The 61732-nt window shown below is 37.6% G+C and overlaps 1 long non-coding RNA gene across 1 annotated transcript; it reads right to left on the bottom strand.

Moving 5' to 3' along the window:
• Positions 1-1086: 1086 nt before the first annotated feature.
• Positions 1087-28275, bottom strand: LOC120227381. The gene is made up of 4 exons (XR_005527240.1): positions 28146-28275; positions 16676-16758; positions 10181-10184; positions 1087-1099 (listed from the first exon to the last, which is right to left on the bottom strand). It is a non-coding gene; the product is annotated as an uncharacterized LOC120227381 (long non-coding RNA).
• Positions 28276-61732: the final 33457 nt, after the last annotated feature.

The following is a 61732-nucleotide window of genomic DNA, read 5'->3' as shown; positions in this document are numbered from 1 at the left end:
AGACTCTTGAATGCTGACAAAAACTGAGGACTGATGGATGTGGGGGAGAGGGGGGGATGGGCATGGAGGAGGGCACTTTGGGGATGAGCACTGAGGTGTTATGTAGAAACTAATTTGACAATAAACTATTTGTAAAAAAAAAAAAATAAATAAAAAAAAATAAAATGAAGTCATTAGGGTGAGTCCTAATCCATTATGACTTATATCCTTATAAAAAGAGGAAACAAAGAACTTGCAGAGGGAAAATGATGTGAAGACATACAGGAAGAACATCTTGTGAAAAAGCAGGCAGAGACTGGAGTGATGTGTCTTTAAGCTAGAGACTGCCAACAAACCACCAGAGACTATCAGAGAGGCCTGGAATAGATACACCCTCAAGGCTCTCAGAAGGAACCAAACCTGTCAATGCCTTGATGTTGGCCTTCTGGCCACCAGGACTGTGAGACAATGATTTTTTTTTTTTAATCCACCCAATTTATTTGTTACAGCAGCCCTAGAAAACTAATACAAACAGTTATAATTATTTTTTTAAAGGGAAAGTAACTGTTGGCAAGGAAGTAGAGAAATGAGAACCTTCATAACATTGCTGGTGGGAATGTAAAATGATCCAGTCTCTGTGGAAAACCTCTGCAAGTTACACAGAGAGAATTACCTTATGACCCAGCAGTTCTATTTTTAGGTTTATCTCCCAAAGAATTCAAAGTAAGTACTAAAATACTTGTATATGAACATTCATAGCAGTTTTATCATGCTGTACAGCCAAAAGGTGGAAACAACTTAATGTCTATCAATGGATGAATGGATAAATATGGTATAGACATGCCCTGGGATATTATTTAGCCATAAAAAGGAGTAAAGTACTAACACACGCCACAACATGAACCTCAAAAATATACTATATGAAAGAAGCCAGACACAAAAGGTCACATATTACGTGATTCTGTATTATATGAAAAATCCAAAATAGGCAAATCCATAAAGAGATTGGTTGCCAGGGGCTGGGGAGTGATTAATGAGTAGAGTGTACTTTGGGGACCATAAAACGTTTGGAACTGGACAGAGGTGGTAGTTGCACAATATTGTGAATATACTAAATGCACTGAACTGTATACTTTAAAATTGCTACTATGTTTATATTATGTGGATTTCAGGTCAGTAAAAACAAAAATAACCAGGACTCCTGGAACCCTGTTACTTTCTACAATTTAAACTTCATGAGTTATACTCATCTTTATTTCATATTATTTGTCAGTGTTTAAATAATATGTTAAGCACATACACAAATTTAGGTACATAAAAATCACTTCACATTATTGACCTTCCCTGAAAGAAACCAAAAAGAATCTCAACTTAATTTAAAGAGAAGAGAAGAGAAGAGAAGAGAAGAGAAGAGAAGAGAAGAGAAGAGAAGAGAAGAGAAGAGAAGAGAAGAGAAGAAAAAATACTATAGAGAAACAACAAAGCAGTGGAAGCAGGCTGAGCTTCAGGGCCAGGTGAGCTATAAATCCTTCTCTTCTTGTATATTAGCTCTACCGTTTTGAGCAGCCTTTTATCTTTTCCAAACCTCAGCTTTCTTTTCTAGGAAAGGATACTATTGTGGCAAAATCAAATGAGATACAGTTTACTTGTGTAAAGCCCGGGTCCTAGTGTTAGGCACAAAGAAGGCCAAAATATAAAAATAAAGTACTGGAGCTTCAAATTGTACTGTAGCCAGTGACAAATCAGACACAGAAGTCATTACTATATAATAAGGAAGAAAAACCACTAAGTAGTAAAAGAATTCATAGATTATAACAAAAGATGTTAACTCCACTGAGGCATGTATTACTATGAAGTATCATGTTTAAGTTACTCTGTAGGCAGCAATTACTGTTTATTGATTCAGCTCTGTGAGAATTAAAGATATGCCATATGTGATTTAGTAGAGTAAAAAGACAACTTTCTCCACTAAAAAAGGATATATAGCACACTATTATGGGCACCAGTAAAAAACATGAACATTTCATGTGTACCTTATCACAACAGAAAAAGAATATTTTCTGGAAAGTAAAAGATCAAAGACTTTATTCTCAGCAGCTTGAATGCATATTCTTCTTAAAATTTCTATATTTCAAAATATTCATGTTTCATCATAAAATTGTAGTTTATTTTTAAGAAAAATGAAAACTAAAAAGCCAAAAACTCAGTAAGTTATCTAGATTAGGCAATAATTATGGATAGATATGGTTATCTGAACAAACTAACAAAGAATTGAAAGGATTATTACCCTGCTGGAAATTTTTAAAAGAAAGATTACCGAAAGTAAACTGATATTAAAAGGCATATCCATACTTTAAGGAGAAAAAGGGAAAGTGCCAATAGAAAAATGCCCAGTACAGCTTGTAGACTTATATATTACTTATTCATTTGGTCACCCGCTTTGTACTATGAGAGATAATTTTCCAGGGGTCTCAATTTTCTGAACATTTTGCAAGCAGAGAAAACAATGGCCTTTGCTCCAGAACATTTTTTCAAGGATGTACATATATTAAAGAGCTTTAGAAGATACAGTACCTTTCACTGAATGAAAGAGTACACATGCTACTATTGTCCACTATAAAAGATTCAGATTCCCTACACTCAGGATTTCTCTTTTCCAGTATAATGGATGGTAAATGCTAGTAGTACTTGGCCTTCTTCATGTAGCCGTCTGGGAATGGTGCAAGAAAATGCTGATACAACTATCGCTACAACTTTCACGTCTTCTGCCATCATCCATGAACTGTGACGACTAAGTAAATTGCAAGTGTGGCAAAATTTTAGACCTTTCACAATATTTAACCATGGATCAGATACTGTGGGAGGTGATTTAAGGACAGAGGGTTAAATGTTAAAATCTCACACTGAAGATTTCAGACATCTAATGCCATCTATCCATGAGGCACATTATCACTTAACTTAAACTTCATATTTAACATGAAACTGTTTTTTTTATTAACCTTTAATCAAGTAATGCATGTGGAGCTAAAGAAAAATATTTAAGTACACAGTATGGCTAATTATTAATGTCAATAGCTTCCACATAACATTTCTTTCCTGCTTGGTCTGCCCCCAAGAGGTAATTTCTAACCATTTCCATTTGGACCTATAGATGTGACCTACATAATTCTAAATTACATATTGTTACTTTGAGTTCTTTATTTAAAAGATGAATATTTGGCTCATTTATGCTATTTCCATCTTTTTTCAATAAAAAATTTAATGTATAATTTTCACGCAATTAAATATACTCCTTTCACTGTATAGTTTTATAAAACTGGACACACTCAGTTATGGTATCCCCACTACAATCAAGACAAAACATTTCCATAACCCAAAAGTATTTCCTCATCTGCTTGTAACTAATAACCTCCCCTGCTCCTAGCAATCACTGTTTTCTGTACCTATAGATTTCTTTTGGAGAATATAACATAGAAGGAATCACATAGTATGGCTTCTTTCACTTAGCATGAGTGATGCTATTGGGTTTATCATCAGTAGTCTGTTCTCTTTTTACTGCAGAATAATATTCCATTGTATGACTATATCACAAGCTGTTTATTCAGCCACACACTGAAGAACAAATAGGTTGTTTCTAGTTTTGACCAAGTAGAATAAATCAACTACAAACATTCATATAAAAGTTTTTGTGTGGACTTACGCTTTTATTTCAAAGGTATAAAGAGCAGTGGTAATAACTATGTCATACAGTATAAGAAACTACCAAGCTGTTTTTCACAATGGCTCTACCACTGGACTTCCTCCAGCTATGTATCAGACTTACAGTCACTCCACATCCTCACTAGCATTTGGTATTATCAATTTTTAAAATTTACTTCACATACAGTGTTCACTGTAATTTAAACTGCATTTCCCTAATATCTAGTAATGATTTTTTTTACTGTGCTCGTCTTTCACATATTTGGTAAAATGTCTGTTCCAACTTTTTATTCATTAAAAAATGATTTTCTGAGGCACCTGGGTGGCTCAGTTCATTAGGCATCTGACTTCAGCTCAGGTCATGATCTCATGGTTCTTGGTTGGTTCAAGGCCCCCTTTGCTGACAGCTAAGAACCTGGAGCGTTCTTCAGATTCTGTGTCTTCTCTCTCCCTCTCTGTCCCTCCCCTGCTCATGTTTTTGTCTCTCGAAAACAAATGTTAAAAAAATAAAAATAAAAATTGACTTTCTAATCACTGAGTTTTGAGAGTTCTTTATATCTTTTTAAAAATTTTAATTTAGACACAGAGAGAGCACAAGCAGGGGAAACTGGCAGATAGAGAGAGGAGAATCCTAAGCAGGCTCCATGCTCAGTGGGGAGCCCAATGTGGGACTCAATCCCATGACCCTGGAATCATGACCCAAGCCCAAATCAAGAATTGGATGCTCCACTGACTGAACCACCCAGGTGTTCCAAGGGTTCTTTATATCTTTATATGTTCTGGATACAAACTTTTGAAATGTGTGACTTGCAAATATTTTCTTTCAGTGTATGGCTTATTTTATCATTCTCTGACAAAGTATGATTTATCAGTATTTTCTTTTTCATTGAACATATCAAACCCAAGGTTGAGAGTTTACATTTAGGTCTATAATCCACTTCAATTTAATTTTTATATAAGATTTGAGATATGTGTCTATATTCTTTTCTTTTTTGCATATGGACACTCAATTGTTCTACAACAACTTGTTGAAAAGTCTATCCTTTCCCTCTTGAACTGGTTGCCCATTGGGGCATCTGAGTGGCTCAGTGGGTTAAGCTCCTGACTCTGGACTTTGGCTCAGGTCATGATCTCACAGTTCATGGGTTTGAGCCCCACATAGAGTTCTGCACTGACACTGTGAAGCCTGCTTAAGATTCTCTCTCTCCCTTTCTATCCCTCTCCCACTCACTCTTTATCTTTCTCAAAATAAATAAAACTAAACTTAAAAAAATATGGTTGCCCACTTACAGGGCACCTAGGTGGCTCAGTCAGTTAAGCTTCCAACTTTGGCTCAGGTCATTATCTCATGGTTCACAAGTTTAGTCCTGAATCAGGCTCCATGCTCAAAGTACAAAGCCTGCCTGGAATTCTTTCTCTCCCTGTCTCTCACTTACAGGCTCTTTCTCTCTCAAATAATAAATGAACTTAAAGTAAGTTAGTTGCCCACTTTTAAATATGTAGGTCTACTTCTGGACTTTTAATTTTGTCCAGTTGATCTCTATGTTTACCATTTCTCTAATATCACATTGTTTTGATTACAGCAGCTTTAAAGTAAATCTTGAAATCAGGTAATGTGTACCTAAACTTTGATCTTTGATTGCTTTCATAAGTGTTTCACCATAAAGATCTTGCACATATTCTGTCAGATAAATGCATTTAAAAAAGTATTTATTTCTTTTTGGTACTATTGCATACAGTACTTCAAAAAAAACACCTTCTAATTTCCAGTTGTTTGCTGGAAGAGATACTAATTTTTATATATTGGCTTATTATCCTGCAAACTCTTAGTTAAAGGTTCTTTGACATTTTTTTAAAGATATTTACATTGGGAATATAGAAAGGTTTTCTTTCTTTCTAATTTGCCTTTTATTTCTTTTTCGTGCCTTATTGTAGCAGCTAAAGTGAGAGAGCCTTTTGTTTTAAAAATTGTTTTTATGTCCTTATTTTATTTTGAGAGACAGACAGCGAATGGGGGAGGGGCAGAGAGAGAGGGAGACACAGAATCTGAAGCAGGCACCAGGCTCTGAGATGTCAGCACAGACCTCGACGTGGGCTTGAATCCACAGGCTGTGAGATCATGACCTAAGCCGAAGTCGGACACTTAACCGACTGAGCCACCTGGCACCCCAAGAGAGAGAACATATTTTGAATGACTTCAATTCATTTAGATTTGTAGTAGATTTTTTAAGACCCAGAATATGATATATCTAGGTTGACGTTTCATGGACATGTGAAAAAAAGTGTATATTCACCTGGTTAGGGAAGTATGTTCTACAAATGTCAGTAAGATCAAGATGGTTAACAGTGTTGTTCAAGCCTTCTATATCCTTACTGATTTTCTGTCTTATTTTTTTTAACATTTTTATTTTGAGAGAGAGAGAGTGTAAGTAGGGGTAGGACAGAGAGAGAGAGAGTGTGTGCAAGTAGGGGTGGGACAGAGAGAGGTTGGGGGGGGAGAATCCCAAGCAGGCTCTGCGCTAACAGTGATTCCTAGAACTATGAGATCATGACTGAGGGCTGAAATCAAGAGTCAGATGCTTAACTGATTGAGCCACCCAGGTGTTTCTGTCTACTTAATCTATTAATTACTGAAAGAGAAGTGAACTCTTTAAATGTAATTGTGGATTTGTCTAGTTTTGTTTTCAGTTCTGTTTTTACATCGTGTATTAAAAAAATTTTTTTAATGTTTATTTGTTTTTTCAGACAGAGAGAGAGACAGCATGAGCAGGAGACGGGCTGAGAGAGAGGGAGACACAGAACCTGAAGCAGGCTCCTGGCTCTAAGCTGTCAGCACAGCGCCTGACACAGGGCTCGAACTCATGGGCCATGAGATTATGACCTGAGCTGAAGTCAGACACTCCACCAACTAAGCCACCTAGATGTCCCTTACACCATGTATTTTTGAGCCATGTTGTGGGGATATAAACATTTAGGATTTTGATGTCTTATTGGTGAACTGACATCCATGTTAATGTTTTTGGGAAGACAGTTGAGGGATAAATGCAGGACTGCCCATTGTCTTTGGCTTTATTCTGTTGTTCAACTGCAGTTTTCTAAAGTTTGGGTATCAAGCTCATTCAAAAGGAAAAATGTGATCCAATGAATGTGCTTTTTTAAAAAAGTAGGTGATGCCCCAGCAATAGCACTACTAGGAATTTATCCAAAGGATACAGGAATGCTGATTCATAGGGGCATATGTACCCCACTGTTTAGAGCAGCAATATCAACAGTAGCCAAATTATGGAAATATCCATCAACTGATGAATGGATAAAGAAGATGTGGTTTACATATACAACAGAATACTACTTGGCAATGAGAAAGAATGAAATCTTGCCATTTGCAGCAATGTGGACGGAACTGAAGGGTATTATGCTAAGTGAAATAAGTCAGTCAGAAGACTGAGAAATTTTCTCAGTCCGAGAAAGAGAAGGTCCATGGGGGAAGGAAACGGAAAAAAACAGTTTCAAACAGAGAGGGAGGTAAACCATAAGAGACTCTTAAATACAGAGAACAAACTGAGGGTTGATGAGGGGAAGAGGGGAAATGGGTGATGGGCATTGAGGAGGGCACTTGTTGGGATGAACACTGGGTGTTGTATGTAAGCGATGAATCATGGGAATCTACTTCTGAAGCCAAGAGCACACTGTATACACTGTATGTTAGCTAACTTGACAATAAATTGTATTAAAAAAATAGGTGATGCCATTTAAGTCATAATGATCTCTTTTCTGATCATCAAGATTCTGATTATTAGCATCTAGGTATTTTTTTAATAGTTGAAGGTATCTTTCTAACGTAGTGCTTCTCTGAAATAAGAGTAGCTACATTTTTATCTTACATGGATTTTAGTGATTTTTTTCTTTATTTTCCCCCCAATATTTTAAAGTGCACTTGGAGTTTTTAAGATCTAATTTGCACTCATGCCAACCTGCAACTAAGCATTCATCAAAATGTTTTACATGGATTTTTAATTCATCAACTTTTTGCCCTTTAGAACACAGTCTCCCAGCTGCTTCATTCTACTGAGATCTACTCAAAAAAGACATCAATTGAAAGCAAAATATTATTTGCAACTTGCCCACATGCACTATACATCTGTGTTCATCTCAGATAAAAGGTTACAATGCAAGCTGATGTGGAAATTACTGTTCATCTTCAACTCAGTAAAGGATCTACTTACAGACTGACGGTAAATGGAATGCAATGGAGTCAAAAAGCAAAGCATGTAAAAACATCATGTAGGAATACTGACCATACTGACTCCATCTTTGGCTTACCACCTTGTCCATGTCCACATGATGGCCTCCCTAAGTGCTACATGTTCTAGGCCCCTTGGAGGTTAAAGTATGCCATGACCAGAACACAGGGAGAATTGTTCTGGTCTTTCCTAAATCTGATTAGGTAACAATTAGAAATAACTTAATTTCTCACCCTTCCTGACTCACAGATGGCACCACGAGTTCTGTTAAATGTTACCTATCAATTAGGTAAGTGTATGCTGATCCTGACTGTACTACAGTGCCCTCCAGTGTCCCCTCACTGTATAAAATCATGGACTAAAGTCTGGACTTTAAGGAAAATAGCTGTGCAGCTGTCCAGATCGCTGCCTGTCCAATCCTGTCAGGAAGTTACCCTGAATAAAATGCTTTGTAAACTGCATGGAGTTGCCTCTTTAATTTCTTGGTCTCAAAGTGCCTTATAAGTTTGGGGGATACTTTATTGTCCTTTCTCCACTTTCCAACACATAGTTATTACTATTAAATAAACATACTGACTTATATTCTCAATAGACACTGTAATTGCCTATATTTTTAAAAAAGCGATTCTTTATGATGGCAAAAAAAGCCTATCAAATTTATTGTTAACCTTTCCTACATCCAAAACACCATTTTTAACCTCTACTCTAAGCTAATAACCAGACCTTTTCCTTTACAATGAAGAGTTAAGTCCTCTTAATCCGCTCCACCAACTTCCCTTTGTTCTACCTCTACATTTTTCTCTATATTCCCACATGGGCAGAAAGATATGCCTTTTTCTGTCACTATCCTTCTGTGCAAGTATAGAGATTCCTTTCTTCAATAAGATTTTCACATTGAGTTCCCATGTGCCTCTTTCTGCAGCCCTCCAAGCACACTCTAGCATCCACCTCATACAAAAATATGCCCACTTACTTTTCCAACATTTTTTTTAGCATCTAATGAGTGCAAACTCACTGAATTACTATGATAAAGTTAAAAGGAAAAAAAACAACAACAACCTAATCCTCCTTTCAGGAAACTTACAAATTAGTGGGGAAGGTTAACAATTAAGTAATTATAATTTTGTGTAATAAGTTTATGAGCAAAGGCATGTACAGTATAATCATGATATAAAGGAAAGAGAAGTTAATTTTGCTTAGTTCAAGGAGTTATCTTTCTTTTTTCTTTTTAAAATTTTTTTTTAATGTTTACTTATTTTTGAGAGACAGTGTGTGAGCAGGGGAGGGACAGAGAGAGAGTCAGGATTCAAGGCAGGTTCCAGGCTCTGAGCTGTCAGTACAGAGCCCAGTGCGGGACTCAAACCCACATACCACGAGATCATGACCTGAGCCGAAGTTGGCCGCTTAACCGACTGAGCCACCCAGGTGCTCCGAGAAGGATTATCTTTCAGAAAGTATTTTTATCAAGATTACCCTCTCCTTTTCTCTTCATACAAACAGGTTCAGGTCTCCTCTAAACCATCCCAAGATGTTTAAACTAATATCACCCTATCATCCCTCTCACTAGCACCTTATTTGAAAAGGCCACTTATATCACTATTTACATACTCAATCTGTCTTTTTTCATTTATCTTTTGAATAAATGTGATCTGGTTTTTGATTTCCACCACTACAGTGACACCTTTCGCCAAATCAAAGTTGGGAACCCACTCAACACACCCAGTCACCACCTTTTCTCAGTCCCCCTCTCTCATGAAGGACACCTGTGGACCCTCTCCTCAAAATTCAGTGACTTGTATGATACTTTATTTCCCTCATGTATTTCCTTTCTCTCCCTTTTTGTTCAGTCTTTGTGATTTTGCTTCTCTCTGCTGACAAAAAAGAAGCAATAGCCAAGATTCCATTTTAAGACACTGCTTTTTACTATCTACCCCTGTATCCATTACTTTGTTCACACACACACACACACACACACACACACACACACACACACACACACACACACGTCTCATGATAATCACCCTTAAATAAACTGGGGCCGAGAGAGGGGGAAAAAAACCCCAAAAACCCATGGAGTCAGAAGGCCTAGCTTTAATTCTGGTTTTACCACTTACCTATTAGCTGTGTACCCATGGCATATCACATCCTATGTGGCTCCATAAAAGTGAATAGATTCGTAGTGTTCCTTCCAACCCTACAGTTCTACATTTCTAACTGGGAAGAAGCTCAAATTTCCACTTTTAACTTCTCTAATGCAATACAAATCTACATTCTGTCTGCCATTTAAATATGCCACCTCTAAACCTAATCTCACAAACCAACTCATTTCTCTTGTCTATTAATGTTTATGTACTAGGGCCTCCATTATCCTGAGCTTGAAATCATAATAATCAATACACATACTGCCTTTTATTCTTGCATTCTCTTCTTCTAATTCCCACTCCCCACCCTCTACCCCTGACCTAGGCATAATTCAAAGAGTAGATCTCCTGGAGGTTGGAAGATGGCAGCAGAGTAGGAGGACTCTAGGCTCATCTTGTCCCATGAATATAACTAGGTAACTATCGAATCATCTTCATTAACCCAGAAATTGAACTGAAGGCTGACAGAACAAACTCCACAGCTGAAGGAAGAAAAACAGCTAGTGGCCACTGCAGTGGAGAGGGAGCTGCACTTGTGGAGAAGGGCAAGAGACAGACTACCTCACAGGGGAGCTCGTGGGGACAAGGAATCACCATAGCAAATGGCTTGGAAAGTGAGAGGGGATGAATTTCATAAGTCCTTGCAACTAGCAGGGCTTAAAGCCTAGAGTTTTTTTTTTTTTTTAATGTTTTTTATTTATTTTTAGGAGAGAGAGAGAGACAGACAGCGTGAGCAGGGGAGGGTCAGAGAGAGAGGGAGTCACAGGCTGAAACAGGCTCCAGGCTCTGAGCTGGCAGTCAGCACAGAGCCCGACGCGGGGCTCGAACCCACGAACTGCGAGATCATGACCCAAGCGAAAGTCGGACGCTTAACCGACTAAGCCACCCAGGCGCCCCTAAAGCCTAGAGTTTTAAACGTCAGCAGCCTTAGCTCTGGGAGAATTTGTTCTGCTCTTGGAGAAAAAGGAAGGGAAAACAGCCTGGGAACATACAGCCTGAAAACAACAATCTGAAGAATACCAAAGCACACAGTGGGGAGGTTATTTACTCATCTCAGAGCATACCCCAGACAGACAGCGTTCAGAGAACTCCCTCTGGGAACAAAGGAAATTGCGGGTGCCATTTCCCTCCCATGACCCTCATTATAAGCACAGAGCCACCTGTGGGAAGCAATGCAGTACCAACATCTGCTACCTAACTGGCTTATACCAAGCCCTGCCCTCCACGCCTCGGTGGAACCACCCTTCCCACTCACCTTGCCTCAGTCTCAGAGCTCAGATCCCCTCTCCCAGAAGACCAGCCCAAACACGTGCTCACACCTCATTCGGGAGTTTTGCAGAGCCTCGGTTCTGGTGGCACTGGAAGTAGGTCTCATTTCACACATAGACCACAGCATACAACCTTGCCTTACAACTAAAGGAGCTAGAAAAAGAACAAGCAAAACCTAAAACCAGCAGAAGAAAGGAAATAATAAAGATGAGAGCAAAAATAGATGATTTTCAGCTTGCCGACGTGCACTATACATCTGTGTTCATCTCAGATAAAAGGTTACAATGCAAGTCCAAAGGCTGATGTGGAAATTACTGGTCAGCTTCAACTCAGTAAAGGATCTACTTACAGACTGACGGTAAATGGAGGAATGCAATGGAGTCAAAAAGCAAAACATGTACAAACATAATGCAGATGATTTAGAAACTACAAAAAACCACTTGAACAGATCAATGAAAGCAGGAGTTGGTTCTTTGAAATAATCAATAAAATTGATATCCTTCTAGCCAGACTTATGAAGAAAAAAAAAATAGAAGGGACTTAATAAAATCACAAATGAGAGGGAGAAATAACAACCAATACCATAGAAATATAACTATAAGATAATATTATGAAAAACTGTGTCAACAAACTGGGTAACCTAAAAAAGGATAAATACCGAGAAACATATAGGAGCCCCTGGTGGTTCGTCAGTTAAGCATCTGACTTGATTTTTAGCTCAGTTCATGAACTCACAGTATGGGGTATGAAGCCCCAGGTTGGGCTCTTTGCTGATAGCACAGAGCCTACTTGTAATTGATATTCTCTCTCTCCCCGCCCCCCCCACTCCCTCTTCCTCTCTCTCAAATAAACAAAATTTTAAAATATCTCTAGAAACATATAAACTACCAAAACTGAAAGAGAGGAGAAAATTTGAACAAATTACTGGAAAAGAAATTGAATAAGTTATCAAAAAATTCCCAACAGACAAAAGTTGAGGTATAAACATATGGCTTCACAGGCAGATTCTACCAAACATTAAAAGAAGAGTTAATGGTCCAAAAAATAGAAAGGAAACCTCCAAATTCATCTTATGAGGCCACCATTATCAATACCAAAACCAGATAAAGTTACCAGTAAAATAGACAAATACAGGCAAATATCCCTGATGAACACAGATGCAAATATCCTCAAAAAATACTAACAAACCAAATCGAACAATACAGTAAAAAAAAAATCATTCATCATGATCAAGTGGGCTTTATTCATGTGTTGCAAGGGTGGTTCAATGTTTGCAAATCAATCAATGTGACACATTAATTACATCAATAAGAGAAAGAACCATATGATCATTTCAATAGATGAAAAAATATCTGACAAAGTACAACATCCATTCATGATAAAAAAAAAAACCCTCAACAAAGTAGGTTTAGAGAGAACATACCTGAACATAATAAAATCCTTATGCAAAAAACCCACAGCTAACATCATTGTTAATGGTGGAAAACAGAACTTTTCACCTAAGGTCAGGGACAAGACAAGATGTACACTCTCGTCACTTTTATTCAACATGGTACTAGAAGTCCTAGCTACAGCAATGAGACAACAACAAAAAAGAAATAAAAAAAAAAAAGAAAGAAATCAAAGGCATCCAAATTGCTAAGGAAGAAGTAAAATTTTCACCCCATTTGCAGATGACATGTACTGAATATAGAAATCTTGAGAGACTCCACCGAAAAACTGCTAGAATTGATAACAGAATTAAGTAAAGTCACAGGATAAAAAAATCAATGTACGCAAATCTGTTGCATTTCTACACACCAATAATGAAGCAGCAGAAAGAGAAATTAATTAAGAAAACAAGACATTTACAATTGTACCAAAAGTAATACTTAGGAAACCTAACCAAAAAGGCGAAAAACCTATACTCTGAAAACTAGAAGACATTGATGAAAGAAATTGAAAGTGACAAAAAATGGAAACACATGCCTTGCTCATGGAATGGAAGAACAAATACTGTTACAATATCTATACTACCCAAAGCAATCTACACATTTAATGCAATCCCTATCAAAATACCACCAGCATTTTTCATAGAACTAGAACAAACAATCCTAAAATTTGTATGGAACCACAAAAGTCCATGAATAGCAAAAAATCTGGAAAAAGCAAAGCAAAGCTAATGGCATTACAATTCCACGCTTCAAGTTACATTAGAAAGCTGTAGTAATCAAAACAGTACAGTACTTGCATAAAAACAGACAAATCAATGGAACAGAATAGGAAGCCCAGAAAAAAACAAACAAACCCATGGAAAAGACAGTCTCTTCAACAAATGGCAATGGGAAAACTGGACAGCAACCTGCAAAAAATGAAACTGGACCACTTTCTTACACCAAACACTAAAAAAAAAAATTGAGTGGAGTAAAAACCCAAATGCAAGACCTGAAATCATAAAAATCCTAGAACACAGGCAATAACCTCTTTGAGATCAGTTGTAGTAACTTCTTTCTAGATGTTTCCTGAGGCAAGGGAAACAAAAGCAAAAAGAACTATTGGCACTACATCAAAATAAAAAGTTTCTCGATTATACATCTGACCCTTCATTTTGGTTGAGGTCATGATCTCAGGGTTGAGACCAAGCCCCAAACCAGGCTCAGCACCTGGCCTGAAGCCTGTTTAGGATTCTCTTTCCCTCTCTCCCTGCCCTTCCCCCACTCACATGCTCAATTTCTCTCACCCTCCCCAAAACAAACAAACAAACAAACAAACAAATTGAAAGGAAAAGCTTCTGTATGGTGAAGGGAAAAAATAAAATAAAAACTATGGAATAGGAATAGATACTTATAATAACATATCTGATAAAGGGTAGGTATCCAAAATATACGAAGACTAATAAAACTCAACACCCAAAACACAAATAATCCAATTAAAAATGGGCAAAAGACTTGAAGAGGCACTTTGCCAAAGAAGACATAGAGATGGCCAAAAGACACACGAAAAGATGTTTCCTTCATCACTTACCATCAAGGAAATGCAAATTAAAACTACAATATCACCTCACACCTGTCAGGATGGCTAAAACCACCATGTGTTGGTAAAGATATGGAGAAAAAGGAACCCTTGTGCGCTGTTGGGAATGCAAGCTGGTACAGCCTCTGTGGAAAATAGTATGGAGGTTCCTCAAAATGTTAAAAAAAATAAAAGATCTATCTATGATCCAGCAATCACACAGCTGGGTATTTACCCAAAGAATACAAAAACATGGTGTCAAAAGCATAAATGCAGCCCCATGTTTATAGCAGCATTATTTATAAGAGCCAAGATATGGAAGTAGCCAAAGTGTCCATCAATTGATGAATGGATAAAGAAGATGTGGTATGTATGTGTGTACACACACACACACACACACACACACATATATATATACAATGGAATATTACTCAGCCATAAAAAGGAATGAAATTTTGCCATTTTACAACAACATGGATGGACCTAGAGAGTATAATGCTAAGTGAAATAAGTCAGTCAGAGAAAGACAAATCCCATATGATTTCACTCATATGTGGAAGCTAAGAAACTAAACAAATGAACAGAGAAAAAAGAGAGACAAATCAAGAAACAGATTCTTAATACAAAGAACAAACTCGTGGTTACCAGAGAGGAGGGGTGAAGGAATGGCTAAAATAAGTGATGAGGATTAAGGAGTGCACTTGTTTTGAGGAGCACAGAGTGATGTATGGATATGCGGAATCACTATATTGTACACCTGAAAGTAGAATTACACTCTATGTTAACTAACCAGAATTAAAATAAAAACTTAAAAAATATATGTATCTTCCAGACAGTGTTCCTTGGCCTCCCCATTTGGTTATAGGCCACCTGCTTCAGAAGATCTAAGGCATTCTATGTGTACGTCTCTTGTAGCGCTTAGCAGGTTTTATTCCAGACTATGGTTCTGCAGGAGTAGGATTTATATTATTCTTTGCATTTCAAAACAGCACTAGCACTTTGTACCTTACCTAGGCCGTACCCAGAATACCACAAAACTCCTAACACTTGAAATAAATTAAATTCAATCTAAAGTTTGCACACGGTAAGAAGTAGAGTTTTGTAAATATTTTATTTAAGAAAAAATAATTTAAGATACATAATGATTTGAATGTTCCAGCTATAAAACATATAATGTTCTTCTTAAGCTAAGGAACCAGCTACTACTCTTGAACTTCACATCCCAAGTCAATTCAAAAGTACATATAGACAGCAGCCTTTGCGATGTCAAAATATTTTTTAAAGCATATTTACTAAATTACTTTTAAATATTTGGTTTTACATTTGAACATTTCTTTTTTATTTTTATTTTTATTTTTTTTTAAAGAATTTTTTTTTTAATGTTTTATTTATTTCTAGGAGAGAGAGAGAGAAAGAGACAGTGTGAGCAGGGGAGGGTCAGAGAGAGAGGGAGTCACAGACCGAAACAGGCTCCAGGCTCTGAGCTGGCAGTCAGCCCAGAGCCCGACGCGGGGCTCGAACCCACGAACCGCAAGATCATGACCTAAGCGAAAGTCGGACACTTAACTGACTAAGCCACCCAGGCGCCCCTGAACATTTCTTTTTTAAAATCTCAATTATTTATAAGAAAAAGTATCCTTGACAGATTATTCAACCTTATAAACTATCATTAAAAGTGTAGATTTTTTTCTTAAATGTTTATTTAATTTTGAGAGAAAAACAGGGAACATGAGCAGGAGAGGGGCAGGGGGAGAGAAGGGGAACAGAGGATCTGAAGTGGGCTCTGTGCTGAAAGCAGAGAGCCCAAAGTGGGGCTCGAATGCACGAACCACGACATTCTGACCTGAGCCGAAATCAGACACTTAACCAACTGAGCCAGCCAGATGCCCTTAGAAGTACAGCTTTATCACAGCCAAGAGTTGATGCCGATCAGAACATTTAGTCACTATCTTATCTTCTGCTTTAACCTATATGCAGCACAGAAAACAGTTTCCCAAAATAAAATATGATGCTATCAATTTTCAGCTCTGTTAATAAGCTTCAATGTATTCCTCTAAAAATTTATTTTTTAAAATACTCCTAATTGAGATAATAAAACAAATTGAAGGAAAAAAGATTTCCAGCTTCCTTTGTTACCAAGAAAAATAAGACTGCAGCCTGGCAGACAGGAGAGCTATTAATTTCCAAGGAATCTAAGCCAGGCAAGTCAAGGCTTGAGTGTACTTCATCTAGAGGACACGATGTGTGGTGTGAGGCCTGAGAAGCAGTACACAGCGCCGCTGCAAGAACACTAAGTGAAACCGAGCAACTGCCTGACGCCTCATTACTGAGGATGCGCAGCAGCATCTGACCTACCTGGCTTATCCCTTCGGGGGAGATCTTGTAGGACTGCAACTTCTGCTTCAGCAGCTCTGGATCACTGTGACGGAATGGGCACCCTGACAACGAAAAACAAGCCAGCACACCAACAAGGTTATTTACCCGGGACTTAGTACAATACCACACTCCAGAGACTCTCTAAGCTCCCCTTAATTGTCTAACAGCTTATTAATAAAAAAGTTAATTGCCCATGGGTGCAACTGCTTTCCTCTCTTTATCTAAATGATGACTTAGTTGTATGGTTATCAGGGTACAACAGGCTCAAGAGTTACATTAAACATCACGGCATTCTCAGGCAAAGCTGCCCATTTGCTAGGAAGAGGAAACAGTTTTAATTATGCTACTTGCTAACAAGCAGAGATAACCACAAAGTAGCTATAAAACAGTTTATCTAAAAACTTTATATAATCTCACATTTTATTCCTCTTTTTAAAAATTATATTAAAAGACTCTGAGAGAAGATAATATAAACAAAAAGAAAAATGTATAAACTCAAAGAAATAAAAAAAACTCACATTTTCAGATGTAAATTTTATGTCTATTTCTCACAGAGTAAATCCATATAAATTTAGAGGAACCACAGATGGGAATGAGATGGACAAACAGGAAAGTATTTCATAGGAAAATAACTTATAGTAGATACATGTTATCTCTGTATTATTTCATGAGTAACACAATAATAATGATGGACTACTAAAGTATTTGCATAAATAAGAACACAGAAGAACTGAAATGTAAAAGCTGTATTACAAGGACAAAATCTAGGAAATTTCAGATATTTTAGTAATAAACAGCTGTAAATGAAAATACTTCTTTTAAAATTTAATTTTGGAAGCTAGATTACCTTCTTTTAGGTATACAGATGATGTGCCAATAAGTTAATTAGAAACAATTATGCATTGGGGGGAGGGGGCAAGATGGCGGAGAAGTAAGGAGCTCCGTACTTGCACTCGAGCCCATACATCACATGGAAAAGATCTGAAGCCACTGGAAACCTTACAAAACCTGAGAGATTGGGAGAAAAAGGACGCAGAATACACTGAGAAAGCCTTCTAATGGCTACCTCAAGAAACAAACCAGAGTAACAAGGTGCAGAGTCCCAAATATCACTACGAATAGGAAAATAAAATAACCAAGGTCCCAACAAGAAAGACCAAGAGATACCATTCAAAAAACACTCTATGAAAGGATAGGCCCTGGACAGTCAAAGAGTCTTCTTGGATAGAGCAGAACTCATAGATACAGAGACCATAACAGGTCTTTAAAACCAACAAGAGCCGGAAAGCTAACTAAAATGACGAAACGAAAGAGCTCTCCTCCAAAGAAACTCCAAGAAGAAATGACAGCTAATGAACTGCTCAAAACAGATAGCAGCAGCATCACTGAACAAGATTTTAGAATAATAATGGTAAAATTAATAGCTGGGCTTGAAAAAAACATAGGGGACATCAAAGAAACTATGGCTACAGACAGAATGGAAAATAAAAATAGGCATGAAGAATTAAAAAATGCGATAAATGAGATCCATAATAAATTAGAGGCCTCCAATGCACGGATTGAAGAGGCAGAAAGGAGAATAAGTGATTTAGAAGACACCATTATAGAAAAACAAGAAGCTGACAAAAAAAGAGACAAACTGATCCAGGAACAGGAAAGAAGAATTCGAGAGCTCAGCGATACGGTCAAACGCAACAATATCCGTATCATAGGAATCCCAGAAGAGGAAGAGAGAGGGAAAGGTGCTGAAGGAGTCCTGGAACAAATTATAGCAGAGAACTTCCCCGACCTGGGGAAGGAAGTAAATGTGGAAGTACAAGAGGCTCAGAGGACTCCCCTCAGACGTAACCTGAATCGATCTTCTGCACGACATATCATAGTGAAAATGGCCAAATACAAGGACAAAGAGAGAATTTTGAAAGCAGCTAGGGAGAAAAGGGCCCTAACATACAAAGGGAAACCTATCAGAGTGGTGACAGACCTATCTACTGAAACTTGGCAGGCTAGAAAGGAATGGCAGGAAATCTTCAATGTGATGAACAGTAAAAATATGCAGCCAAGAATCCTCTATCCAGCAAGCCTGTCATTCAAAATAGAAGGAGAGATAAAAACCTTTCCAAATAAACAGAAATTGAAAGAATTTGTCACCACGAAGCCAGCCCTACAAGAAATCCTGAGGGGGATGCTCTGAAGGAAAGGTTGCAAGGAACAAAGATACCAGAGACACCACCACAAACATGAACCCTACAAAAGATACAAAGACTCTAAACCCACATATTTCAATAATAACACTGAATGTAAATGGGCTGAATGCTCCAATCAAAAGACATAGGGTAGCAGAATGGATTAAAAAACAAAATCCATCAATATGCTGTCTACAAGAAACTCATTTTAGACGGGAAGATACCTTCAGATTAAAAGTAAGGGGATGGAGAAATATATATCATGCTACAGGAAATCAAAAGAAAGCCGGAGTAGCGATACTTATATCAGACAAACTGGACTTTAAATTAAAGACAATCACAAGAGATGAAGAAGGGCACTACATAATAATTACAGGGTCCATCCATCAGGAAGAACTAACAATCATAAATGTCTACGCACCGAATATGGGAGCACCTAAATATCTAAAACAATTAATCACAAACAGAAACAAGCTTATAGATAAGAATGTGCTAATAGCAGGGGACTTTAATACTCCGCTTACAGCAATGGATAGGTCAACCAGACAGAAAATCACTAAAGAAATAATGGACTTGAAAGACACATTGGACCAGATGGATCTGACGGATATATTTAGAACTTTACATCCTGAGGCCAGGGAATTTACTTTCTTCTCAAGTGCGCATGGCACATTCTCCAAGATAGATCACATACTGGGACATAAAGCAGCCCTCAATAAATATAAAAGAATAGAGATCATACCATGCACACTGTCAGATCACAATGCTTTGAAACTTGAAATCAATTACAGGAAGAAGTCTGGAAAACCGCCAAAAACATGGAGGTTAAAGAACACCCTTCTAAAGAATGAATGGGCCAATCAGGCAATTAGAGAGGAAATTAAAAAATATATGGAAACAAATGAAAATGAAAACACAACAATTCAAAATCTATGGGATGCGGCCAAGGCAGTCCTAAGAGGAAAGTACATTGCTCTCCAGGCCTATTTCAAGAGATTAGAAAAAGCACAAGTCCAAAATCTAACAGCTCACCTAAAGGAGCTAGAGGCAGAGCAACAAGAACGCCCTAAACCCAGTAGAAGAAGAGAAATAGTAAAAATTAGAGCAGAAATAAACAACATAGAGACCAAAGAAACAATTGAACAGATCAATGAAACCAAGAGTTGGTTTTTTGAAAAAGTAAACAAAATTGACAAACCTCTAGCCAGGCTTATCAAAAAGAAAAGAGAGAGCACCCAAATAGACAAAATTATGAATGAAAATGGACTTATTACAACCAACCCCTCAGAAATACAAGCAATTATCAGGGAATACTATGAAAAATTATATGCCAACAAATTGGACAACTTAGAAGAAATGGACAAATTCCTAAACACACACTCACTACCAAAATTCACACGGGAAGAAATAGAAAACCTGAACAGACCCATAACGAGTGAAGAAATCGAATCAGTGATCAAAAATCTCCCAACAAATAAGAGCCCTGGACCTGATGGTTTCCCTGGGGAATTCTACCAGACATTTAAAACAGAATTAATCCCAATTCTTCTCAAGCTATTCCAAAAAATAGAAGTCGAAGGAAAACTCCCGGACTCATTTTATGAAGCCAGCATCACTCTGATTCCCAAGCCAGACAGAGATCCAGCAAAAAAAGAGAACTATAGGCCAATATCCTTGATGAATACGGATGCAAAAATTCTCAACAAGATCCTTGCAAATCGAATCCAGCAGCATATCAAAAGAATCATCCACCAAGATCAAGTGGGATTCATTCCTGGGTTACAGGGCTGGTTCAACATTCGCAAATCAATCAATGTGATCCATCATATCAATAAAAGAAAAGATAAAAACCATATGATCCTGTCAATAGATGCAGAAAAAGCATTTGACAAAATACAGCATCCCTTCTTAATAAAGACTCTCGAGAAAGTTGGGATAGAAGGAACCTACTTAAACATCATCAAAGCCATCTATGAGAAGCCTTCAGCTAACATCATCCTCAACGGGGAAAAACTGAGAGCTTTCCCCCTGAGATCAGGAACACGACAGGGATGTCCACTCTCACCACTGTTGTTTAACATAGTGCTGGAAGTCCTAGCATCAGCCATCAGACAACAAAAGGAAATCAAAGGCATCAGAATTGGCAAAGAGGAAGTCAAACTTTCACTCTTCGCAGATGACATGATACTCTACATAGAAAACCCGACAGACTCCACCAGAAGCCTACTAGAACTGATCCAAGAATTCAGCCAAGTTGCAGGGTACAAAATCAACGTACAGAAATCGGTTGCATTTTTATACACCAATAATGAAGCAACAGAAAGAGAAATCAAGAAACTGATCCCATTCACAATTGCACAAAAAACCATAAAATACCTCGGAATAAACCTAACCAAGGATACAAGAGATCTGTATGATGAAAACTATAGAAAACTTATGAAGGAAATTGAAGAAGACACAAAGAAATGGAAAAACATTCCATGCTCATGGATAGGAAGAATAAATATAGTTAAGATGTCATTACTACCTAAAGCACTCTACACATTCAATGCAATTCCAATCAAAATTGCACCAGCATACTTCTCAAAACTAGAACAAACTATCCAAAAATTTGTATGGAACCACAAAAGACCCCGAATAGCCAAAGTAATACTGAAAAATAAAACCAAAACGGGAGGTATCACCATCCCAGACTTCAGCCTCTACTACAAAGCTGTCATCCTCAAGACAGTATGGTATTGGCACAAAAACAGACACATAGACCAATGGAACAGAATTGAGAACTCAGAAGTGGACCCAAAAGTATACAGCCAACTGATCTTTGACAAAGCAGGAAAGAATATCCAATGGAAAAAAGACAGCCTTTTTAACAGATGGTGTTGGGAGAACTGGACAGCAACATGCAGAAGAATGAAACTAGATCATTTTCTCACACCATGCACAAAAATCAACTCAAAATGGATAAAGGACCTGAACGTGAGACAGGAAACTATCAACACCCTAGAGGAGAAAGCAGGAAACAACCTCCTTGACCTCCACCGCAGCAACTTCTTACTTGACACATCCCCAAAAGCAAGGGAATCAAGAGCAAAAATAAACTGTTGGGACCTCATCAAGATTAAAAGCTTCTGCACAGCCAAGGAAACAACCCAGAAAATTAATAGGCAACCAACGGAATGGGAAAAGATAGTTGCAAATGACATATCAGATAAAGGGTTAATATCCAGAATCTATAAGGAACTCACCAAACTACACGCCCGAAAAACAAACAACCCAGTGAAGAAATGGGCAGAAGACATGAACAGACACTTCTCCAAAGAGGACATCCAGATGGCCAACAGACACATGAAACGATGCTCAGCATCCCTCCTCATCAGGGAAATACAAATCAAAACCACACTGAGATACCACCTCACGCCAGTCAGAGTGGCTAAAATGAGCAAATCAGAGAACTCTAGATGCTGGCGAGGATGTGGAGAAACGGGCACCCTCCTACACTGTTGGTGGGAATGTAAACTGGTACAGCCCCTCTGGAAAACAGTGTGGAGGTTCCTCAGGAAACTAACAATAGAACTCCCTTATGACCCAGCAATAGCACTGCTAGGAATTTACCCAAGGGATACAGAAATGCTGAGGCATAGGAGCACATGTACCCCAATGTTCATAGCAGCACTCTCCACAATAGCTAAAACATGGAAAGAGCCTAAGTGTCCATCAACAGACGAATGGATCAAGAAGATGTGGTTTATCTATACCATGGAATACTACATGGCAATGAGAAACAATGAAATCTGGCCATGTGTAGCAACATGGATGGACCTTGAGGGGGTTATGCTGAGCGAAATAAGTCAGGCAGAGAAGGACAAATATCATATTTGCACATATAGGAGGATTAGGAGGAACTTCACTGAGGAACAAGGGGGAGAAGAAGGGGGGAAATGGTGGGGGAAAGGGAGAGAGGCAAACTATGAGAGACTCTTGAATGCTGACAAAAACTGAGGACTGATGGATGTGGGGGGGAGGGGGGATGGGCATGGAGGAGGGCACTTGTGGGGATGAGCACTGGGTGTTATGTGGAAACTAATTTGACAATAAACTATTTGTAAAAAAAAATTAAAAAAAAAAGAAAGAAACAATTATGCATTTTTAATGAAATGAATGGGAAATGGGTTATAGCAAAAACAGGAAAGAGCCTAAATGCCAAACAAATGTGTTGACCAAAAATCTTAACTATAAAAAATATCCACTAACCTATGGACTCCAACAAATAATGAAATTCACAAAATTCATAGTTTATTTTTCATTCACATTAAAACTGTAAATCTGTAGTAAAAGGAAACATACTGAGCAGCTATGAAACACGGGGTTAAGAGTTTGGACCTGTAATGCCTGGGTCTGAATCTCAGATTCCCACTTACCAGGTGGCAATTTACCACAGGCAAATTCTGTATCTTGTTACTGATTGAGCTTCACTTTCTGTCAAGTGAGAGAAATAAATTGCTCATAGAACTCCTGTGAGAATAGAATATAAAGCTTTTATATGCTCCTGGCATAGAGTAAACACTCAACATGTATAAGCTGTTGTTATTATTCTCAAAAAAAAAAAAAAAGAAAAAAAAATGAAAGAAAAAGAAACCAATCTAACAATGAAATTGCAAAAGATACCAATAAGAAAGAAATAAGGCTGCACAAGGAATTCTTGGGTAAGCGCCTAAGCCCAGAATTATTAAAGGCCACAAAAATTGGAGATTAATTTAATTATACAAATTACATTTGAAATAATGACTGTATCTGTACAGAAAATGTTATAAAGGGCAAAGCTAAGAAGAAAATGAAGATTGCCACACTACTAAAGGTCACAAAAAAAGTGTTCTAAAGCTACACTGACAATAAGCAAAAAACAGACAAAAACAATTACTAATTAGAGAGGGTGGTGTTATTTTAACAGATGACAGACAGAATAAAACTCAGTAACTCCTTTTTTATTTTTTTCCTTCTGTCTTCCACATTAGAGAAAATGATCTTCAAAACTGGACAGGGTTGAACTAGGTAATTGAAAATGAAGTGAATGGACAACAGTTAAGTGTCTGACAAAGCCTTCCAACATACGCTTGTGGAAGAGATGGATAAACTTAGTCTGGAACTTAGCTATATATAGATTCATAACTGGCAGAACAACCATTCCAAGCAGTGCTGGCTAATGAAATAGTATCAACACAGGGGACTAAACAGTTTTAGAAATAAAATAAAACTAAAAGAACAGAGAGTTGTGGTTTCTAGTCTGGGCCTGTGAGGAGCTTATATATCACCACTCCACCCTAACGAGGAAAAAGCTGAACAAACTGAAAAATCAACAACTCTGCTTAGACTCATCAAAGGAGTGAGATCACAGGACACACCACTGGCCCCTAAAATTGGAAAGAATGGCGGATACACAGAATCACAACATACCAGAGCAGAAATCTCTACAGAACTAATGCTGGGGTAGGAAAAACCTTACCTATAATTGAGAAACTTTTGAAGTCTGGACAAGTCTGAGCATCAAAAACTCCAAGGAGACCCAGTCATAGGGAGACCCCATACTTCGTAAGCCTAACTTCCAGGAGCTCTAGCACGTGCTCACGGTGAACAACAGAGAGAATTCTCTCACGCTTCTGGCATGGGGAGGGGAAAAGTAACCATTTTAATACTATAGAGCAATCTGCTCTTAATAAGGCCTGCCCTCAGAACAAACTATTTTACCAGAGCCTAAACTTCTGGGGTTTTACCAGAGCCTAACCTATCTGGGGATAGGGAAATACACAACTCCACCTCCTCTACACATCCTGTCCCACATAAGGGAGAAACACTGAGTCACTGTTGAAGTTCATAGCCCAGGGCCACAGGCTCACTAAAAGACTAAGTAGAGGACTATAGAACACCATCCTCTCCATCTGCCTGCTTACTTAAAGGTCTACTTATTGGAATTCTTTTTACCCAATATGTCATGTCTACTTTTAACAAAAAAATACAAGGCTTATCAAAAGGCAAAAAATACAGCTTTGAAGAGACTGAATAAACATCAGAACTAGAGTCAGATATGGCAGGGATAGTGGAATTAACAGATCAAGAATTTAAAATAACTATGATTAATGCTAAGGGCACTAACAGAAAACATAAGACAATGTGCAAAAACAGATAACGTAGGCAGAGAGATGGAAATCTTAAGAAAGAATCAAAAAGAAATGCTAGCACTCTACACACTCTAATGGAAATGAACAATGTCTTTTATGGAATTACAGACATGGCTGAAGGAGGAATCTCGAAGTCAACAAAACTTCCAAAACTGAAAAACAAAGAGAAAATGACTAAAGAAAGAAAATAAGAACAGGAGATATAACAACTGTGGGGAATGATGAAGGGTAGTAATGAGAATACCAGAAGAGAGAAAGGGAGCAATTGAAGCAATATTTGAGGCAACAGAGCATATTCCCCAAATAAATGTCAGACACCAAACTACAGATCTAAGAAGTCCAAAGAACACCAATCAGTATTAATGCTCCCCAAAATATAACCTAGGTATATCACATTCATACTTGAGAAAATAAAAAATGAAGAAAAAATTGTGAAAGAAGCCAGAGGGGGGAAAACCTTACCTAGAGAGAAGCAAAGATAAAAATCATATCTAACTTATCTTCAGAAACCATGCAAGCAAGAGAGTGAAGAGAAATATTTATTTATTTACTTACTTATTTATTTTTGGAGTAAAACATGTAAAGTGTTTAGAGGGGGAAAACCCTCCACAAACCTAGAATTCTGTGAAATTATCCTTCAAAAGACAAGAAGAGATAAAGCCTTTCTCAGACAAAAACTGACATTATTTGTTGCCAATAGACCAGCAAGGCAAGAAATGTTAAAACAAGAAAAAAAAAGCTCTTCAAAGAGAAGAAAAATGATAAAGGCCAGAAACTTAGGTCTACCTAAAGAAAAACACATCAGAGAATAAGTAAAGGTAATATAAAAACTTGAGAGCGAGGAAATTTATCGAGAACATTACATAATGATAAAGCGGTGCATACTCCAGGAAGAAATAACAATCCTTAATGTGTTATTTCTACCTAACAAAAGGGCATCAAAATAAAAGAGGCAAAAACTGGTAGAACTGCAAGGAGAAACTGATGTATCCACTATTACGGACTCCAACACCTCTCCATCAGAAAGGGACAGATCTTTGGGCACCTGAGTGGCTCAATCGGTTTAGAGTCCAACTTCAGCTCAGGTCATGATCTTGTGGTTCGTGAGTTTGAGCCCTGAGTTGGGCTCTGTGTTGACAGCTCAGAATTTGGAGCCTGCTTCAGATTCTGTGTCTGCCCTTCTCCTGCTCATTCATGCTCTCTCTCTCAAAAATAAATAAACATTGGGGGAAAAAAAAAAAAAAGGAAATGGACAGATCAAGTAGGCAGTAAATCATCAGCAATGATCATAGAATTCAAAAGCACCATCAATTAATATAATTGATATCTATAAAATGGCTATATCCAATAACAGCAGATTACACATTCTCCTCAATTCACAAGTTTAACAAACCACTCTGGTGAAGGATGCTGTTGATAGTGGGGCAGATTGTGCAAGTGTGGGGCAGAGAGTATGTGAGACCTCTCTATATTTTCTGCTCAATTTTGCTGTGAACTTAAGTCCTCTAAAAAAATTAAGTTTATTCACTAAAACAAGGATAGATCAATGTTTCTAATAAATAATACAAACTTATTCAGTATCTGCTAAGTATATTATTTTTTAGCTGACAAAGAGTTTAAATTAAAAATAAAACAAACAGAATGGACTGGAATAAATAAGATTCAGTTTAACTGGAATAAGCAATAAAAAATCCTGCATTTGAGCTCATAAAAATCAACTACATAAGTGGGAGTTCTAGGATCTAGTAAGTGATAAAAGAATCCCTGGGAGTTTTACTAGGCCAAACTAAATGGCCTAAGAAAAGTAATAGATTTTCTCAATAGAAGTATCTGGTCAACTGAAATTTAGAAGACATAAAAATTATGCAGGGCACGTGCAAATAAATCTAATTTCATAAGTCTGAGGGTGGAGTCTGATAATCTGCATTTCTACAAGGCACCTTAAGTAATTGACACAACTGATGAGAACCACTCACTTGTGGCCAGCTTTCGTCTATTAAATATGAAAGTAAAGGCATTTTTTTTAGTGCTCTGGACATGTGAAACATCCTCCTTAAAATTCTGTTTGTGATTATTTGATCTTGATCCATAACAGCCTATAAATGTATAATCTTTTAAAAAAGAATTACATTCAAGATGCTGAAACAATAATTAACAAACATTCTTCTACACATTAAAAAAAAAAATGCCAAGGAGTGCATGGGTGACTCAGCTTGTTGAGCATCTTACTCTTGATTTCAGCTCAGGTCATGATTTCACAATTCATGGGACCAAGGGCGCAGCTGGCTCTGCGCTGACAGCGTGGATCTTGCTTAGGATTCTGTTTCTCCCTCTCTCTCTGCCCCTCCCCTGCTCATGTACATGCTCTGTCTCTCAAAATAAGTAAGTAAACATTTTTTAAAAAGTGCCAAAACAAGAAAAAATTCTGATACATACTGCAGGAAGCTAAAATTTTTACTAATAATTAGTAAAATTATCTAAAATTTTTACTAATAATTAGGACTATTAAAGTCATTCTCTGACATACCAAATGAGGAACTTTTCAAGGTATACTCAGAATTATTTTAGAAAAAAGTTGTTGAACTCAGAAATCTCTGAAAATAGCCTTTTTAAAAAACCTGCAGTAACTCAGGTGAATTGATAGATGTTTGATATCACGACCTGCTAAATTCTTCACTCAATCTTCATTAATCAGATTATAGTAATGAGACTAAAATATAGCTTTCCTCAGTAGTCTTCTGAAAATTAATGGATCAACTATTCTATAATTCAAGGTACTCAATTTCAAAACCCTTGAAGAACCTGTATTAATCTCCTAATCAAGAGAAATGGAAATAGAAGGTGAAGGGGGAAACTGCAAACTAAAGAACCTGGTCCAGCACAATCTTTAGCAGAGATGAATAAAGTCTCTTGCCGACCCAGTTCAGTAATAAGACAGATCTCTAGAAGAGTGCAGGAGCGCAGTGGTGACTGACACAAGCTACAGGGGATACAGTGATGCAAAAAGCCATCAATCACACTGTTTCACTGTTTCCTACAGGGCTGGTGGGGTTTTCTACACTTCACAGACATACATCCAGTGGAAGCACTTACCATGATAATCCCCTTGGCCTGGTGGATTGGTTAGAATAATCTTCATGCAACTAAAAGGCGTATAGTCAGTTCTCTTGCCTTCCTTTCCGAAGCTATGACGGATATTGTAAGAGTAGCCTTTATCGAACTGATTGGAGGAAAGAGAAGAGACAAAGTAAGCCAATATCATCTAGTGGTATGGACAGTGATGACAGCTACAATCAGAGTACAAAATGGTATTTTCTAAAAGAAACTCAGCATTCATAGGGAGATGTACATACCATATACATCATTTGAGTCCTTCATGTACAAATACATTTTTTAAAAAGTGCAAGATTTACAGGAAACAAATTCCTCAGGTAGAGACAGCAAATGTTTACATTTATATGTTTAACAGTGAAGATAATTCTTTCCTGAGAGTAATCAATTCACCCATTTCTTGGTTTGATACCAGAGCTTATACTGAATGTAAATCAGTTTAGTCTGAACTCTGTTACTTTAGTAGTCCCTGAATTCCTATATCCTACTTATTCTACTTCTGAAATGCCTAATACAATTAATCCCTTCTTCTGTATTCTCACTACAGGAGAGAAGCAATGTGTAAAAGGGAAGCAAAGCAAGAAGAAAGCAAATGCTTGATTAATGAACTGCTGCAACTGCCTCCCACCCGGAATTCCTGACTCCATGTTTACAAAGCAAGCCAAGAGTATAAAAAGGAGTTTGAATGGGTGGGAGAGAAAGAAAACAGAAACTAACATTGATTGAAAAGCTCAGAACAGTAGGATTTCGATAATACTTCAATGAAAGTAAGAAAGAACTAGATTAAGAGAGGAATATGCTGTATTATTTTGGGAGGTGAGATTTTTAAATTTCAAGTTACAACCTGAAATGCACAGACCTCAAGTCTACATACAGTTTTATTGGTTTTGACAAATCACTGTACGTATGTAATCCATACTCCTAGTAAGAGACAGAATGTTCCTGTCACCCAGAGTTCTCTGGTGCCCCTTCCCAGTCAACATTCTTCCCTTCTCTCCATACAATGATGTGATTTTCATCACCATAGTTTTAACTATTCTACAACTTTATATAAATGGAATCACACACTATAAAGTGTTTGATATCTCACTTCTTGCATGACTTTTTGTGTTTTTGAGATTTATGCCATCCATTACACATCCTGTCAACAAGCCCTTTTGCTAAACTATAGACCCCAACAGTTAAAACCAGAAAAAGACAAGAATGCTAATTCATGCTCTAACTAAAATCTGCTGTACTTATTTCTTATCATGCTTCTTGAAGCATTGACAAAGATGCTTTGGCAATGACTGGAATGTTCCAACCACCCAGAGAGAAAAGCCTTGGTAACAAAAGAATGCCTAGAAGACCATACCCTACCTGATCCCCTCCCTGCCCATGATCCTGTGCTCAACACACTGCAATGCCCAACCACAATCACATGCTCTCTGCCTGCTTTCTTGCCCATACCTCCCTGAACCTCGGTGAAACTCTAGGCATCCATCTTGCCAGGAAAGAGGTCGGATATGAAGACTTGAGCCTGCCACCACCGAGGCTGCTGGCACCCAAAATAAATATCTCCCTTTTCTCCAAACCTTCGTCTCTTGAGTTATTAGCTTCTCTCACAATGAGTTTATACAAGTTTGTTCAGCAACAGTGTTGGTAAACCCGGCTAGGAACTATGCTTTCGATTTGTCCACCCCTCTCAGTACCCTAGAATGGGATAGTTGGCGTTCACTTCCTGAGTTAGCAACTGTGATAGACTGGTAACACTATCAGCAGTTTGTTCCTTTTACTGTTAAGTAGTGTTTTACTGTCTGAATATGCCAGATGGCTTATCTAGTCCTCAGTTGACAGACATCTGGGCCATTTTTCCAGTTTTGGGTATTACCAATAAAGCTGCCATGAGCATTCTTGTAGATGACTTTTGTGGGCCTATGTTTTCATTTCTCTCAAATGCTGCCAGAATTGCTGCCAAGTTTTCCAGGGTGACCATGCTATTTTATAGCCGACCAGCAATGCATGAGAGTTTCACACTGTCCCCAAAGTTTGGTGCTGTCTCAATTTTGTTCATTTTAGCCAGTCTAATGGGTAGGTAGTGATACCTCACTTTCCATTTCCCTGATGACTAATTCTCATGAGCACTTTTTCATATTCTTTCTTGGCTTACTTTGGGTTTGTTTGTTTCTCTGAATCTTTACCTTTATTCAAACATGTTCTTGTTTCCAATACTGACTTCCTGCCTCACTGGCCGTATATGTATATGTGCATATGCATATATATTTCCCCCAAGATTTTATTTTTTTGTTTTGTTTTTTATTTAATTTTGAGACAGAGAGAAACAGAGCACGAGTGGGTAAGGGGCAGAAAGAGAGGGAGACACAGAATCTGAAACAGGCTCCAGGCTCTGAACTGCCAGCACAGAGCTCGACACAGGGCTCGAACCCATGAACCATGAGATCGTGACCTGAGCCGAAGTCGGACGCTTAACAGACTGAGCCACCCAGGCAACCCCCGCCCCCCAGATTTTATTTAAATTCAAGTTACTTAACATATAGCGTAGTACAGGTTTCTTGAGAATTTAGTAATTCATCACTTAACAAAAAACACCCAGTGCTCATCCCAACAAGTGCTGTCCTTAATATCCATCCCATTTAGCCCATCCCCCTGCCTACCTCCTCATCTACCCTCAATTTTTTCTCTATAGTTAAGAGTCTCTTATGGTTAGGCTCCTTCTTTTTCTCCTTCCCCTATGTTCACCTGTTTTGTTTCTTAAATTCCACATGAGTGAAATCATATAGTATTTGTCTTTCTCTGACTGATTAAATTTGCTTATCATAATACATTTTAGCTCCATCCACATTACCACAAATGGCAAGATTTCATTCTGTGTGTTTTGTTTTGTTTTGTTTTTTGTTTTTTTGATACTTATTTTTGAAAGAGAGAGAGAACAACAGAAAGAAAGAGACAAGATCTAAAGCAGGCTCTGCATTGTCAGCGCAGAGTTTGTTTAAGGGCTCAAACTCATGAACTGCAGGATCATGACCTGAGCCCAAGTGAGAAACTTAACCAACTAAGCCACCCAGGTGCCCCTGATGGCTGAGTGTATGTATACGTGTGTGTGTGTGTGTGTGTGTGTATCTATCTAAAATCTATATATCTCTATATAAACTTCTTTATCCATTCATCATGCCTTATTTTGTGAAGTGTCTGTTCAAATCTTTCTCCCATTTAAAAAACCAGATTGCCTTCTTGTAGGAATTCTTGATATGCTCTGGATCTAGCCCTGTTATCAGATACAGGTGTTACAAATATTTTCTTAAAATCTGTGGCTTGTCTACATATATTTTCTTAATGTTGTCTTCTGATAAGATATGTAAACGTGTTTATTTCTCATGAACCCTAACTTATCTTTTTTTTTTTTTTTTTTTTAATGGTAATGCTCTCTATGTCCTAAATTAGCTTGCAAAGATATTCTCCCATGCTGTCCTTTAGAAGCCGTGATGTTTAAGCTCTAAAGTCAGGTCCTTTTCATCTCAATTTTTGTGTGTAGGGTAAAGTAGGACTCCAGGTTGTATTTTACCCCTGTAGAGGAGGAAGGATCTTCCTCCCCGATCTTCCTAGGTTCGTGGCTGGGGCTCATGAATCAAACTGATAAATGACATCCACAAGGAAACAAACTACTTAATTACATATATATATAAAGTACACTGATGGCAGTCTTACAAAGAAACAGGACTTAAGGAGTAGCCAGATGACTGAGGCTTGTATACCATTTTAGGCTAAACAAAGGAAAATGGATTCTTTGTGGGAGAGAGAGGCAAGTTATGAGAAGGTGAAGAGGAGATGTATGACAAATAAAGGTTGTACTTTTCTGCAGAGGAGTCTCCTGGGTGATAAGAGCTGTCTAGAGTAGTTTACAGATGTGAATATCCTTTAAAAGGGGAAATTTATACTTTATTTTCAGACAGGAGAAGGTAGAGTTCTTCTGGCATCTGCTGGTTCTCAGTTGCCTTTAGCTCAAAATAATCCTTATGCTAAAGTGACATATTTTGGGGTGGCATATTCTGGTACCCTTTCAACACTATTTGCTGAAAATATTTTCCTTTCCTTACTACATTGCTTTGAACAGAAACAGACTCATAAATACATAGAAAAAACTAGTGGATGCCAGAGGGTAGGGAGGTGATGGCATAGGTGAAATAAATGAAGGAGATTAAGAGGTACAAACTTCCACTTATAAAATAAATAAATCATGGGCGGGGGGGGGGGGGGAGTGGCACTTGACTGGCTCAGTCAGTTAAGTGTCCAGCTTTTAATTTAGGGTCAGGTCATGGAACCACAGTTATGGGATGGAGCCCCATGTCGGGCTCTGTGTTGCCTGCTTAGGATTCTCTCTCTCTCTCTCTCTCTCTCCATCCCCATAAAAACGTTAAAAATATAAATAAATGAGTAAGTCATGGTGATAAAAAGTACAGCATAAGGAATATAGTCAATAACACTGTAATAACATTGTAGGGTTACAGACTACATTTATTATGGTATTTTGTAATGTATAGAATTGTTGAATAACTATGTTGTATACTTGAATCTAATATAATATTGATGTCACCTATACTTCAATTAAAAATAAAAATAAGCTGCTCTGGTACTCTGGTCAAATTTGACCATAAATGTGTGCATCTAGGGGCGCCTGGGTGGTTCAGTTGGTTGGGCCTCTGACTTCGGCTCAAGTCATGATCTTACAGCTTGTGGGTTTGAGCCCTGCATCGGGCTCTGTGCCAACAGCTCAGAGCCTGGAGTCTGCTTCTGATACTGTGTCTCCCTCTTTCTCTGACCCTCCCCTGCTCGTGCTACCTCTCTCTCTCTCTCTCAGAAATAAATAAAACATTAAAAATTTTTTTTTTCAAATGTGCGCGTCTATTATTCCACTGATCTGTATGTTTATCCTTTTGTCAACGTCACATTAATTATGGGGTCTTTAGAGTAAGGCTCAAATTCAGGTAATTTAGGTCCTGCTGCTGTGTTCTTTTTCAATATTATCTTGGCTATTCTATGTCCTTGAGTTTCCATATAAATTTTAGAATCAGCCTATCAATTTTTATTTTATAAAAATCCCTGCTGGAGTTTTCAACCATCAGTAGCCTATGGCTTCATAACTACCTATCTGCCCACTAGCAAACTACAACCAGGAAAACAAATGGCTTTGAACAAAAGAAAACTTTCAAAAAAGAAAAGCTTTCAAATCAGTAAATTTCATTTGTGAAAACCAGAAAAGTTAAAAGTTCCAGAAAAAAAAAACTTCAGCAAACATCTTTTATAAATAACTTCTGTTTGTCATAAACCTTAACTATAATCAATCTACGAAAACTTTTAGGTATGGAGTGAATTTAATTAGATACAAGATTTCTGTATGTTCTTCAGAAAACTTTGGGTCAGCTATTCTGTGGAAGTAACGGTGTTAGAAATAAGCCCATTGACCCAATCAAAGGAAGGACCTGGAAACATGAAGCAGTGAAAGAAGGCTTTAATCAACTTGCAAGAGTAGGTGTCTGATAGACAGGCACACTCAGGGCAGTTACAGCAGATAATTTATCTCCTAACATGCAACTCCCTGCCCCCTGAAGTTGGCTATATCCATGTAAGGCAAAAAGTAGTCTGACTGGAACAAATGTACATTCCCTGAGGTGACACAAGGACTTTCAGTCCCTCCTCCCTTTGTTCTCTGGTGCATGCTCATTGCAAAGCCCCTGAAAACAAACCCACAAAATGGAGAGGGGAAGAAGAACCAGGAAGTGAAATGTCTAAGGGTTTGGGACTCCACTGTGGGGGGACAGGGGTCACACATATTTCCAATAGCTTGTAAACCTATTGTTAATTAGACAGCACAGCTTTTATTTGGTAAAATGAATCATCTCCCTTACTTCTCACAATGGCAAGCTACTCTCTCTAACGGAAGAAAAGCTAAAATTAGTATCTTTCACCTCCCTCTTCTTTCCAATTTATTTACTGCCTGCATGTATGTATGTTTGTATGTCTAAAATTTGGACCTTATAATTAAGTTTTCAGATCATTCATGTATTTATCACACAAACTGTCTTCTCTAGTTTTCAGACTAGCAAACTCTTTAAATATTGTACAGAAGGTACATTGATTGGGAGATGTTTTTGTTACCAAATGATCTATCACAGCTGCTAATTCAGGAAATAAATGGGTAAGCCCTAGTGTACTGCAGCAGCCAACTGCTCCATCCCAGGGAATCTCCAGGGGGCTGGGCAAATCAAAAGCATAGCTGCGTGGCTCCGTTTGCCAACACTGTCATAGAACAAACTCCAGATAAACTTGTAGCAAGAAGCCAATAACTCGAGATGTGGGTTTAGAAAAGAGAAAGGGAGAGATTTATTTTGGATGCCAGCAGCTGGGGGAGGTGGCAGGCTCAAGCTTTAACAACAAACCTCTCCACTGGTAAGAAGGATGCCTAGTGTTTTCTAAAGAGAGGCTCACAAAGGTACAGGCAAGAGAGCAGACAGAGAGAGCACATGATCATGGGTGGAGACAGGTATGTGTTCAGTACAGGATCAGGAAAGGGGACAAGTAGGGTGTGGTCTTCTAGGCATTCTGCTGCAGTTTCTGTTGCAGTTTCTGGTCTGCTACTTAGAATGTTCCAATCACTGCCAATGCCTCAAGAAAATGCAATAAGAAATAACTGTGGGGGGATCTATAGTTAAGCAAGAAGGCTCACTGACATTTTCTTAGAGAACACTCTCTAGGTATCCACATCTCCAAGTCCAAAGAATGTTTTAAGTTTTGTTTATTTTGAGTGAGAGAAACAGAGTGTGTGAACATGAGCAAGCGAAGGGCACAGATAGAGGGAGAAAGACAATTCCAAACAGGCTCTGTACCTTCAGCATGGAGCCCGATGCAAGGCTCAATCTCACAAACCATGAAATCATGATAAGCAAAACCAACGGTCAGATGCTTAACCAACTGAGCTACCCAGGTGCCTTGTCATCTTGATTTTAGACTTCTAGGCTCTCAAAGGATTATTTCCAATTATTTGAACTAAATGACAAAGAGGTAAAGAGAACCACGAAAAGAACACACTTTCTTGGGCTCCATCCCATTCTGGCCAAGTGATGGGAAATGTCAGAAAATCAACACTGGTCTTATGGGGGGTAAGTGGCGGTTTTCAATGCCCCAAATTAGTTCTGACATCCAAGCCATGGCACTGTCAACACACCAATTTCTGCCCAAAAACTGCAGTAAATTATTTTCAGGGGCACTATGTTACCAATGGAACTCAGGAAAAATTATAAAATAGACACATTTTTATCCTGCTCCCATCCTGCCTCTTCCAAATTCTCTCAGAAGTTTACCTTCTGTAACAGTCCCATCCAGGGTCTAGTGACCTTACCTTTTATTTTACCATGTTTATTTATTTTGAGAAAGTGTGTGCAGGCACGCATGTACAGATAAACGGTAAAGGGGGGAAGGGGGTAGAGGAGGAGGGAAGGAGGGAGGGAGGGGGAGAGAGGGGGAGAGAGGGGGAGAGAGAGAGAGAGAGAGAATGAATGAATGAATGAATGAATGAATGAATCCCAAGCAGGTTTCACATTGTTAGCATGAAGTGCAATGTGGGGCTCGAACTCTGTGTCAGATTATGACCTGAGCCCAAATCAAGATTCAGACACTTAACCAACTGGGCCAACCAGGCCCATCTAGTGACCTTATGTTATTATGCTTTTAAACATGTTTATACCAGAATCTACTCAGAAGCCCTGAGTACATATATTCAGAGGCCATGGTGCAAACATTCAGTTGCCTAGAACAATGTGTGGTTTCCCTGGAAGAAGGTCTTTCCTACCAAGAAGAGCCCTAAGACCAAATATTATTCCTGTTGGCAAAGCAATAACAACTGCCATTCATTATGGTAAAGCTCAGCTTGCACAATGAAGTGAGAATGGGTAAACAGCAAGTACTCTTAGAGAAATATTTGATTTATATTTGAAAAGGGAAATCTTCTTGCCCTAAATGAGGCAAAACAGCCACATATATGAGGCAGAGAACAGGGTAATGATATGGTATTTCTTAACAGGACATTTTCAAACCTTCTGTAGTGACACTTGTTTCCAATCCACAAGGATTTGAAACTCTAATTTACATATTTAACAGCGAGGGAGGGTGTGCTAAACTCCAAAGAGAACTCATTCAATACCCAAAATGCAGCATATCAAGGATCATTAGTTTGGTCCCAGGAAGTTTGACTATAAATAACAACAGGAACCCACAGCTTAGCAGCAGGGTCATACGTATAAGTGGATCTTCAACTAGGAAAGAAAATGTAATCATCCCACAGCCTTTTTCTCAGCATGTTCTTGTTCAGTCTTCTACAATTTCTAAACTGTTGATAATTTCTTCTTGTGTCACTTCCCTAAAGTTGTACTTATAATGATAATAACCAGAATGCATGCTACAGGCATTTAATGTATTATGACCCCTTTTAAACTGCCTTACTCTACTCAATTACCATCTATAAAACTAATTTTGTCACCATTCACCTATAGATTCCGAATTCTGCTCTTTAACCCTTAACTTTCACCAGTTTAACTCTCAAGGTCACTGAAACATCACACATACTCTAACCAAAAACACACTGAAGGAGACTAGGAGGACCCACAGGGTCTGGGAAGAAAAGGCTACTAAGGCAGGGCTTTAAAGTCAATACCCAAGTTTAAATCCTGTCTTAACACATGCTAGCTGGTGCTAACCAATCTGTAAAGTTCCCAAATATAAAGTTCCACCCCCACCCCCACCCCCGACACACACACACACACAGTGATGAGGTTCTGAAGTGATGGGGGTTTGGAGCTGATGCCTAAGAAAGAATTCTCGAGGCATTTTTTTGTGTGTGTAAAAAAACTTGAGAGTTGGGAGAGGTAAAGTCAAGGGGAAGTTTCCAAAGGGATTTTCATATGCTAGGTTAAGACTCACAGGATACTGGAGGCCTAGTTATTATCAAGCTAAGGTTGTTTTTCCCTCTAGCAAAACATTAAGACAGTAGGGAATTCCTGGAGAAATGTTATACTCTGTATCTGTCTCAAGAATTTGTCAATGAGCTGCAGGTTATAAGGAAATTTAATTTTACCTGCCATTTCATTCTTGCCTTTGTTCCCTACATCACTATGAAAGAGGGTGATGTGGAGTTATAGGTTTCTGGAGATTAGCCTATTGTAAGACTGTCTTTTTCTTGTAATTTACTAAGATACCTGTAAACTGATGGAGACTCATGTCTTGCATGACTGTGATCTCTATAAGTAAGCCTTTTGTTTTGTTTTCTTTCCTTTGCTCCTGGACAGCCAGGAGTGTCTGAGGAATGTTACACATTCCCACCTGGGGCTGGGGGAGGGACTGTTAGTTTGTGCTTTGCCCTCAGCTTGCCTTATGCTCCCTTATCAGAAGGAGTAATATTTAACAGATCAGGTGGTGTGAAGATTAATTAGCTCATTTTCATAAAGCACTTGGTACAATATCTAGCATAGAGTATTTTTGAGTTGTTATCATTACCAAGGTAATCAGTTTTATTATTAACCAGAAAAAGCTATCTTAAGTGGGTCAGATCTGGTGTGTTATTTACTATTACTTAAATTAGTTACATGTTTTGCCTCCAGCTTCCTCATCAGAAAAACCTGGAATCTAGTTCCTCCCTCTAACTCTCTAGAAGACCTGTAAAAAAAATTAAGCAATTTCAAATCTGTACCACAGCTGGAAGGCATTGCTGCTATTAATGTAATTCACTAAATTACCTCCTATGGTGTACTGAATATTTCTTCTTCTTTGTAAGAGTTAATTCGTGGGTGAGAACTTTTCACAAGCTTATGAGGCAGCAAGGTGTTAGAGAGATAACACAGATTTTGGTTCTAACTTTGCTACCTCCTAGCTGAATAATGTTAGGCAATTATAAATTACCTCAGTCTGTTTTTTCATTTTAATATTGTAATAATAAGACCTGTACTTCACTCTATGCAAAAGAAATCTGTAAACTGTAAAATGCTAAGTATATACTATAATTATTCACTACAATTATTTGCATAAAATTTGTATAAACTTGTTTTACCGTGTTTGAAAAGTTAAATGTTAAATATCAGTTCCATTTTATATTCAAGTATATCTCTGAATACTCCTGGGAGTTCACTTGAAAACGTTTGAACATAAATTATATATTTTTTGATGGGTGCCAGAATATGCCATTCCAAAATACAGCACCTTGACATATGAATTATTTTGAACAACTACTGAGAACCAGCAGATGCAGAACAAGCTCTAAAAACAGCCTACTAAGTTTTCTTTTAAGGAAATTCCCAAGATTAAAGTGTCTTTCACTTCCTACCAGGAAGAAAATAACTCTTACCAGAGGAGAATGCACTAACTTAAAAACCACAAAACAAAGCTTACTGAATGACCCTTGTTTACCATACTTTTCCCAATCAACTTCCTAGAACTTGGCCCCCTCACAAAGCCCAGAAGCCCCAATCCTCTTTCTTTTGTTTAGCCTAAAACAGTATAAAAACTCAAGTTGAAAATGCCCTTTTGAGTTACTCATTTCTGGGTATTCCCATGTGTATGAGCTATGTATATGTTAATAAACTTGTTTTTTCTTGTAAATTTGTCTTATGCCAATCTAACTTATGAGCCCCAGCTGGGGAACTTAAAAGAAGTGTAAAGAAAAAAGACTTTTTTCCTCCTCTTCCGTTTCATCTGAAAAAGTGGAACACATTTTCCGTCTTCACACCCTAATCCCCTTCCCTGAATTTATGGAGAACATTTGCAGTTCCAGACCCCAGGATATGCTGATTGTCTTTCCCTCAAATTTCCCTGAGGCAAGATCAAGCTAAAATCTTAAAATTTTGATGGACTATTTTGTTAGAAAAAAAAAATTTTTTTTTTAAAAAGTGAAGTGCCAAAACCCACAGAAAAAGTATTAAATGGAACCCAATCCAAGGAGGGATGCGGAGACTCGGAGCACAGTGACGCGAGGTTTTAATCCACTTTCTTGCAAGAGCAGGTGTCAGATAGGCACACTCTGGACAAAGAGAGCAGGCCATTTACCTCCTAGCGGGAAGTCCGTCCCCTGATTCCTCATTGGCTGTATACTAAAGAGGTTACAGCCTTACCTAGCAGTCGCCTATGCCCATGTAAGGCAAAAAGTAGTCTGGAACAAATGTTCATTCCTTGAGGTGACAAAAAGACTTCAGTTCTTCGGTGCATGCTCATTGCAAAGCCCATGAAAAATAAGTTTGAGAAACGGAGAGGGGTTAGAAGAACCAGGAGTGTGAAGTGTCTATGGTTTTGGGATTCCACTGTAGGGGCGGGGAAAGGGTCTGTACGTATTTCCAATAAATTGTTAACCTATTGTTAAATAGACAGCACAGCTTTTATTTGGTATTTCTGAAAATGAATCTCACTTTTTACACATAATCTAATAAAGTGATTGACTAAGCAGATCACTTTCAGTAAAGCCAGTATATCAAAAGTCATCTGTGTATTACAAAAAAAAAAAAAAAAGCCTAACATAATCATCAGAGGAAAATGGAAAGCTACGGTTCAGGAATGCAGATGGAGTGTGGGCTAGTGGGTTTGTCTTTTTCATATTCACTGTACCCAAATGACTCACAAACAAGGTCTGAGGGGTGACCTGGGACTGTGTAATCTACAACATTCTAATTGTATCTGTTCATTCAGATAGTAAAGAAAGAACATCATTTCTAAACTCCTAATGGGCAATTCAGTAGACGTGCACTGCTGTTATTAGCAACAGAACAATAAAGTTAGACTTAGTGATATCTCAATAATAATAGTTCACATTTCTATACATCTTTAGCAGTGACACAAAGATACTTCTTATACCTTTTACTATCTTTAAGGTACAGAAGTTAGGTATCTCTATAAATAAGCCAACTAAGGTTTTAAGAGGTCAAGTGAAGAGTTATTTCAATTACGTGGAAAAGCTGGAATTAAAATCCTAGTCTTCTACTCTCTAGAAAATATTACAAAATTATAAACAGAGAAAATCAATAAATAAATATAGGCAACTGTCAGTTACCATAGCAAACATTAAGCTGTAGGCTACTTCTGTGCTCTGACTTAACTGCTTCAGGACCATCTGAAAATCACACTGAACCAGAGTTAAACAAAATGCTTCTGATTCTATTGAAAACCAAAGAAAAGTCCCTATTCTCTAAAGAAATACTAACTCTAACGAGCCACTCACATATGATTTACTTGGTTTCTAATCTACCATGATTTTACAATCATAAAAAAATGGCAAATTGAGAGTTAAATATTACTGAAATGAAAGAACACTAGGTAATGTTCCACTTGCTTTCAAATTACCAGGCACACTTGATATTCCTCTTTCTATAATCTAACTGGGGATGTAGTAACAAACTGGAACACAAAATCAGAGAGAAGTATGAAAATGGACATAAAAGCATGTAGAACACACCACTGCTTCTTTAATTGACAACTTACTTGATTTGGAGTTTTGGCATATTTAGCTTCCTTACCAGAATCAAAATATAAGAGCTAGAACAGGTTTTAAACATCATTTAATGCAGGCATTATTAGATACAGAGAAGCAAGGAATGACAGTCTAACTTGCAGGGGAGTTAGGGAAAGCACCTTAGTTCCTGCATTGCCCATTTCAGGCACGTCTCATTCATTCCTGTAAACCCCATGCCCCACAGAAGGCCCAGCATATCGCAGTTGCTCACTAAATGTTTACTGGTCTGGGGTTAACTGTCTTTCCTGCACTGAATGTTCTCTGGGCCATCCCTACAGGAAGACTTAAAGCTAATATTGTATTTATTACCATGTTAACTTTCAGTGACAAAAGACATTTAACAAATTCCTATCAGTAAACATTGTAACAACATGTTATTTCAACAGAGGCCTCAACAATTCCACCTGGAGGAGATGGTCTGGGGAAGTTGTGTAGTAATTTTAACTGGCTACCTGTTCAGCCAAATGTACTGATATTAACAAAAGGACAGATTAATGATGGAATTTTCAGCATTTCACTTGGAATGCTTACTTTAGAAAAGTCTACTTTATTCACTGGTATGAATGTCACTAACATAAAAGTGAATGGAAATTTATTAAGATTCCAAATATAGTTTTCCAAAATTTCAAGACAGAAACCATAGCCAATACTTCATTCACTGAAATAAAAGCATTTACTGAATCACATTCTTACAGCCTAAAAAACTAAATTTAGTAACTGTTAAGAGGTGATCAATTTAGTCTCTATCTCACTGGTAGGGGAAGAGCCAACATAAAACAAATTATCACCAGAAAACCACAGGAGCAGGCTGACTGATGTAGAATGCTCTAGTCCAAGATGAGTTGGCTCAGCTTGAATAAATTGGTCTTTTCACTTGCTGAAAACAAGAGAAGCAAACTGAAAACATCATCTAAGCCTATAATCAAAGACTATACAAAAGTTAGCAGATGAGAGCTTCTAATCTCCAAGGGAAAGGCTCCCTCTTCTTCACAGATGGAGGAATTTATTTTTACAAACATTCTGAAGTAAAAATTAAATGTCAATTTACTTAACTTCTCCCAGATTAGTTTCATCCTATTTACTGATTTCTCAGATGTTCTGTCACTTTTAAAAAATAGTTTGCTTTTCTAGATTTTTTTTATCTGGCAACTTCAATCCAAAGCAAGTAATTTCTGGAACTAAATTTCTATTATAAGAGAATTTTGAAAATCTAGTCTGATCATTAAACATTAAAAAATTTTTTTTAATGTTTATTTATTTTGAGAGAGAGAGAGCAGGCAAGGGCCAGAGATAGAGGGAGACACAGAATTCAAAGCAGGTCCCAGGCTCTGAGCTGTCAGCACACAGCCCAATGTGGGGTGCAAACCCACGAACCATGAGATCATGACCTGAGCCAAAGGCAGACACTTAACCGACTGAGCCACTCTGGTGCCCCGGTCTGATCATTAAAAAGACATTTTAAGAGGTGCTGTTGGCTCAGTGATTGAGTGTCCGCCTTTGGCTCATGTCATTATCTCAGTTTGTGGGTTTGAGCCCTGCCTTGGGCTTGGTGTTGACAGCTCATAACCTAGAGCCTGCTTCAGATTCTGTACCTCCTTCTCTCTCTGCCCCTCCCCCCACTCACAGTCTGTGTGTCTCTCTCTTTCAAGGATAAACATTAAAAAAACAAAATCAGGGGCACCTGGGTAGCTCAGTCAGTTAAGGGTCCAACTTCAGCTCAGGTCAGGATCTCACAATTCGTGAGTTCGACTCCCACATCGGGCTCTGTGCTGACAGCTCAGAGCCTGGAGCCTGCTTCATATCCTGTGTCTCCCTCTCTCTCTCTGCCTCTCCCGCACTTGTGCTTGGTTTCCCCCTATCAAAACTGAATAAACGTTAAAAAAATTAAATTTTAAGAAGTCATTTAAGATACCATTCATAGCCTAGTATATATGTTATATATAACAAGCTTAAGAGTGTTTTTTTTTTAATTTTTATTTATTTTTGAGATAGAGACAGCAAGTGGGGGACGGGCAGAGAGAGAGAGAGAGAGAAAGAGAATTCCTAGGAGGCTCCATGCTGTCAGTGCATAGCCCCGAGGGGGACTCCAACTCACGAACCAAACCATGAGGATCAGGACTGGAGCCTAAATCAAGAGTCAGACACTTAACTGACTGACACACTCAGGTGCCCCAGCAAGTCTAAGGATTTAAAGAGCTATCAAGATAATCGCTAAAATACAGTTCCCAAATCCTACAAATGTTTAGAAATATATTTTTATAAAAATATTTTTATATATTGACATATTTCAATATATCTGGATAAAGGTTCAGAACAGTCACATATTCTTGATGGTTTATGCCTCTTATCAACATGTATCTGTCCTGTTTCATACTTTTCTCCTTGGACTGCGTTTTGTTGAACACTGTCACTCAATTTTTTGATTCTGGTTGCTGGTATTCCCTTCCGCTTCTTTACTGTCAATCTTTCAGTGTCAGAATGTTTTGAATAAAGAGTAAATGGGTAAGTGGTTACCTATGACCACCCTCTAGTGGTTACTCACAGCATATTAAAATACATATTTTTCTATCAATGTCAAAAATGAATCACTCTCTACAAAACAGACAACTCTAGCACACTTTTATTGCCATCCTAATTACAAAATCAGCTCCAAAATAACTAAAAATAAACTGCTAAGAGTACCTGGGTGGCTCAGTCGGTTAAGTGTCTGACTTCGGCTCAGGTCATGATCTCACTGTTTGTGGGTTTGAGCCCCGCGTTGGGCTCTATGCTGACAGCTAGCTCAGAGCCTGGAGCCTGTTTCGGATTCTTTGTCTCCCTCTCTCTCTGACCCTCCCCTGCTCACATTGCCTGCCTGTCTCTCTCTCTCTCTCTCTCTCTCAGAAATAAATAAAACATTAAAAAAATTTTTTAAATGAACTGCTAAAGGATTAAATGATTTTCTCAAATTCACAACAATGTAGTGACATTACTTCACTTATTGGATTACACGCCATCTTCTAGTCATCTAAGTTTGGCTACATAACCAATGACCGAAATAAAAAATTTTAGGGGTGCCTGGGTGGCTCAAATGGTTGAGCATCTGACTCTTGATTTCAGATCAAGTCATGATCTCATGGTTCAGGAGACTGAGCCCCGTGTCGGACTCCATGCTGACAGTGAAAAGCCTACTTGGGATTCTCTCTCCCTCTCTGCCCCTCGCCCATGTGTGCATGAGTGTCTGACTGTGTGTGTGCACGCACACACGCGCACACACACACACACGCTCTCTCTCTCTCAAAACAAAAAATTGATTAGATTAAAAAAGCTCACGATAACTGACAGAAATGACAAATGACATGAGATAACATTTTAATGTATAGTAGTAACAAGCCAAATTGTTCCTCTACAATTTGAGGGACAAGAGAAAATCTCTTGCCTCCTGTTGTAGGAAAGCGTTTTATCTCTCTTGTATAGATTAGGAAACAATAGTTCCCACTTGGTGAGATTAAATTCTCAAAGACTGCATCTGAAGGAGATCAAAAAGAGAAATACACAAAATATATCAAGAATTAGCAAAATGTATGTGAGTGATGGATGGCAAACTTATTCTTTAAGGGATTTACAAGGCTTTCTGGAGAACTGGTTGATTCTAGGACTGGGGCAGGGAAATTATAACATGAGCCTGGAGCATCTTGTGTACCAGGGATGTGCTCAAAAAGAGGATGGGGGCATATGGAGTAGGTACTAGAACCAAAAGAGCTCCCAGTGGCCAAAGCTGGAACGATTTGAGCAACAAGTAAACAATAATAGCATGAATTTATAATCCCTAGAATGAAATATATAACTCAAACTATATCCATGAATACATATTGATAAAAATAACTGAAAAACTAAATAAATGGAGGAGAAGCAATCACTTTTCCTTACAGAAGAAGTGCAATTAATAAATGTAGAAGGATAGGGAAAGAGAAAATAACCATTCGAACACCATACTAATGATAGTCGGAGGCAAGGTGTACTGAGGGATGATAAAATCAGTGGGGAGACAGGTTATTTACACAGTCTAAAAGTATTTCCACCAAGACATTTTGAGGAAAAAATACTTTATAGTGAAGAAACCAGCAGATACCAACTTAACCAAATGATCAAGTTTAATATCCCCAGTAAGGAGTTATGCTGACATCATATGCCCCCAATATCTCCTATGGCATCCTTGCCAAAAATGCAGAACCTCAATCTTAATCCTGAGAAAAACAGTAAGTAAACCCAAAGTGAGAGACAGTCTACAAAAAACTGACCACTATCCTTGAAAAATATCAAGGTCATAAAAGACCAAGATAGACGGAAAATGCCACAAACTGAAAGAAATTAAGCAGACATGACAACTAAATGCAATGTGCAATCCTGGATTGAGTCTCGGAGCAGCAAAAGGATATTCATGAGAAAACCGGTGAAATCTGAATAAAGACTAGTTAATATGGTACCATATTAACCTATTAGTTTTGGGAACTATGTAACAGTTAAGACATGAAGATTAGGAGAAGCTGGGTGAAGTGTTTATGAACTCTGCGTATGATTTTTGTAACTTTCTGTAACTCTAAAATTTTTTAAAACAAAGTGTTTATGTATCAGGCAATGGACTAGGCATAACAGCAACAATCTCATTTTTTAAAGGTTTATGTAGTTATTTGAGAAACAGAAAGCAAGCAAATCTCAAGCAGCCTCTGCACTCAGTGAGAGCCCAACACAATACTAGATCTCAAGACTGCAAGATCATGACCTGAGCCGTTATCAAGAGTTGGACACTAAACCAACTGAGCCACCTGGGAGCCCTATCATGGATCTCATTTTGATTGTCCTAATAATCCTGCAAAATCAGTACGGTTATCCTTATTTTACAGTCTGGAAAACTGAAACTTGGAATGATTAAGTGAAAGTTCAAATGTACACAGTGAAAGGTGTCAGGACTGAAACCTTTTCTATGACTTGCTCAGAGTCCATGTTCTTTCTATCATGTTATGATAAACACATGTAAAAACAGCCAAGGTTATTTTCAGAACTTGGTGGTACTTTTCAATTTACTTAAAATAGGAGGTATTAGGGAAACAAAAAGGTTTTTTCTTTTTTAAATCACAGTAAAAAAAGGCAAATTACTATCTGTTTAAGTAAAGCCATTTAAATTTACTATAACATTTATCAAGTCATGCCAAACTCTACAAGTAACAGCACACTGGCAGGATTCCCAATATGAAGTATAAGAAAGGTTGATTTGTTATAGGGGTCATTCAACATCAACAGGCATAGTTTTTTTCTCATACAATTCAAAGATGTCTACTCTAGCAGCTTCTGTTGGCTCAGTCGGTAGAACATGCGACTCTTGATCTCAGGGTTGTAGGTTTGAGCCCCACGTTGGATGCAAAGATTACTTAAAAATAAAATCTTAAAAAAGAACTTCTAAAGATATCTAGTATAGAAAACTTAAGTGAACTTGGGGCGCCTGGGTGGCTCAGTCGGTTAAGTGTCTGACTTTGGCTTAGGTCATGATCTCGCAGTTCGTGGGTTCGAGCCCCGCGTTGGGCTCTGTGCTGACATCTAGCTCAGAGCCTGGAGCCTGTTTCAGATTCTGTATCTCCCTCTCTCTCTCTAACCCACCCCTGCTCACGTTGTCTCTCTCTCTCTCTCAGAAATAAATAAAACATTAAAAAAAAAACTTAAGTGAACTTAATCTTAGTAGGATTTTCCCCTTGCAACATTTATACCACTTACCTACACATATTACATATCACAAACCTACACATCAAAACATAAATATTATTATTTTTTTTTTATTTCTAGGAGAGAGAGAGAGAGCGCGCATGAGCAGGGGAGGGTCAGAGAGAGAGGGAGTCACAGACTGAAACAGGCTCCAGGCTCTGAGCTGGCAGTCAGCACAGAGCCCGACGCGGGGCTCGAACCCACGAACCGCGAGATCATGACCTAAGCGAAAGTCGGGCACTTAACCGACTAAGCCACCCAGGCGCCCCAAAACATAAATATTATTGAATACAAAGGAGCAGCATAGCAAACTCCAGGGAAATACTTGAAAAATAATAATATATTCATGACAGAGGAGAAACACTTTCCCCTTTCCCCTTTCATTGATATATTACTCACAGGCACCACAGTAAGGATACGTTACTTTACAATGTGAATTATAATAAAGGATCAGAATTAAAGTCTCAAAGCAAAGTAGCTGCTTTCTTATAACCTAATGTAACTAAACTGAATTACTGATGGATTGTGTTCTGAGCAATGCAAGAAGATGGCTCTACCAAGGGAAGGCTATGTAAACTCATTGTATAGCTTCAGGTTATCTGTCTGCTTCTCAACTTTGATGTGATATCTCATTAAGAAACTAAATTTATTTTGCCTTGCGAGTCTTTCGAATGAACTAAACATCAGGGACATGTTAACAAAAAAAGATGATAAGACAAACCAGGAAAATACTTTTTTCCCCAATTTTATCACTTTAAAAAATTTAAAGCATATATTTTTAAATGTTAAAAGATGATTTTATAGCCTAACAAACCTCTTATGTATTCATTCATGGGAATTTAATTTAAAAATTAATATATCAATGCTGCATCTTGATGAACACGGTCAAAAGAACAGTTGGCTCCCCTGCTGAGCGAGACTCAAGATGCCTGATGAGCAAAGACTAGATCACGTAGTTTAATACATTTCAAAATAAAGGTTTTTTTGGGTTTTTGTTGAAAACAAAATTTTGTAGTACCTTAATCAAGAAAAACAAAACAAAAACAAAATCCACACAGATTACAATAAACTATGAATATGAAACTATGACTATCTGTATTTTTGTAACAATTCTCATCCCTCAAAAGTGAATTTTCAAACCACTTGGTAATTATTACCTCGATTTTTTCATATCATTGAAATATGTAAAAAGTTAACTTATATTTCCTGATGGATACTTGAGTAACAGAGCTCCTTAATAGCAAATCTGAAACTCCCATGTAGCTCTGTAGATTCCCTATCCAAGGCACATTCACTGAGTCATAACACGTCTCAGCTATTTACCATGTGTAGTGAAGGATACAGAATAGCTTGTCGCAATGTATTAGGAAGAGCAAATACATCATAGTTGTGTTTAGCAGTCTACCAGGCTCCATTTTCATGTCTGAGTACATTTTAAAATTCAATAGATAAAAATCACCATTCGGTGCTACAAAAATTACTGCCTTATTTATTGGTTCTATTATCTTCATAGACAGAGACAGAAAAAGAGAGATGTAGGGGTAGGCCATACATTCATGATCCCACTAGCTGTGATTTCTATCTGTAAAGCAAGCAAACTCTCTCTAGGTGCAGTGTTCATTCACCAGGAACTTGATTTGGAATATGTTTAGATGCCTATATGGCATCCAAGTGGAGGTGTAGAGTAGGCAGTGGATATACTAGATCAAGAGAGGTCTGGCTGGAGAACCCAGGAGAACACAAATCCCATAGAGACAGAGATTATGTCTGTTTTGTTAACTTCTGTGCCTTAGATAGAGATTATGTCTATTTTGTTAACTTCTATGCCTTTAGCTCCTACAACAATGCCTGACATGTGTCAGTGGCTCTTTAAATATTAAATGGGACCAAATGCAATTCCCATGACTATATACTGCTGATCTACATAAATGGTAATGTCATATGGTTCAACCTAACAGTTAACTGAATGAATGATACACCACAATTTTCCATTTCACAATCTCTCCTCTGGACATGAGCTAGAATAACTACTGTCATTTAGAAAAAGAGTATAGTAACTGGAGGAAACCAAGGTTGCTGCTTGTTCATTTTGATTCATCTAGGGTCTCAGGCTCCTGCTTCCTGTCCACTGCATAACAGGCACTGAATAAATCTTTACTGTTGGTGGTGATGATGTCTGTAATTACTATTTCTTGTAAGTAATTATTAGAATATTAAAGATAGCCACTTGTAAATTATATAAGCAGTTGACTGAATACATTTGTAATATCCTTTTCAGTACTACAGTCACCATTTTATAGCTAAAATAAACAAATAACAGGAGGACTATTTCTCTAATGTCATAGAGCAGAGGGTAGAGAAATAAAGTCCCCAAATTCACATTTCTACTTAAATCATTGCAACCTATTCTTATCATCAACTACACAGAAATAAGCATGTGTATATGTAGATATGCTCTTATGGTATTTAATTATATTAAAGGATTGTCCCCCTTCATTTAACTTTTTTCAAATGTCTTGTTTTGTTTTGAGGGGGGAGGGAGGAAGGGAGAAGGGTGGAAGTAGGGGAGAGGGGCACAGTGAGGGAAAGAATCTCAAGCTGGCTCCAAGCTCAGCATGGGGCCCGATCCCATAATACCGGGATTAGGACCTGAGCCAAAATCAAAAATCGTTGGATACTCAACTGAGTCACTCAGGCACCCCTGAACTTTTTTCTCTGCTGTGTCACATTTAAAAACCTTTGAAGAAAAATCCAATTGCTTATAATTTATCTGGATAGTTACCTAGATAAATTATCATTTACACCTATATATAATCTTTAAAAGATGTATGAATAATGCTTCAAAAATTACCATACTGCTACAAAAAATTTAAGTAGCTCTCTTTTTCAGTTTATCATGTCATAAATTACACATTTACTAGAAACTATCATTGTCCATTCTGTTTTACAAAGAAAAGCTGTTTCTGAAATAAGAAGTCAGTGTACATTAATTCAAAATTAATGACTTAAGTGACAAGGTAATAACAAAAACTAAAACTGGGATTGCTGTGAAAATCTGGGCACAGTGCTCTGATATGACAACTTCTAGGACAGCAAGTCTACTAGCCACTTAATATGTAGATTAATTTTCTTTAAAATTCAAAAGCCGCCTCTGGTGTCCCATATAGCATACAAATGAGTAGAACAATAATGAGAAACATAACACACATAAAATTACAAGAATAATAATATTTTGATATGTGGTTTTAAAGAGTAATTTGTTGAATACGAATAGTTCCCAAATCAAGTTGATACACCTAATTTGTTTTTAAAGAAAGGAAAGCACAATATCACTTTTGAAACTTAAGTAGTAGCAGATAATGAGAACCCTTTCACCAAACAGCTACATTAGATGATTTATATAAATGCTAAGGAGTGTGCTTTATTTTAGAACACTAAAATTTCACATTTCAAAAAACAGGCTGCTCTGACTTGTGTTAAGCCATAAATGAGAGTACCCCATCATGTGGTTTAGACTTCTCTTTCTAAGCTGTATTAAATCCAATCCAGATAGTGAACTGTCATAGCAGGGACTTCTATTTCCTTAAAGCTCTCTGCTTTTTGCCCACTATCCCTGATTGTGAGGACCTTCAAAATTATAAATTAAATTCTATAGTATGCACAAAAATTGCATATAAATGTATAATGAATTGTTAAATCTCCATTCCTTAAAGGTTCAAAGGATTATTATCTACTCTTCCCTTCTGTTATGAAAACATCATGTCCCATAAACCTGCAAAATTAAGCTATCCAACCAACAAGCACAAGCTGTTTAGCTCCTAAATTGAGGTGACACAATGTGCAAAAGGAAAGTCACCTTAATTCCACTAAGGGAAAAAAATGCAGTAAAACCCATCACTCTCAACTGAGCCTTCATTCAATATTGAAACAAGTAATCTCAAATTCCATGGTTTTGGCTGCTGCTCAACACTACTCCATTCAACAGGGGATTGAACAAAGGAAAATAAAAAAAGAGCTTTAATCTGCCTTTTCTTCTCTTTTTGCTATACTACACTGACAGCATCTTGTTCATTAATTAAACTTTTTTTCCTTAAAGAAATAGACTTTAGAGTAGTACACTGGACACTGGAGAAAGAAGGCAAAGAATTAAAAGGCATGGTTTAAAGAAAATCTAGGTTTTAAAGACTCAAGTTACAGATGTAAAATATTCATAAAGGATAAGATCAATACAAAGAAACATTTTAACAAATACAAAGAAAGATGTTCAGAATTTAACACATGCAGGAGTGAGACAGAGGCAGGACCGGGGTGGCTGTGGGTTTCTTTTACAGATTACACATAAATCAAGATGGCTCCATGCTGGTGATCAGAGTTCACTCTTGTGCATTGCCCATTTCTGCTCATCCCCTCAAGAGATGGGTCACAGACTTAAAGTCTTTAGAAACTATGAACCCAGCTACTAATGACTATAATGTGCCAAATATGCTGGAATCTCCAAAAACAATTTTTGGTTTTGTGAACCTGACTTTCACTGTTCATAAGAAGAGAATGTATTCATTGCAATTTGCTCTAATAATAGGGTAGGGAGATCATAGAAGGAAAAATACCCTATAATTTTTATTCACGGCCTTATTTATATGTAGGAACTTTTGCTTTCATAATAATTTAAAGAAGATATGTCATTTCTGGTTTTGCAATCTTAAAAGTCAGAATAATAATACAATAACTAAGTTTATGAAAAATCTTTTGACAGAAATGACAAGTTCTAAAAAGGGATGATTGAAAGTTAAAAAAAAGAGAGAGAAAATGCTTTTCATGTATTTCTTACTGGATTTTTGATACCGTAATACAAGAGAACTAGAGGAACACTGGCATTCTTTATTATTTTATAATTATGTAAATCAAATAGATTTTCTTTTCAATAAAATTCTATGTGTAAACTGCCAGTGTGAGTATCTTGGGGGCAAAAAAGAAATAGCATTGATGCCAGTTTGATGGTAATTTCAATTAAAAAACAATACTCCTCAGCTTTATAACCTGAAGATCAAGAACCTTACATGTTTTCCTGAAGTCTCTCACAAAAAAACTGATCACTGATATGAACTATATCTTATCACAGCTCATGGAACAATGATTCCAAAACTCAAACAACAATCTGAATTCATATCCTAAACATTTGTGGTTTGCTATCTGGCAAAGAAAAGTGATTCTCTAACCTGAGTAATAGTTACCTTTTATTGAATACTTACCCTGTTCTAGGTACTGTTTTACATACATTAATACAGCTTTATATTTTTTATTTTGCTTAAGTCCTAACAAAATGGCTTCAGTGCCACTTTACAGATAAGAGAAGAGAATCTCAGAGAACTGAAGCCACCTGCATAAAGAAGGCTGTATCTAGTCAGTGATGGAACTGGGATCAGACCTAGGTCAAGTAACTCTCAAGTACCTCCTGTGAAAATGTTTTTTTTTTTTTTAAATCAAATTAATGTGCTATAAATCTGAAATACGAAATTTAACCAGAACATAGTAATATTCTTCAAGTAGAGTTATTCCTATTTCTCCCACACTGAAAAGTAGACATAATAGTCACTTACTTTTTTCTACAACATACTATTCGATTTGAAACATATGCAGTCTATAACACATATAACTATACCAAAAGTTATGTTTAGTTATAAGATTAGATCTACTTTATGAGAGTTAAAGGCTGAATCACTATTACTAATGAAAACATCTACAACATCTTTACAACAGTCTTCAAAAACCATCATGAAATTTGACATTCTGAGCACAAGAAGTGGTTACTGTTAATTACAGAATATGAAACTAGTCATAGGTACACCCTAGCTCCTAATTATCTCATAGGACAAGATACTTAATTTTTCAAACAAAAATCTCAATGCTTTAATTCCAATCATGCAATTAATTCAATTACAGAAAATATGTTGAGTGCATGGTTTATTTTTCCCCTAAATTAACTGTAGTTTTTATAAGCAGAAGGCAGGTAAGAAGCTCTACAGTTTATCTAGGACATGCCAGAAAGCCACTTAAAACCTTTTCACTATTGTCAAATTAGTTTCTACATAACACTCAGTGCTCATCCCCAAAGTGCCCTCCTTCATGCCCCTCCCCCCCTCCCCCCCACATCCATCAGTCCTCAGTTTTTGTCAGCATTCAAGAGTCTCTCATGGTTTGCCTCTCTCCCTTTCCCCCACCATTTCCGCCCTTCTTCTCCCCCTTGTTCCTCCGTCAAGTTCCTCCTAATCCTCCTATACGTGCAAACATATGATATTTGTCCTTCTCTGCCTGACTTATTTCGCTCAGCATAACACCCTCAAGGTCCATCCATGTTGCTACACATGGCCAGATTTCATTGTTTCTCATTGCCATGTAGTATTCCATGGTATAGATAAACCACATCTTCTTGATCCATTCATCTGTTGATGGACACTTAGGCTCTTTCCATGTTTTAGCTATTGTGGAGAGTGCTGCTATGAACATTGGGGTACATGTGCTCCTATGCCTCAGCATTTCTGTATCCCTTGGGTAAATTCCTAGCAGTGCTATTGCTGGGTCATAAGGGAGTTCTATTGTTAGTTTCCTGAGGAACCTCCACACTGTTTTCCAGAGGGGCTGTACCAGTTTACATTCCCACCAACAGTGCAGGAGGGTGCCCGTTTCTCCACATCCTCGCCAGCATCTAGAGTTCTCTGATTTGCTCATTTTAGCCACTCTGACTGGCGTGAGGTGGTATCTCAGTGTGGTTTTGATTTGTATTTCCCTGATGAGGAGGGATGCTGAGCATCGTTTCATGTGTCTGTTGGCCATCTGGATGTCCTCTTTGGAGAAGTGTCTGTTCATGTCTTCTGCCCATTTCTTCACTGGGTTGTTTGTTTTTCGGGCGTGGAGTTTGGTGAGTTCCTTATAGATTCTGGATATTAACCCTTTATCTGATATGTCATAAGTATACAGCCAACTAATCTTTGACAAAGCAGAAAAGAATATCCAATGGAAAAAAGACAGCCTCTTTAACAGATGGTGCTGGGAGAACTGGACAGCAACTTGCAGAAGAATGAAACTAGATCAATTTCTCACACCATACACAAAAATTAACTCAAAATGGATAAAGGACCTTAATGTGAGACAGTAAACCATCAAAACCCTAGAGCAGAAAGCAGGAAACAACCTCCTTGGCCTCCACGGCAACAATTTCTTACATTACACATCCCCAAAAGCAAGGGAATCAAGAGCAAAAATAAACTGTTGGGACCTTATCAAGATTAAAAGCTTCTGCACGGCAAAGGAAAAAGTCCATAAAACTAATAGGCAACCAACGGAAGGGGAAAAGATAGTTGCAAGTGACATATCAGATAAAGGGCGAGTATCTAAAATCTATAAGGAACTGACCAAACTCCACACCCAAAAAACAAACAACTCAGTGAAGAAATGGGCAGAAGATAGGAACAGACACTTCTCCAAAGAGGACATCCAGATGGCCAGCAGACACATGAAACGATGCTCAGCATCCCTCCTCATCAGGGAAATACAAATCAAAACGACACTGAGATACCACCTCACGCCAGTCAGAGTGGCTCAAATGAGCAAATCAGAGAACTTTAGATGCTGGTGAGGATGTGGAGAAATGGGCACCCTCCTCCACTGTTGGTGGGAATGTAAACTGGTGCAGCCTCTCTGGAAAACAGTGTGGAGGTTCCTCAAAACATTAACAGTAGAACTCCCCTATGACCCAGCAATAGCACCTATGACCTAGCACTGTTAGGAATTGACCAAAGGGTTACAGAAATGCTGATGCATAGGAGCACATGTACCCCAATGTTCAGAGCAGCACTCTCAACAATAGGCAAAACATGGAAAGAGCCTAAGTGTCCATCAACAGATGAATGGATCAAAAAGATGTTGTTCATCTATAAAATGGAATACTATGTGGCAATGAGAATGAAATCTGGCCATGTGTAGCAACGTGGATGGACCTTGAGGGTGTTATGCTGAGCGAAATAAGTCCAGCAGAGAAGGACAAATACCATATGTTTGCACGTATAGGAGGATTAGGAGGGACTTAATGGGGACCCAGGGGGAGAAGAATGGGAAAAATAGTGGGAGAGAAGAAGGGAGGGAAACCATGAGAGACTCTTGAATACTGAGAACAAACTGAGTGCAGATGGGGGGGAAGTGGGTATTGGACATGACATGAGCACTGGGTGTTATATGGAAACCAACCTGACAATAAAGTATTTAAAAAGAAAAAAAAAAAAAAAAAAACCTTTTCACTAGAACTGCTGGAAAGGAATCAACTCTTTCATTAAGTATTTGGATATTTAACAATTGGAAAAATTAGCTTAATGTTAGAATAACAACGCTATTTATAGGCACCAAGAAAAAGCCTCAAAGCATAGAGAACTGTGATGACCAAGATTATGGACAGTGAGTGGGAAAACTTAGTCCTTTTCATGAATTCTAAAAGGAAATTATAGACATTTGTTAATTAGATGATCACAAAAGAAATGGTAAGAAATTGTTTTCCACCTATGATACAGACAAGGGATCAAATCACAAAGTTGAAACAAAGGCATCTAGCTTTACTATAAACCCATATAAAACAGACTAAAAAAGTCTTATACACAGCTCTTTCACATCAGTTAACTTTGATTCCTAACATTTTCCCAGACAAGGGTTTCTATTACCTTTCTTAAAGATGTCGCCATGGCTCAGCAGCTGCCATGATGAGTTAATGAACTAAAAGACCGTTTCTCATGCACACACAATTCATTTCCACATCCACAAGGAATTAATGGGCAAGAGTAACTGATAGAGTTAAGCAAAGACTGAGAACTGAAATGAAAGCTGGAGGTTTATGAATTCACCTTAAAATTCATAGGCAGAAACTGAACTTCAATATATAAATTTCTCATTTAATTATAACTTTACTTCTTCAACTTTATGTTCAAATTCTATTTTTTAAAAAAGCTTGAGTAACGAACATAGATGATAGCATTCAGGGAAAAAGGAAAGACCTTAAGTATAAATTAAATCTAACTTAGGGGCGCCTGGGTGGCTCAGTCAGTTAAACGTCTGACTTCAGCTCAGGTCACGATCTCACGGTTAGTGCGTTGGAGCCCCGCTTCAGGCTCGGCGCTAACAGTCAGCTCAGAGCCTGGAGCCTGTTTCAGATTCTGTATCTCCCTCTCTCTCTCTGACCTTCCCCTGCTCATGCTGTCTGTCTGTCTCTCTCTTAGAAATAAATAAAACATTAAAAAAACTTGTAAATCTAAGCTTAGAAATGTCCTTACTTAATTATCAGTGTTTTGGTTTCAAGAAAAATTGATACTGTTTACTTAATTTTGCAACATTGGTTTTTAATTAATCCTATTACCTTAAAAAAGAAAATTACTAGGGGCGCCTGAGTGGCTCAGTCGGTTAAGCATCTGACTTGCAGCTCAGGTCATGATCTCATGGTTCGTGGGCTTGAGCCCCGCATCGGGTTCTGTGCTGACAGCTCAGAGCCTGACCCTGTTTCAGATTCTGTGTCTCCTTCTCATGCTCTGTCTCTGTCTCAAAAACAAATAAACTACAAAAAAAAATTTAAAGAAAGAAAATTATTAGAAAGTGACACTCTCCTCAAATGCCACATGGTATTAATATTTACCACTCCTCCTCCCAAAAGGGCTGTTACTTTCTTACATGTTAATATGCATGAACTGAGTATTCATTAATCATCAATAATTTTTTTTAAAAGCCAAGTGACAACAGCAACTACAATGCACAGAGCACCTGCACGTGTCTGGCAGTGTGCTGGGCACTTGACAGACATTTTAAGAACCAATGCAATTTAGTGATTATTATCCCCACATACAGATGAAGGCACAGACATACCTGAGGGAAGGCAGGATCTTGACCAAGATCATAAAATGAACCTACGCAAATCTTAACAGGCCCGAACAATTACTACTGTACTCTCTCTAATAACCAATATGGCTTATCCTAACAGTGATGCACTCGTAATCTGTACCTGAGAAAGAATGGTGTTTTCACACCAAAGAAACTTACTTAACCTTTGATCCTTACAGAAAAAGCAGGTATAATTCAGAAGCCCAAAATGGTAAATAGTTTTACAGAGCTCCCAAGGCAGAGACAAGGGCCTTGTCTGTGACTGTTAGCCTTCAGATCCAGTATTCTTTTTAAAGCTCAGGCCTTACCTGAAGTTAAAAAGACATGTATCTGTAGGGCGCCCGGGTAGCTGAGTTGGTTAACTGTCTTGTCTGACTTCAGCCTAGGTCATGTCTCGTAGTTCATGAGTTCAAGCCCCACAACAAGCTCTATGCTGACAGCTCAGAGCCTGGATGGAATCCGCTTTGGATTCTGTGTCTCCCCACTCTTTCTGTCCCTCCTCAGCTTGTGCTCCGTCTCTCTCTCTCTCCCAAAAATAAACAAACATTTAAAAAAATTAAAAAATAAAAGACATGTATCTGCATCAAAGTACACCGACAGGCACACCCTTTAAAGACTTTCATAGCTCCTGGATCTTCACATTTAATCACACGGTTGTTCACCATTTTTATTATTTCCTTAATGTCTTTGTAAGAGAAATGTATATACATTAAAAAAAATTTCTTTTAAATGTTTTATTTATTGCTGAGAGAGATAAAGACAGCATGAGCAGGGGAGGGTCAGAGAGAGAGGTGACAGAATCTGAAGCAGGCTCCAGGTTCTGAGGTAACTTCAGCACAGAGTCCAATGCAGGGCTCGAACCCATGAACCGTGAGATCATGACCTGAGCTGATGTCGGACTCTCAGCCGACTGAGCCACCCAGGCTCCCGCATACATTTTTCTTTATTTGGAAATCAAAACTGCTAAAATTAAAAAGCTACAATTACTGCTAATTTTATTCTATTCAATCAGAACTCTCTATAATAGTGTTTCATTTGCAAATATAGAAATTCTACATTAGGCAGTAAACAAATACTGAAAAGGTAGTCCAGTGGGTAAATAGTGTTTTTGTTCATAAAATATTAATACAGGCCTCCAAACCTGCAGTTGTGCACATGGTATTGCTTCCTACCTCTGGCTAGGTGATGCAATCTCACATAAATAATGAGGGAGAAGACTGACAAAAACAGTTAAATCCTTACAGTAATAAAACCAAGTTACCATTGCATTTGGTCATATCATAATGAATCACACTATTATAGGTCATGGACACACATTGGCCCCTATGTGTACACCTAAAAGACTGGACTGGCTGCACTCATTCTGATTCACATGGCCAAATACAAAGCATTTTTGAAGACAGAAATCTTAAATGAAGTATAACACATACCTATAGCAAACTGTCCTTTTGAATATAGCTCAAAAGATACTTGACAACTCAGGCAATAAATAGTGAATAACCTTTCATAACACTGTATAACAAACTGGAGAAGAAATGGCTAGGAACAAACAGGAACAGTCTATGATCAAGCCAAATATACATACTTTCACCCAGTCTTAAAATGCCAACCATAAGAAAATAATGCAAAATGATATGGTTATAAGCAAATTTCACATCTGGAAAATTACAATTATGAATTCCACTGCTTTATAAAATGATGAAAAATACTCTGCTGAAGAAGTCCTTTACAACTGGTCTTTAAATTCCCTGCAAATATGACAAAGATATGCTTATAAACACAACTTAAATATAGTGATCCATCTATTGCACTAACAAGGAGGTAATGGAAAAGGGGGGAAAGGCAGAGTGCATTTTGCTTTCCCCACATACTACACAATACAGTATTTTATGTCCTGTTGAAAATATGACAATACATTTGACAGTTTTTCCTACTGTGCTCAGAGAAAAGCTTTAAGACTCTAAAAAGAAGTATTCTTCACTTTAAGATATTCAAACATAAAATGCCTAAAATGCAGAACATTCAGATTACATGCATCTTTTCGGCAATTTACTCGATAACTAATCCTATGTATTTAACTAAAAATGTAAAACCAGTTTCTCTGCAGTTACAATGTTACAGAAATGTAGCATGTACAGCTTTCATTCTTTATTATTATTTTTTTAATGTTTATTTCTGAGAGAGACAGTGTGAGCAGAGGAGGGTCAGAGATAGAGGGAGACAAAGAATCTGAAACGGGCTCCAGGCTCTGAGCTAGCTGTCAGCACAGAGCCCAATGTGGGGCTCGAACCCACCAACCATGAGATCATGACCTGAACTGAGGTTGGGGCTTAACTAACTGAGCCACCCAGGTGTCCCAGCTTTCATTCTTTAGATTCATGCCATTTCTTAGGCTGTCCAGTAAGAGCACCCGAATATTGACCTATCATCACTTTTAGCATCAATGAACAACATAATACTGTTTTCCTAAAAATTACTATATTATTTTGAGTGTTTGTTTGGATGGCTGGTAGAATTAAAAGTGTACCTATAGAACAGTTTTATTTCTGAAAAGCTAAATGATATTGAGTGCTTATTATATGTAAGGCACTATTCTAAGCCCTTTACTTATATCAACTTCATTTAATTCTTACAACAACCCTTTAAGACAGATTCTACTATGATCTTCATTTCACAGACAAGGAAACTACAGATAAGTGGAAAGGTTACATAACCTGCCAAAAGTTGGGTTAGAGGTGCTAAGTGGTAAGAACAGGAATGTGAATCCAAGCAATTTGATTTCTAAGCATTCTAGAAAACTAATCTTGTAGTTTATCAGATAAAATTACTTACTCTTCTTATTTGGGAAGAGACAGAAAGGAAAGGGGAATCATCCTACATCATGCTATCTCACACTTTAACTTCTGAACCAAGAAGAATTTGTTATGCTAGTCCACTGGCTCCCACTAGTGTTGCATCTGAGATAATTAGAATTGGTATCAAAAACTGGTTTTGATTCTGAGCTAGGTAGGTTACTAAATTTATGACTTCAGACATTTCATTTAATCTTTGAGATTTAATCCCAATCTATAACATGAAATTCAAAAATACTGCATTCCTTATGAACTGCATTTCGGGATAACCAATACTCAAGATGATTAGGGAATATTTTTTTAGAGGAATTCAGCCAGTAAATGTAGAAATGAAAGTAAGATCATTGATTTAGGAAGGATCATTCAATGGATAAAAACAAGAAAAGCTGAAGAGGAACTTTACAGGGAAAGTTTAGGCTACTGATATGGCTTCTGATATGAAAAAAATATGAAAAACAAAGTACCACTTAGTAAGGACTCTTGCCAAAAAGGTTGAACATAAATTTACATAATTCTTTAGAGCTAACTATTTACAGGAAAAAATGGGAAATATGGTAACAAATACAACACAGGAAGCAAACAAATCTAGAATGTGAAACATTCTATGGAACAACTGGTGAATTCCTTCAAGGAGCTACAGAATAAAAACAAACAAAAAAGGAAAAGAAAAGGGGAGATTAAGATTACTAGAAGAGGGGAGCCTGGGTGGCTTAGTCGGTTAAGCATCTGACTTTCGCTTAGGTCATGATCTCGCGGTTCATGGGTTCGAGGCCCGCGTCGGGCTCTGTGCTGACTGCCAGCTTAGAGCCTGGAGCCTGTTTCAGAGTCTGTGACTCCCTCTCTCTCTGACCCTCCCCTGCTCACACTGTCTCTCTCTCTCTCTCTCCTAGAAATTAAAAAAAAAAAAAAAAAAAGATTACTAGAAGACACTTAGGAGACAACACCCAAATGTAATATGACTTGATGTAGATACTGTTTCAAACAAATCAGATGTTAAAATATGTATATATATATTTTAAGGCAATTGGGGAAATGTGGACTTGGCCTGGATAAAAGATGTTATCAAAAACGTATTGTTAGTTCTGCCAAGTGGTAAGATAATGATATTAAAGTACATAAGAAAATGCTTACATTTTCTAGAGATACATAGTAAGGTACATAGGCATCACAGGACATAGTTTAAAACTTACTTTAAAATACTTCAACTAAATACAAAGATTTAAAAAATAAGAAAGAAAATACAAAGAATACAAAGGGATAAATGAATGAAATATGGAAAACACTACCAATTGTTTGATATGATGATGGATATATGGGGATATGTTTTTGTATATGTTTGAAATTTTTCATAATGTAAACATTTTAATACATATTTTCCCCATCTGTGTCATAAGTCTCTATGATAATCATTGATCAAAAGAACATAAAAAGAGCTAAACACACATCAGGCATTTGATGAGTATCAGTCTGGAAAACAAAGGAAAAAATTAAGGAATCCATGTTCTAAGTTAGGAGTCTGTAAACTAGGTCCAGCCCATAGGAAAAATTCAGAAAGCTACCTGTTTTTGTCAGTAATAACAGTGTCTCATCCATTCAGTTAGATATTACCTATGTTTGCTTTCGTGTTACAGCAACGGAGTAAGTGCAACAGAAACCATACAGTCCACAAAGCCAAAAATATTTACTTTCTTCCCCTTCAAAGAAATGTCACTTACTCCGGTTCTAAATTCCGTATTTTCATGGTCTCTTTGGGAGCAAAGTTGGCCTCAAAAGATTTTCTGAGCCTTTCTCCTTAGAATTTACTAAGGATTTCCCCTATTCTAGCTTCTTACAATAAAACCATCCACAAAGCAAGGTTTACGGAGCCCCATGCCTTTTTCCTATAAGTGAATAAAGTCATTCCATAGCTTCAGGGTAGTTGCTACCATTATTAGATCTACCAGTCTGCTAACTCTAGAAACATATAATGAAAGTAAACAAGTCAAAAAGGCAGAGGCAAAAAAAAATTAAAAATTAAAAAAAAAAATCTATTATTATTATTTTACCTCAAGTTTCCTCAGTTTACTAAAAAAGCCCGAGGGAAACAATATATTACATGTTTGAACACATTACAACCAAAGGGTGTTTATGTTTAGGGAAAAAGGCAGGGAGAAAGGGAGGAAACACATATACACATACAATGCTGGCAATTTCTTTAAGAATCCAGCAAAGAACAGTATAAACCCATGGGCCATTTTTTCTAACTATAAACTTCTGTATATTTTGGATTAATAGTTTAAACACATTTCTTTGGCAGTCTTCAACTTAGCTTACATAACCTTCGGGTACACCCATGAGCTAATTAGTAATTTAAGGCCTGAGAAAAGCAAAGTTTCAGAGGGAAATACACTAAGACACGAATGAGTTTAATATGCAAGTATACTAGCTAAAGGGCATAATTAAAACTACATCACTCCTTTAAATCTACATAATTATGTCCCAAAGACATTCTCATTAGTATCTTACTTTGCCACTAAACCAGAAAAGGCCTCACG

The sequence above is a fragment of the Hyaena hyaena genome, unplaced genomic scaffold (assembly GCF_003009895.1).
Source record: "Hyaena hyaena isolate Hyena2069 unplaced genomic scaffold, ASM300989v1 scaffold_2254, whole genome shotgun sequence".
In the NCBI taxonomy this organism is placed as follows: Eukaryota; Metazoa; Chordata; class Mammalia; order Carnivora; family Hyaenidae; genus Hyaena; species Hyaena hyaena.
Note: the sequence above shows the minus strand (reverse complement) of the source record. Positions and strands in the feature narration are given on the sequence as shown.